General features: G+C 44.8%; 1 protein-coding gene across 2 annotated transcripts; it reads left to right on the top strand.

The window, feature by feature from the left end:
* Nucleotides 1–17,655: 17,655 nt before the first annotated feature.
* On the top strand, nt 17,656–59,005 carry CENPF (centromere protein F). Of its 2 annotated transcripts, none has more exons than XM_073553359.1 (21): nt 17,656–17,773; nt 19,409–19,601; nt 21,606–21,802; nt 21,905–22,017; nt 22,572–22,663; nt 22,787–23,081; nt 23,752–23,954; nt 24,799–24,924; nt 25,036–25,164; nt 25,860–25,982; nt 28,353–28,488; nt 30,412–32,534; nt 33,886–36,075; nt 36,572–37,240; nt 37,713–37,865; nt 38,601–38,777; nt 52,412–52,570; nt 53,819–53,978; nt 54,920–55,369; nt 56,757–56,944; nt 57,464–59,005. In XM_073553359.1, the coding sequence occupies exons 2-21, from the start codon at nt 19,440–19,442 to the stop codon at nt 57,632–57,634; spliced, it is 8,016 nt and encodes a 2,671-aa protein (XP_073409460.1). In that variant the 5' UTR covers nt 17,656–17,773; nt 19,409–19,439; the 3' UTR covers nt 57,635–59,005. The 2 variants fall into 2 exon arrangements, with proteins under 2 accessions (XP_073409460.1, XP_073409459.1); XM_073553358.1 differs by having other exon boundaries at nt 52,409–52,570.
* Nucleotides 59,006–72,089: the final 13,084 nt, after the last annotated feature.

Below are 72,089 nucleotides of genomic sequence, written 5' to 3'. Positions count from 1 at the left end.
ATTTTAAAAAAGACATCAACAAACTGGAGCAAGTTCAGAAAAGAGCGACCAGAATGGTGACCGGTCTGCAAACCCTGTCTTCTGAGGAAAGGTTGCAGGATTTGGGAATGTTTAGTTTTCAAAAGAGAAGACTGAGAGGAGACTTAATTGCTGTCTACAAATATCTAAAGGGCTGTCACATTGTAGAAGGATCAACTTTATTCTCATTTGCACAAGGAAAGACTAGAAGCAATGGGATGAAACTGAATGGGAGGAGACACAGATTAGATATTAGAAAAAACTTTTTGACAGTTAGAGTGATCAATGAGTGGAACAGGCTGCCACGAGAAGTGGTGAGTTCTCCTTCAATGGAAGTCTTCAAACAGAGGCTGGACAGACATCTGACTGGGATGATTTAGCGAATCCTGCTTTGAGCAGGGGGTTGGACCAGATGGCCCAGGAGGTCCCTTCCAACTCTACGATTCTATGATTCCTCCAAAACCAACTTCTCTACCATTATAGAAGATCAACTTTCCTCTCTACTCTCAAGATAACATCTCACCACTCGTGCACTTGACCCAATCCCATCCCACACCTCACCAGTCCTATCTCAACCCTTACCCGTCTCTTCAACCGATCTCTACCAACTGATGTTTTCCCCGCATGCTTCAAACATGCCACGATTACACCCATTCTCAAAAAGCCCTCTCTTGACACATCATCTGTATCTAGCTATCGCCCGATATTACTTCTCCTTTATGCCTCAAAACTACTGAAACAACATGTCCATCTTGAACTGTCCTCCCATCTGTATTCTGCTCCTTCTTTGCCCGCTAACAATCTGGCTTCTGACCGCATAATTAAACCAAAACTACCCTCACTAAAGTCACCAATGACCTACTAAACACCAATTCCAAGCGACACTGCTCTGTCCTCGTCCTCCTGGACCTTTCATCTGGTTTTGACACAGTAGAACATTCCCTCTTACTACAGATTCTCTCTTCTCTTGGCATCACAGATTTGGCCCTATTCTGAATCTCTTCATACTTAACAGACTGGACATTCAGAGTCTTCTCACACCTCCTCATCTCGACCCTATCTGTCAGTGTCACCCAAGGTTCAGTTCTAGAACCCCTGCTCTTCTCCATCTACACCTTCGGCCGGGGACAGCTCGTAGAATACTATGGCTTTCAGTATCACTTCTATGCTCATGACACACAGATCTACCTCTCTGGACCTGATATCACCTCATTACTAACGAGAATCCCACAATGTCTGTCCACTATTTATTAATTCTCCTCTGCTCGATTTCTAAAACTTAACATGGACAGGACAGAATTCATCATCATTCCCCTATCTCACTCAACCTACCCAATAGACCTATCCAGTAAAGTAAATGGCTGCTCACTCTCCCCAGTCCCTCAAGCTCGCTGCCTCGGGGTAACCCTGGACTTTAAGGCTATGTGCCCACGCTAGCGTTTTTAAACGCTCAGGAAAAGGATCCCTTTCCCAGAAATCGCGCGTCTTTTTCCGCGCGTTTTTTGCGCGATTTATGACGCGTTTTTGACGCGTCTTTTGACACACAATTTCTGGGATCATTGGGGATGGCTAAAAACGCTCAGCAATGCGGGAATTAATGAGCATGCTGCGTTTTTAGCCGCTAAGCGATTCCTGAGCAGTTAAAAACGCATGCATTGGCACAAGAAGCCAAAAACGCATGCTAATTTATTTGATGCATCTTTTAAGCATTTCTGCAGCGTCTGAGCCTGCTCAAACGCTGCGGAAACGCTTAACAAAACGCATCGTGGGCACACAGCCTAAATTTTTCCTTCAAACAAGATATCCAAGCCCTTTCTATTTCCTGCCGACCCCAACTTAAAAATATTTCCTGGATCCATAGATTTCTTAATCAAGAATCTGCAAAAACACTAGTGTATGCTCTCATCATCTCCTGCCTCGACTACTGCAACCTCTTGCTCTGCGGCATCTCTTCTAACACTCTCGCACCCCACCAATCTATCCAAAAACTCTGCTGCTCAACTAATCTACTTGTCCCCCAGCTATTCCTCATCCTCTCCGCTCTGCTGTCAATCCCTTCACTGGCTCCCCATTGCCCAGAGACTCCAGTTTAAAACTCTAACCTTGGCATACAAAGCTATCTACAACCTGTCTCCTCCATACATCTGTGACCTAGTCTCCTGGTACTTACCTGCACACCACCTCCAATCCCCAAAAGATCTCCTTCTCTACTCCCCTCTTACCTTCTCTTCCCACAACTGCATACAAAATTTCTCCCATGCATCCCCCCTACTCTGGAACTCTCTACCCCAACATATGAGGCTCTTGCCTTCCGTGGAAACCTTCAAAAGCAGACTGAAGACCTACCTCTTCCGACAGACCTACAACCTGCAGTAACACTCTTTCCACCATACCGCTGTATGATCAGCTCTTCCCTCACCTACTGTATCCATACCCATCCCTTGTAGACTGTGAGTCATTGCAGGTAGGGTCCTCTCTCTTCCTCTACCAGTCAGTGAGTTGTAATGTTTAAGATTATTGTAATTGTTTTTTATTATGTATACCCCTTTGCACATGTAAAGAGCCATGGAATAAATCATGCTACAATAATAAATAATAATAATTGGAGGGGATTTACTTTCATTCAGTGCTGAAAGGGTCAAGGTTCCTTACCCTTCTAGCTGTTAGCTTGTAGCTTGGGTAGTCAGCTGCAACACCTTGTGATCACTCTCTTCCACTGTATAAACCCACTGCTAGCATCATTCCTTGCCAGTTATAGATCTTCTATACTGACCTCTTTGAAGGATCCTGTCTTTGGATAAGCTGAGGTGTTCATTCTGTTGCAGCAGCGGAGTTTCCGTTTGCGGAAGATGAGGAGTGTTATTTGTTGTGTCTTTTTCCACCTGTTTGTCTTACCTTCCATGTGTTGTCTTATTGTAATAGTGGGACTAGTGTCTTCTCGCTGGCCTATGAACTAGACAGGGTAAGTTCAGGGCCATCAAGGTCTTAGGAACTTGATCGCGCACGGGGGAAGAACCCGTCTAGAAGATAGGGCGTGCAGGGAGCTACGGTCGGGATATCCATCGTCTGGAGGAACATAGGCTTTGAATGCACAGTATATATGTCACTCTGCAAGTCAATGCAAACTCCACTAGATGGTAGCAGAGTGGAGTGAGGACTGCAATACAGCACAGAGCAGACCAGCAGCACTGCAGCGAGGCTACCACCATGTGGCAGCAGAATAGTCAAACAAGCTGGGTCAATATCAGAGAGTATCAGAGAGAAGTAACAAACACAGAGTCAGCCCCGCCAGAGTGTCAATGCCCGTCAGAAGCCAGAGACAGAATCAGGTCAGAGCCACTGCCGAGTCAAATACCGGAAAGTCCAAACAAAAAGGGAAACACTGAGTCGGGGCCGAGGAGAGGAAGGAACCGACACGGGCAAAGACAGCTAAAGACAGCAGGACAAATCAGGGTATCACCAGAGTCAGCTGCTCACGCCGTAGGCAGAAAACATAGCTGACACCACTGCCTGCAGGATGCAGTAGAGAGAAATAGCAGACCTAACACCAGAACGAGGCAGAATACAGTTAACCCCTGACACGACCAGACCGGGAAAGAGGAAAACAGGACTCAAAACCTGGCCTGGATCATGACAATACCGGCTGGAGATACCAAAAGCTGTGAGCCAACTAAAAGTTGAGAGACAGTGGGTATTGCCTGGTACGGGGCAAGGAAAACTACCGATCTCAGATTGGGAACTTGTGGACTGAGGACATTGTATATTGGCCATCTACCTGGATTTGTTGTACAATCATGGATGTATGGAATAAAAATAGTTGCATCATTAACCTGCCTAGGTGATTTTTATAACCCATAACCTCAGATCTTCACATGGATCCCGATTTGGCCTTTTCAAAACAGATCCAGAGTCTGTCCCATGTACTGACAGACCTAAGATCTAGGGTTTTGCAACAGCAGACCATGAGTCTGGCAGCCAACCATGCTGAGTCTAAACCCAAAGTGACCCTCCTGAATGTTTTCGGGGGAGCGAGATAAGTTTGTTGTTTTTCGTGAATCTTGCAAGCTCTATTTTAAGCTTCAAGCACTATCGTCTGGTAGTGAGGAACAATGGGTGGGGATTGGTATCTCCCTCTTACAGGAAGACCCTCAATCCTGGACCTTTTCACTACTATCCGAATCAGTTGATGTTTTTTTTTTGTGGCTTTAGGCCTTGTTTCTCTTGCTGATGTTAAGCTATGTAAGCCCCAGCAGGGAGATGGAATCATAGAATGTTAGAGTTGGAAGGGACCTCAAGTGTCATTGTGTCCAATCCCCTGCTCAATGATCTGTCGGCTGAGGAGATTTCAATTGTGTGGAGAATTACAAACTGGACGTATATATCTCCTTGCATGTACATCTCAGTTTATCTTACCTGCAGAGGTGGATTTAGTACGAAAACTGAGATCATATCTATCCTCTTGGATTGTGCGGCAGGAGCCAATATGGTGGGTGCTCGGTTCGCCCAGACCCATGGTTCCTCCTGTAGTGTGCTGGTGAGGTCCATTCCCGTATTTGCGAATGACTCTGCACCTCAATCACTTTTCCACGCGATGCTTCAAATTGCTTGGAAAGCGCAAGCATTCTGCTAGCTAAAAACGCTTGCAAACCACTTTCCTTTTGCAGGAAAACGCATGCAAATTACGCATGCGTTTTACCAGTGGCAGGGAGATGTAGAAATGCTGCGGACATTTCAGCAGCATTTCTGTAACGTGGGCACTTAGCCTTAGTGCAGGACTGGAAACAGGATTAATGGAGGTGCTGAACCTATCAAGCTGCAGAGACCAGCTAGTTCAGAGAAGCTACTGTCAGAAGAGGAGAAACAGGTCAGGAGCGACTTCTTTTATATAGCAGGAGAAAGTGGGAGAGACAACCAAGTACCAGACTCATCCCCCCACCTCACTGCTTGAAAAAATACAGCGTTCTTCTCTGTATAAAGACACAGTGTGAAGAGAATATGTTCTGTGGAAAGACTTTCATGTAAGTTTTTCTGGAAGCGTTGTGTGAAGAGAAGGAGTATGAGTAAAACCTTACTATCCACCTCTGCCTGTAACAGTGTTATATAGCAGCGTGCTTGTTGGAGATTGTTACATCACCTATGAAAGATGGTTTTTAAGGAAATCATGATTTAAATGCCTCCAAAATTCCAAAGAACTCATGTTTACTTTGCCCTGCCTCCCTATACTGAGCGGCGGACATCCAACAAATCCAGAAGTAGTCTCCCATCATGTTCATGTTCCATCTCCCTGATAGCAGCACCAAGGTTTTCAGGAAAGTAGCCCAAATGGGAATGTAAAAAATGTAACTTCAAATTCATCAGACAACTCAAGGTTTTGAAATGTTTCAGTATGTTCTCCACGATGGACATAAATGTTGGATCTTTGTTGCTACCTAGAAATATCTTCACGACTTCTTTCAAAGAATCCTAAGTCATTTTATCAATAGCTTTATTTTTATTTTGAACACAATGTCCTTCACAAGTTTCCGAATATCCGGACCCACATAAATGCCTTCCTTCATTTTTGCTTCCGATAGTCCCTGAAACTTGGTGCACAGGTACTTAACTCTCTCCTTCTTTTGGTATAGCCTTCACAAACTGCTTCATCAGTCCAAGCCTAATGTAGAGTGGTGGCAGGAGAACTTTAATGGGATCAACTAAACGTTCTACAACTATGTTCTTGAGTTTGGGTTGCAAAGATGTTCTTGTTGGCCAATTTCTTTGGCTCCAGTGATGAGTTATATCCCGGCTGTCCCATTAACACGAAAATCATGGATACTTCATGTATCCTCCTTGCTGTCCAAGGAGCAAAGAGAGAACATTCAGAAACAATTCTGTGGCTTATTGGGACTAGCATGAAAGTCGTTGTCAGGATCCTGCGCTTCATGTTCTGAATCTTCTGAATCAGGTGCATCTTCAAGTTTCTCCGACGGTAAAGGGACAGGTATTCCCGGACCATGAGGTACAGGGCGAATTGCTGATGGGAGGTCCCAGTATATAGTCTCCTTATTTTTAAGGTTGAATTCCTCCACGTTGCAAGTACAAAAGAATCAGTCATCACTATGTTTTCGCAGTTCCCTCCCGATCATAGGCACGCCAAAACGAAAAGTTCTCTTTCTTCCCTTTAGACCATTGTCATAGTTCTCCTACCCAAACAGAACACACTACACGTGTAGCCCACGACTTGTCCTGATCACCCAATTTTACACCAAAGTACGCTTAATACACTTTTCTAACAAAGTCCGTAATGTTCCTCCGTTGTTTCTTCTCTACAAAACAACCGCAAATGTAGGAAAAGTTGTAGTGTGAATTACGACACCCCCTTGAAGCCATTCTGATCACGATTTTAGAAACAGAAGCTTAAACTACCACAACCACAAATAAAAAAAAAATGTTGCATATCTGCTGAGAATTTTACACGTTTTTGCATCCGCCTCTTTTCTGGAAGGTGCAGGGCATGAGCAGGTAGGGACAAGGCCAACTGCAGACCCGAAGAATTACATTAATTTATGCCAGAAATTGGGGTAAACTAGAAAGGAAATCTATGCAAGCTCATTGATGGCATCATTGGTGCCCAAGAGGTGTGCGATTGTTGAAGTCTCTTCAGCTTGTTGTCTGCACCGTGACTATGTTGTAGTGTGTAGGAAGGAGCCACACCGCTCACCCCGCGCTGCGGCTCCTTTATCCTGGCAGTCGGTAGTGATCCTGAAAGTAACTCCCCACAATCAGTGATTGCACAACCTGGTGAGATATCATCATCATCATCTACTTTTAGGAAATTCTGCTTTAAAGAAGCAGCTAGCCTCCGTTGCACAGGGCGGTTCTGTGTAGTTGTCACCTGCACATCTTTTGGCCTCGTTGGTCCATGTGTAGATGAAATTTAGGATCTTTCTATAATCTTCATAGATGGTATTAAAGATTACAAATAATTACAGAAAAATCATCCATCTTAGGCAGCTGTGGATGTTTTGTGCAGGTCTGTAAATATTTTCTTTCCACTTCTGTGCTGTGAGTACTTACCTTCTGCTGCGCTTTCTCCCCTCTCACAGCAAGCACTCTCATGCACACTGAAACGGATACAAACTGCAGTTGCATCCCCCTCCTCCCTGTCTTTTCTGTGCTGATTTATTTTACTGGACAGTTAGCTTTGAGCAGAGCTGTGGAGTGGGTAAGCCAACCCTCCTACTCCGACTCCTCAATTTCCCTAACTCCGACGCCACAGCACTGCCTCACTACTGAGCATGTGCATAAAGTGCAGCACAGATTCATCTCAACTAAAAGCTGAGATCCTTAGATCAGAAACAGAACAGACATTTATAGGACATTTCATAACTTTCCCAAATTATTATGAAAACATTTACAGCGCATCCTGCATTGAACTACTGCACCAAATGTATTATATATTTTAGGAGTTGGAGTCGGTCCATTTTATACTGACTCCACAGCCCTGGTTTTGAGGACTAAGAAGTTTTGTGAATATTTTTTGCAATAAATGAGGAAGGACTTAATTCCTTTTCACAGTGCAAGGTACATAGCGCCCAGCTACTCGCCACAGGGTCCAGCATGCAGAGATGCTCTGTCAAGGCTTCTGTCTGAAAAACAGGATTTGGATGAACCCCCTGACAGAGCCATTCGCTATAAGGAGGCAGGCGGTATGACTGGCCTCTTTTCCAGTGTCCACCTCTTTAAGGCAGGTACAAAGGCACTTTTGTCTGGACTCCGTTTCGTCAAAGTCTCTCTTTTTCAGGAGGCAGAAAATCGCTCCGCTTAGTCTACTTTCCAGCAATGTTCAGCAGATGAAATAAGTATTGAACATGTCACCACTTTTCTAAGTAAATATATTTCTAAAGGTTCTATTGGCATGAAATTCTCACCAGATGTCGGTAACAACCCATCCAATCCACACATGCAAAGGAATCACACCATAAATGTCAATAAATTAAAATGTTTTTCACCCGAACAAAGTTAATTTTAAAGTTGTGTGGTGTAGTGACCACTATGTCCGCTAGGGGGCGCTGTGTGGTTGTCCCAGGATGGGCCTACAGGCATATCCATTGTGGTAATGGGTATAGGATGCGGAATGACAGTTATGTATCCCAAGACCATAGGTGGCCTTGTGATGGAAGATTGAATATGTGTATTGATCAGCAGAGGTACTGCTGACGTTTCCGTTACAATGTGTCAGGGAAGCCTGTGTGTGGCTGTGTGTGTAATAGGCCCTTTAGTGAGGTCATAGCCATGTGATCACCTGTGGGTGTGGTTATGAACCATATAAGGTACCTGAGGTCCGGTCACATGAGAGAGAGCGCATGGATCTGATTGGGCCATGTGGAAGGTCCCGGCAGGCCTAGGTGGAGTAAGGTGGGCTACCTTCCTGAAGGCTATGTATGCTGGCTGTATGTAAGGAGGGATAAGCCTCCTGTGTTTTGCTGAGGCTCCAGGACTGAGCCTGAAGTAATGAACATTTTTATGTTCTTTTTTGCCTAAGCTAGAGGCTGTTTTTTGTGATATGCTGATTTATGGTTTATGACACAAATAAACCGCATGAACTTTAAAGGAACCTGCCTCTTGACTGTCTCCCGCTGCACCTGAGCGAGTCGAATTCCTACAGTTGATATTAATCAATACGTCTTGGAATAATAAGTTCTAGAATTGGATGTGTATAAAAAATGTGCCCCTGCTTTGTACTGTGTAATGACTGTGTCTGACTGTACAAGGACATGGTCTGATCATACCACATCCGGTCAGAGGAGGATGCAAAAGTGACTATACATACATTACAGTGCGGGATCACAAATAATTCTTTGAGTTAAAACTTTTAAAAAAAAAAAACAGGCAAGGAAATGTTTTACTATCACAAAAACAATCCGCTGTGATCCCCTGCTGTACTGTCTGTACACTCTTTTGCTTCCTCCCCTGCCCAGGAGATGTGGTGTAATCAGACCATGTTCCTGTATGGTCAGACACGACCATTACACAGTACACAGTAGGGACACATTTATAACATTATCTCAGCACAGGAACATTTTATTTAAACATCCAATTGTGGAAATTATTATTATTCCAAGATCTACAGATTAAAATGAACTTTTGTTCGTGGGAAAACCACTTTAAGTTATGTGTAATAACGAGAAATGACACTGGAAGAAAGTATTGGTGATGACACCTTCAAGATGCCTCCTGTATATAGAAACTAGTTGCATACATTGCTCAGATGTGATTTTGGCCCATTCTTCCACACAAACACTCTTCATATCATGAAGAATATCTTGGTACATTTGTCCATTCATCCTTCCTTCAATGAAGGTTGCTAGTGCCATAAGCTGAAAAGCAACCTTACACTGTGATGTTCTAAACTTCACAGTTGGTATGGTGTTTTTGGGTTGATATGCCGTGCCTTTTGGCCTCCAAGCATGGTGTCTATTATGGCATCCCGAAAGTACAAATTTAGTCTCATCTGATCAGACTATATTCTCCCAGTATTTCACAGGCTTGTCTAACTGCTATTGAGAAAACTGTAAAACAAGCTTGAAAATACTTTTAGTTCAGAAATGGAGTCTAGCATGCTGACTTTGCATACAGGCCATGGAGGTTGAGAGCATTACTTATTGTTTTCTTTGAAACAATTGGACCTGCTGATTTCAGGTCTTTCTGTAGCTCGCAACAGGTGGTCTATGGCTCTTAGACAACTCTTCTGATAATTCGTATCAATCCTCTGTCTAAAATCTTGCAGTGTGCCCCTGGTCGTGGCTGGTTTATGGTGAAATTATGTTTTTTTCTCTTCCAGATTATGGCCCCAACAGTGCTCACTTGAACCTTCAGTAATTTAAAAATCCTTCCGTAACCAATGTCATCAGTGTGTTTTGGAACAATAATGCTGCAAAGGTCTTGAGACAGCCCACTGGTTTTACCCATCATGAGCTGTTTCTTGTGTGGCACCTTGGTGATGAGACACCTTTTTATAGACCTTCATTTGAACCAGCTGATAGTATTTTTCACTACGTGACAGGATTGCTTTCCAATTACTGATAGATTTCAGCTCGTGTCATGACATTTCATGGCTTTTTGCACCTCTATTTCTTCATGCGTTCCATACTTTTTTTCCCTGTGACATTTCTTCTTGTTACACTCAACTTAATTTATGGACATCTATTGTTTGATTTATTTGCCTGTGTGGATTGGATGGGTGGTTACCGACATCTGGTGAGGTTTTTGCGTCAATAGCACCTTTTGAAATATATTTACTTAGAAAATTGGTGACGTGTTCAATGCATATTTCACTTGCGGTGTCTTTTTTTTAGGCAGGTATAAAAAAAAACAACACTCCATTTGGCCACCGTTCCAAAAGTATACCACACTTCTTTGTCCACCTATAAAACAAACAAACCAGACACTGCAGAAACAAAGGTCCGAGAAGAGTACAAAGAAACCCCAGCTGCCTCATTATAATGAATGGCTCTGTTGGGGGGGTTACGGCCAAATCCCGTTTTTTCAGGACTTTGGGCAGAAGCTCCGATAGGGCCACAATCGTGAGGCAGAACCGTGATGAGAACGTGGCCTGAGATTACACTCATTTACCAAAAACACAAGACAAAGCCTTGTTACAAAACTACACACATAGAAGTGCAGGCGGTGAAAGGGCGGGCGACAGCTCCTCCTAATTGTTATGTATTATCCTGTTTGCAGCGATATGTTATTGGATGGCGTTTGTGGAAACTTTATACCTATGAAGCTCCAAGAACTATGTCTGTATGTGCCTGTGAGTGCACGGAGGTGATGACTCCAGCCGGGACGTGTCCCGTCTTGTGTGCCAGTTGAAATGAACGTTGTGCCTTCTCAAGAAGGAATGCAGGAAAGGGCCCGAGGCCGGCGTGTAACACCGAAGAATGAATCCTCATAGATCCCGACGATAAGTACACCACAGACTGTTACTGCTCCAGTCTTCTCATCACTAGGGGGGGGGGCTGCATCTTTTCAAGTCTCCAAGTTATCCACTTTTACAGTGGCTGTGCAATTTATTTATTACAGAAACAGCGCCTCTCTAGTCCCAGGGCCGTGTCTAGTATTGCAGCTCGTCCCTAGTCAAGAGAATGCATCTGAGCAGCCCAAATCCATTCACTTGACCAGCGCCTCTCTTGTCCATGGTTGTGTCAGGTACTGCAGCTCAGCCCCATTCACTCAAATATCGCCTCTATGCTCCATGGTTGTGTCAGGTATTGCAGCTCAGCCCCATTCACTCAAATAGCGCCTCTATGCTCCATGGTTGTGTCAGGTATTGCAGCTCAGCCCCATTCACTCAAATAGCGCCTCTATGCTCCATGGTTGTGTCAGGTATTGCAGCTCAGCCCCATTCACTCAAATAGCGCCTCTGTGGTCATGGTTGTGTCAGGTATTGCAGCTCAGCCCCATTCACTTAAATAGCGCCTCTGCGCTCCATGGCCATGTCAGGTATTGCAGCTCAGCCCCCGCAACTTGAACAGCAACTCTCTTGCCCAAAGCCACTTTCACACCTTGTGGCCATCGTGCACTTTTAGTTGCTGCAATTTTCAAACGTTTCTGCAAAAAATAAATAAAGCATACAGTACAACAAGGTGTGAACGCAGCAGTTCATATATTTCATACACGTAATACGTCCCCAATGTTTATGTTAGCGAACAGCTCAGGGTGGGTCTGCGGTGTGATTGACAGCTCATAGGAGAATACCAGGGGCCATAATATGCCGCCTAAGGCTGAGATGACAACTTTTATTACTTTGTTAAACATGGCAATCTGTGACTTTTCGACACCAAAAATCTGCTGTAAATCGATATACAAACGCAGGCAGCAGGCACCGCCGTACTGAGGACATCCGCATGCATTCTGCACTTTGGAGGCGAGAGCGCCATCTTATGGACATAAACAGGACTGCAAGACTCTGCCGTGATTCTATATCATGGAGCTGGTAAGAAAAGCAGTGGTAAATTAAGATAAGGCCGGGGTCACACTAGAGAGAAATACGGACAAATGAGAGGCGCAAAAACCTCGCGCTAAACACGGACCAATGATTCTCTATGGGGCAGCTCCCATCAGCCGTATATTTCTCGGCCGTATTTTACTGGCCGAGACAATCGCAGCATGCTGCGGCTGTCAGGGTACTACAGCCGAGATACGCCAATGCAAGTCTATGGGTGCGCAAAAGATACGGATTACACTCGGACCATGCGTGTGACTTGCGAGAAATACGCACCGGTGTCCTTTAGAAAAGCCGGCAATTCAGTGCATGATACAGTAAAATCACACTGACAGGTTTAATAAAGAAACTAAATAGATATATATGTGTATATATACACACACACGTCATTGCGACACATATATATATATATATTTCATAGAGTTCTTCATAGCAGAATAGCCGCTAATTCAATTCCCGGCTTCTGTAAAATCATTCCCCAACCCGACATGAAATGACACATGGTTTACATACAGTAAACCATTTCATGTATTTTTTGTATATGTCCCTGACTAATAATTAAATTAGGGTTTGTGTGTAACCCATTAATTTACCACCTAGACATCCCATTTCATGTCGGGTTGGGGAATGATTTTACAGAAGCCGGCAATTGATTTAGCGGCTATTCTGCTATGTAGAACTCTATGAAATATAAATATATGTGTCTCAATGACATGTGTGTATATATATACTGTATATATGTATTCTATGTGTCTATATCTATTCTTTCGTTTGGGTTCTAACCTGTCATCTGGCTCATTATATGTCCATTTTGCAAGCCGGCGAGAAAATCTCGGCAAACGGATTACATACGGATGCTTACATGAGCAAAATACGCGACCACACCTTGACAACGGATGACATACGGAGCACTATTTAGGGGACATTTCTCCGTATTACGCATGTCAAATACAGACCGTAATTCTCGTCGGTGTGACCCTGGCCTAAAACAAAATGTTACAATGCAGCTGTAGAAAACAACACAATATCGATGGGATCCCGGTACATGGGACCACAAATCTGTGCCAGGACTCCCGACGCACCTGACCGAAAAAAAAAAAAGTATGAAAAGAAGACAAGTAGCGGATGTAGCATTTTTCCTGCCAAAACTCTACATTTTTCATTTGGAAAAAAATACTACTGCATAAAAAAGAAAGTACTGTGTGAACATCCCCTAACACTGCTGTAAGTCCTGGGTGCAGCTGCAAATTTCGCACCCCCCATCACAAGAAAAGCCGAAGCACAGACCTTGGTCGGGGGGTTTTTTGCCTTAGAAAAACAGAATTTAGGGATTTTTTTTTTCTTCAGTTTTTAATGTTTGTGCGCCCCCTGGTGGATCAACCAGTTATTAGAGTGGAACATTACCCAACCTTCCCAATGCTACATCGCACATCCTCTGATAGAAAAACAGACTCATTTTTTTCTCCCTTAAAGGGAATCTGTCACCTATTTTTTGAGTATCAGCTGCCGACACCGCCATCAGGGGCTTATCTACAGCATTCTGATGTAACCTGAAAAATGAGTTAGATTGTACTCACCCAGGGGCAGTCCGGGTCCGATGGGTGTCATGGTCCGGTCCGGTGCCTCCCATCTTCTAACTGTGACATTGTCTTCTTCTTTGCTGCCGGTGGTGGCTCCTGCGCAGACGCACTGCTCTGCCCTGTTGAGGGCAGAGCAGAATACTGCAGTGCGCAGGCGCCGGACCTCTCACGGCGCCTGCGCACTGCAGGACTAATTTTTCTTATCTTTCAGGTGACTTGCAACAGGTACCCCTGACGAAGCCACTGAGGGTGGCGACACGCGTCGGGTCTTTGCTCTGCCTAATCTCACACCACATGGGTCCCTCTACCAGATGAACACCACTCTGTGCTACTATACACGGGTGGTGTCTCTTCTACCATTAACTTCTTGTGCACCCCTATATCGCATCGCTGGTGCCTAGCCACATGGGCCCATATGCTTTGCATTTTTTTAAAGGGAATCTGTCACCCCTTTTTTTGGCCTTGCAGCTGCCAGCATAGACATCGGGGGCTTATCTACAGCATTCTGTAATGCATTCTGTAATGCTGTAGATAAGCCTCCGATGTAACCTGAAAGATAAGAAAAACACGTTAGATTATACTCACCGGGGAGGGCGGTCTGATGGGTGTTGTGGTCCGGTGCGGCGCTTCCCTTCTTCATGCGCTGACGTCCGCTTCTCCCGTCCTCTAATGGCTCCGGCGCATTGAGCAGAATTCTGCAGTGCGCAGGCGCCAGACCTCTCCCGACGCCTGTGCACTGCAGGACTCTGTCCTCAACAGGGCAGGGCAGTGCGCCTGTGCCGGAGCCATTACCGGACGGGAGAAGAGGACGTCAGCGCATGAAGAAGGGAAGCGCCGGACTGGACCACAACACCCATCGGACCGGACCGCCCTCCCCGGTAAGTATAATATAACGTGTTTTTCTTCTCTTTCAGGTTAGGCTACTTTCACACTTGCGTTTTTTTGCTGCGTTTTTTGCGCACACAAACGCATGAAAAGAAAAGCATCATGCGTTTGTGTGCGTTTTTTTGTGGGTTTTGGTGTTTTTTTTAAAAAAAAATGCATGCGTTTTTGCGCATACGTGTGCATTACAATGCGCACGTATGCACACCCATAGACTTTAATGGGTGTTTTGCTGTAAAAAAAAAATGCATTGCATGCGCATGCTTTTTTTGGGACGTCGGACGCACAAAAAATGCAACAGGATGCATTTTGTGCGCACACTACAAAAAACCGCATGCGCATACAAACGCGTACAAACGCATGTGTATGCGCACCCATGTTAAAGTATAGGGAAAAAAACGCAAGTGTGAAACCAGCCTTACATGGGGGGCTTATCTACAGAATGCTGTAGATAAGCCCCCGATGTCTATGCCAGCAGCTGCAAGGCCAAAAAAAGGGTGACAGATTCCCTCTAAGCACTGTTCATTGGTAAGCTGCTTATGCTATTGTGCTCAGACACACCTGCATATACTTTTTGTATAGGTGGCTGCCAGCATTGCGGCACAGGTGGGCACTTATCAGTTATTATTTATGCAGGTTCTATTTTGAAGAGACGTTGTATATATGAATAATTGCCATGTACAAGTATTTTCCAGCTGGTATGCTGGTTATATGGGAGAGCGAAAGAGAGCGAGAATTTTTTTTTCTTCTCTAGCCGCCAGAAATGATTTCAGGGTTAAACGACCTCCTGACTTCATTCCTTCGGGCATGCGCTGTATAAAAATGCAATGTCATGTAAGTCAATGGGGAAAAAAACGGGTCCGCCAAAAAAAAAAAAATGGCGGATCCGTTTTTTTGCAAAAACGGCAGATTTTGACTGATGTTTTTTTCCCCCATTGAGTTGCATTACTGGCAGATCTTGACAGATGGCCATCCGTTGGATCCATTTTTTTGCAGATCCGCCAAAATTTTGGCATCTGTCAACATGCCTGGACGGACAATGCAACGTTTTTTCGGGCGGCCGGATCTGCATTTTACATTGCGCATGCCCGGGGTTTTGCCTTGGCCGCAAATTTAACCCTAAACTCTGTTCTGGAGGCTGAAAATTCTCTCTCCTCCCCGAGCTGCGGTTCCTTTAAGATTCTTCCTTCGCCGGATCCGTTAAAACAACGGTCCGGTGGCAAACGTTTAGTTCAGTACTGGAACGGATCCGCTTTCCGCCATTTTAGCAGATTTTAACCGACACAAAAAACTGATGTGTGAAAGAGGTCTAGGTTGGCTCTATTATGAGCCCAGTAATTGAGTCGTGTCACATGCGGCCAGTTTTAATTTTTTTTTTTGTGCCCAATAAACTTCAATATTTTGGACGCCAGTTTTCCTGTCTCTGGTGATCCCCTTGTATGGCCTGTTCCTTTCTCATATCTTTTAACTACTGATGCCGCATAGGCCACCTCAATAGTAAAAAGTTGGTCACACTTGTCAAACACTATGTATGACGAGTGTGACTAACCTGTCAATCAGTTCTCCAAGCGATGCTACAGATCGTTTGGAAACCGCTAGCATTCTGCAAGCTAATTACGCTTGGAAAACGCTAGTTTCTCCACAGGAAATAGGCGGAAATTAAAGTGTTGTTTTCTTGCATATTTCCCACGGAATTCCAGCAGAAATTCCGCAACGTGTGCACATAGCCTTAGGCTAAGTGCACACGCTGTGGATTGGTCTGCGGAACTGCAGGTAAGCTGACCTGCGGTTTATCACCTCTACAATGGAGGAGATGGTAAACCGCAGCAGAATCCGAAGAAGTGACATGTCATTTCTTTCTACGGTTTAAAACCGCAGCTTTTCTGCACTTGAAAATCCGCAGCATGTGCACAGCAGATTGTAAATCACAGACTTACAGGCTACTGTCTGCAGAACTGCAGTGTGTGCACATAGCCTTACAGGTCAGGAGCAGATACACAGCATCATAGAAGGCCGTATATATCAGCCCTGAAAGGTGACGGCCGTAACTCGTATTGGCCAAACCTGGTGACAGGTTCACTTTAAATAAAAACAGAACCGAGACATGTTTGGTGTATATGAAGTCGTAATGACCTGGAGAATCATATTGGCAGGGGAGTCTTAGCATTTAGTGAACATAGTTATAAAAAAAAATAATTGCAGAAATGCACTTTTTTTTGCAGTATCACTGCACCTGTTTTTCTTGTTCCCCAGTACATTATATGGTAGAATCAATGGTGTCGTTCAAAAGTACAACTCATCCCGCACACAGCCCTAGTGATAAAAAAAGGAGACATCCCAGCGTCATTCCATAGACAAAAGGGATTGTCCGCGGGCGGCACAAGAGCGGAGGACGGCGCCGCGCACTAACACCACATGGGTTTCACGCTCCGGTCAATTCAACTTAAGTTTTCTTTTTTTATACAAGTTATATCTTTGCACAAATCTGCACTTTACTTTCCACCGGGAGGAGTTTTTTTTTTTTTTTTTTTATATAGACCTGAAAGTTTTTGCACAGAGGTTGGGATTTTTTTTTTTTTTCTTTTTACAGAACAAGCAGCTTTTTGTGCAAAAATGTCACAAAAAAAAAAAAAAAAAAGTGTTAAAAGGGCAAAAATAAAGAACATTTTTGGTTTTGCACAAAACTCACGAGCCACCTGCGACATTCTGAAGAGCTCGGGACAAAAAACAACAAAGAAAACATCAGTAAATTACAAGTACAAAAAAAAAGTCCACAATGCCAATAACGGGAGGATAAAAAAAAACAATAATTCCAGCAGGAGCGGTCCGGTCCAGCGGGCGCAGGGTCCAGTAATGTCCGCCACAAAGAGACAACTCCCCGTAAGCCGTAACGTCGATGACGACCCTTCCTCCTTCAAGGGCTCACTGCAGCAACTGCACGTACGCCGTCCACCGCCTCCGTTTAAATTCTCTACGGTCTCCTCTGATTGGTCTCTTTCCCGATTCACGGAACCAATCCGAATTCGTGTTTTTAGCAGCCAATCGCGCTCAGTCTTCTATTTTCCCGGCGGTGAATTTGAATTATGGCCACGCCCCCCAACTGCTTTATGGATCAGGTGGGCGGGGCTATTTTGATGCGCTTCATCCAATGAGAGCAAGTGTCAGATCGCCCTTGGACCAATCATCGTGGGATTATGTCTTAGATGGGCGTTCCCGGCTCTTGGCTGTTGTGTTCTGGCTGGGGACGGCGCGGTTATCAGACTGCGTGTGAGATGTCGGCAAACGGGCGCTGACCACACGGTGACAGGTGAGCGCCCCGGGTGGGGGAGGAGGAGAGCACCAACTGGTCGGCCGATCATATTGTTAGCGATCAGATCGAACATTTTAGTTTCCTGTCGGATGAGACTTCTCCATGGAGCTGATCTCTGCTTCTATGGGGAAGTCTTGCAGGGAGCAACAACCCAGAAAATGAGAATCCCGGAGCTCCTAGTCTGTTTTTTTTTTTTCCAGAAATTTTGAATTTATTTTTATTTAAATATAATTTTTTAAATTGTCGCTTTATATTTCAAATATTAAACTATATGGATATTTGTATATATTTACCTTTCTAAATTAATTTCCACTTTGAATTTCTGATCATTGAGTCGCTCTCCATTCACACTGGCCGCAGATGGCGGCTGTAACGTCGGGGTAGGTGAAGGGGTTAAACGTGGGGATCTGGAGCAGTGGCTCGGCAGTTTTGCGCGCCACCTGGTGGATGACTTTATAAATATTGGCGGTCACTGACTGGTCACCCGGCCGCCATATTTAGGTCTTTGCGGGTCATTCCGTGCTCCCCGCTGTCACGTCACCTTTCCCTCTATTGCTGCGACCTGATCCACGTTCACACACAGCAGTAATTTCTGCATCTAGTACTAGACAGGAACGATGCTCATGTGACTGCTGTACGGAATGTAGCCGTCGTCTGCCCCCCCCCCGATCCTCGGAGCTGTCGTCTGCCCCCCCCCCCGATCCTCGGAGCTGTCGTCTGCCCCCCCCCCCGATCCTCGGAGCTGTCGTCTGCCCCCCCGATCCTCGGATCCATCGTCTGCCCCCCCGATCCTCGGATCCGTCGTCTGCCCCCCGATCCTCGGATCCGTCGTCTGCCCCCCCCCCGATCCTCGGAGCCGTCGTCTGCCCCCCCCCGATCCTCGGAGCCGTCGTCTGCCCCCCCCCCCGATCCTCGGAGCCGTCGCCTGCCCCCCCCGATCCTCGGATCCGTCGTCTGCCCCCTCGGAGCCGTCGTCTGCCCCCCCCCGATCCTCGGAGCCGTCGTCTGCCCCCCCGATCCTCGGATCCGTCGTCTGCCCCCCCGATCCTCGGATCCGTCGTCTGCCCCCCCGATCCTCGGATCCGTCGTCTGCCCCCCCCGATCCTCGGAGCCGTCGTCTGCCCCCCCCGATCCTCGGAGCCGTCGTCTGCCCCCCCCGATCCTCGGAGCCGTCGTCTGCCCCCCCCGATCCTCGGAGCCGTCGTCTGCCCCCCCCGATCCTCGGAGCCGTCGTCTGCCCCCCCCGATCCTCGGAGCCGTCGTCTGCCCCCCCCGATCCTCGGAGCCGTCGTCTGCCCCCCCCGATCCTCGGAGCCGTCGTCTGCCCCCCCCGATCCTCGGAGCCGTCGTCTGCCCCCCCGATCCTCGGAGCCGTCGTCTGCCCCCCCGATCCTCGGAGCCGTCGTCTGCCCCCCCGATCCTCGGAGCCGTCGGCTGCCCCCCCCCGATCCTCGGAGCCGTCAGCTGCCCTTGATCCTTGGAGCCGTCGGCTGCCTCCACTCCTTCCCGCTGATGGTTCCCACCACCACACCCAGTTTGAGATCACATACGTTACGTAGGCCGTCAAGTCGCGTTGGACGCCGTTCGGGTGAGCCGTGCGTCCCCGACACACTTGATGCTTTTATTTGACAGATTTCCAAGTGTCCCCCCATAGATCAGAACGATGAGTTGGGTGGTGGAGGAATGGAAGGAGGGTCTGCCCACGAGGAGCCTGCAGAAGATCCAGGAGCTGGAGAGTCAGGTGGACAAGCTGAAGAAGGAGCGGCAGCAGCGGCAGCTCCAGCTGGAGTCCCTGGAGGCCGCCTTCCAGAAACAGAAGCAGAAGGTAAAGGAGCCATGGGGTAAGGACGGGGCAGCGGGGCGACAGCAGAGATCCGAGAGATAAGGAGGAAAGGACACAAAGGAAATGACTATTAGGGGCAATGTCCATCCTCACAACCGTTGCTAATAGAACCCCCCCTCCCTCCCCGTTTTTGTACAAACCTTGTCCTAACAATGTGTCTCCATGGTAACAGACTACAAACGTGCTGTGTAGTCTGATCCTACGGGCTTTGGCATACATTGGTGGGCAGGTGGAAAAATGGGACCTGGATGTAGATCGGCAGGAAAAAAACAAAATGGGCGCTAATTTTCTAAAACTGTATACCTTTTCTAGAAGAAAAAAGCCTATTTTTGATCCTTCGGACGTCCCCTTTAAGATGGACTAAAATGTGTCTTGTGTAACACTGGACTATGTGTGTATATAATATATGTTTTTATCAGACACTACCTGAAGAGCCCGGCGCTGCCCGGGCATAGTAACTAACTGTGGTTAGTTATAGCAAATTATAATTATCCACCATCCCATAGACCCGTGCCCATATACCCATCATACATCCTCCATCCCATAGTCAACCATTATGACATCATAATGAGTGGTGGAGCTTGCAACCTATGACATCAGCGTCGCCATGGCAACCATTGTGACATCATAATGAGGGGCGGGGCTTGATACACACACTTTTTCCCCAGTATGTAGATGGGGGCAAAATTGTTTGGTTAATTGGAACGCGCGGGGTTAAAATTTCGCCTCACAGCATAGCCTAGGACGCTCTCGGGGTCCAGACGTGTGACTGTGCCAAATTTTGTGGCTGTAGCTGCAACGGTGCGGATGCCAATCCCGGACATACATACAGTTGTGGCCAAAAGTATTTGACACCCCTGTGCGGATGTTGGATAAAGAACCTCCACTAACATCCAAACAAGTTCAAGCTGCCCTGCAGTCCGAGGGTACAACATTGTCAACCCGTACTATCCGTCGGCGTCTGAATGAAAAGGGACTGTATGGTAGGAGACTCAGGAAGACCCCACTTCTTACCCCGAGACATAAAAAAGCCAGGCTGGAGTTTGCCAAAACTTACCTGAAAAAGCCTAAAACGTTTTGGAAGAATGTTCTCTGGTCAGATGAGACAAAAGTAGAGCTTTTTGGGCAAAGGCATCAACATAGAGTTTACAGGAGAAAAAAAGAGGCATTCAAAGAAAAAACGGTCCCTACAGTCAAACATGGCGGAGGTTCCCTGATGTTTTGGGGTTGCTTTGCTGCCTCTGGCACTGGACTGCTTGACCGTGTGCATGGCATTATGAAGTCTGAAGACTACCAACAAATTTTGCAGCATAATGTAGGGCCCAGTGTGAGAAAGCTGGGTCTCCCTCAGAGGTCATGGGTCTTCCAACAGGACAATGACCCAAAACACACTTCAAAAAGCACTAGAAAATGGTTTGAGAGAAAGCACTGGAGACTTCTAAGGTGGCCAGCAATGAGTCCAGACCTGAATCCCATAGAACACCTGTGGAGAGATCTAAAAATGGCAGTTTGGAGAAGGCACCCTTCAAATATCAGGGACCTGGAGCAGTTTGCCAAAGAAGAATGGTCTAAAATTCCAGCAGAGCATTGTAAGAAACTCATTGATGGTTACAAGAAGCGGTTGGTCGCAGTTATTTTGGCTAAAGGTTGTGCAACCAACTATTAGGCTGAGGGTGCCAATACTTTTGTCTGGCCCATTTTTGGAGTTTTGTGTGAAATTATCAATGTTTTGCTTTTTGCTTCATTCTCTTTTGTGTTTTTTCATTTAAGACAAATTAAATGAAGATAATAATACCAAAGAATTTGTGTTTGCAATCATTTTCAGGAAGAAACTGAGTATTATCTGACAGAATTGCAGGGGTGTCAATACTTTTGGCCACAACTGTACATACATACACACACTTGAGCTTTATATATTAGATTTGTAGAATTTTTTTTCTTGCTTCTATGTTTTCTTTTGTTTTGGGTGGGGTGTGACACGAGCAGGTGGAAAGTGAGAAGAGTGAGGTCGCGACGCTGAAGCGGGAGAACCAGAGCTTGATCGAATTGTGCGACAGCCAGGAGAAGACGCGGCAGAAGCTGAGCCACGAGCAGCAGGTGAAGGAATCGCAGGTCAGCCTCCTGGAGGGGCAGCTCACCGCCGGCAAGAAGCAGCTGGAGAAGCTGGAGCAGGAGCTGAAGAGGTCGGCAGAGGAGGCCGAGACCCCCTGTGGGGTATATGAAGTATTAGGGTCTTTATAGTATTTTTTTTAATGATGACCTGACATTTTTTTATGTCTGTACAGATATAAGAATGACTTGGAGAGAGACCAGCAGTCATTTAACGCAGCGGATATGTCCGTATGTGTCACCCCCCAAAAAAGCTTTACCGTCTCATTCACCCCTGTTAAGCTGAACGGTAATTTTTAATACTTTTTTTATTTATTTTTTTTAATACAAGGGTTATTCCCAACTTGACAGGTGGGTAGAGCTCGTAAAAATAAGCACTTTTGCAATTTATTGCTTATTAAAATTTTCACCCGTTTTTGAGATATTGACTTTTACAGATTGTCGCCTTGGAGACCGACCACCACTGCTGAAAAATAAAACGTGTGCAGTGCTTACAATATCTTTTCTATTGAGTTTGTAAGTGCTGTTTTTGAAGCAGGACAGTATCGCCGGGGATCACTGCTACTTTTTAGTCCCGGCCAGCTTCAGTGCAGTGTTCACAAGCTAGGACAGCAGCGGCGGTCGATCTCCAAGGCAACAGGCTGTAAACAAAAAGGAAAGTTAATATCTCAAGAACGGCTGAAAATTTTAACGAGCAGTAAATTACAGAAGTGCTTGTATTTACGAGCCCTATCCGACAATACCCCTTTTATGAAGGTGGGAAGAAGCTGTTTGATGGTTTCAAAAGTCTACATACCCTTTAAATATATCATTAAGGCTATGACACAACCAGTATTTTGACAGATTCTAAATATGAGGAGCTGCAAGGAAAATATCACAAGGAGGTGGAAGAAAGAAAGAAACTGGAATCTGAGTTAAAGCTTCTCCACATTAAAGTAAGTAAAATGGGATGTTTCCTCCCCTATGCTTTACACTTAAGCTTTGCTTGTTTAGATTAGTTGCTGTATTTTTTTTTTTTGCGTTTCATTTTTGTGGGTCTCATTTTTTTTTTTTGGCAGTTGATGAACCAGACGTCTCAGCCCACGGCGCCGAATACAATGAATCACCGTGACATCGCTCGCCACCAGTCGTCCTCCTCTGTGTTTTCGTGGCAACAAGAGCGGACGCCGAGCCGCGCATCCTCCAGCAGTCACGACGCCTCAGGGCTCAAGAGGAATTACACTTCTATTCAGTATCCGTGGGAGCAAGAAGAGACGCCGAGCAAGAGAGGATTCAGGTCCGATGGCGGAAACCGAAGTGTCTGTGAATCCGCCAACAATCCGGCAAACGATCAGCTCCGGAACCAGAACCAAGGTGACCGTCGGGGGAAGTCACTTGTTCTACTCCTATAATTCATTCCCTAAACTGGGGTTCTCCAACTGTTCCAAAACTGTAACTCCCACCATCCCCTGACAGCTATGATAGGAGTGGTAGACAGCTGGAGAACTGACAGTGTCTATATTGGCGGTCACAGTCCTGGGGGAGAGATGGCAGAGGTGTGAATACTTCTGCTGCTCCCCTATCTCTATTTTTGTCATTTTTTTCTGATTTTTCATATATTTCACACACTTTGCCCCATGTAGGGTCATTAAAGACTGTTTTTGGGTATTTTGACATTTAGCTATGGTTTTAATATATCTGGTTTCCTCTGTAACTGGAGCTGGTACATGAGCCCCAGTTACAGGTGAAATGCAGCCAGTAGAGCTGATCTTGGTGTTTTAGGACCCAGCAGCTCCTGCTCCCTCCTTACATTCACTAATCACTTGTTTGCTGGGATCAGAGGGGGAAATGCTGCCATCTTTTCCTATACCGTATACATGGTGCTCGATCAGTGATTGATGAGAAGTCTCTGAATTGTGATGCAATTGCTCTTTAAGTGTTTCTCCAGTGCACATTTCCAATAAGAGTAGAAGAGGGATTTGCCGTTTCTGCAGCTTCCGGTGGCTCGTGCTGATCGCTTTGTCTTTCTTGTTTTTTTCTGTAGAGCTGAGATCTAAAGTTAATGAACTGGAGCTTCGCTTCCAAGTCCAGGAAAAAGAGCTGAAGAATCAACTTCACAAACTGCAGGAGGCTCAGACGCTACTGGACAAGACGCAGGCGGTGCTGAATGACAGAGACAAGACGCTCAACAAGTGTCGGGATGACTTGGCGCGGATGACTGGACAGTTTGAGCAGGCGGTAGACAAGGTAAGAGAGTCTAATAGTGGTGACCTGTGCTGCTGTAATGGACTGAACTTCAATACCAGTCTCCATCATTACCAAATATACGGTGAGACCTCAGGGGGAGGAGGTGAGCTGTGACATCACCTATTGTGAATAATGGATCCTGTGTTATCTACTGTATATAGAGATGTTATCAGTCATAGTACAGGAGGAGGAGGTGAGCTGTGACATCACCTATTGTGAATAATGGATCCTGTGTTATCTACTGTATATAGAGATGTTATCAGTCATAGTACAAGAGGAGGAGGTGAGCTGTGACATCACCTATTGTGAATGGTGGATCATGTGTTATCTACTGTATATAGAGGTGTTATCAGTCATTGTACAGGAGGAGGAGGTGAGCTGTGACACCCTCTATTGGGAATGGTGGATCCTGTGTTATCTACTGTATATAGAGGTGTTATCAGTCATTGTACAGGAGGGGGAGGTGAGCTGTGATATTACCTATTGTGAATGGTGGATCCTGTGTGATCTACTGTATATAGAGGTTATCAGTCATTGTACAGGAGGGGGAGGTGAGCTGTGATATTACCTAATGTGAATGGTGGATCCTGTGTGATCTACTGTATATAGAGGTGTTATCAGTCATTGTACAGGAGGGGGAGGTGAGCTGTGATATTACCTATTGTGAATGGTGGATCCTGTGTGATCTACTGTATATAGAGGTGTTTTGTTTCCTAGGATTTGTTTTTTTTTAATATAGATTGTGTAATTGATAAAAAAAAAAAAAAAAAAAAAAGCAACAAAAATGATTTACAGAATCTAACATAAAAATTGTATTAAACTACGGTAAATTCCGTCTTTTCAGTGCTTGACGACTGAGCAGAAGCTGAAGAAAGTTTCAGAAGAACTCGTCTGTCAGCGGCAGAACGCAGAGAGCGCTCGTGTGACCCTGGAGCAGAAGCTGAAGGAGCAGGAGAAGGAGAGTCAGCAGGTGCCCGTCCCCCTCCAGCATTGTCTCCTGTGCCCGGCTGTGCTGCCAGCGCCGTGCGCTGTACGGTGAGCCGGCGGTCCCCGCTGTCAGTAACTTACCGCTGTGTTGCAGGAGCTGTTACGTCGGCAGAACTCGCTGCACAATGTGGAGCAACAACTGGAGCAGATGAGAAGCAGACTGAGCCAGGAGGCCCAGCAGGCCAAGAACCAGTGCAACGCCCTCCAGGCCCAGCTCGACCGGGTAGGAAGCTTAGCTGCTTTTAGTTTTGCCAAGATGTCACAAGTGGAAAACCCTCAGTTGTTCCTCCTGGAAATGTATAACGGGTGTTAACATTCCCTTTATCAAGAGGGTCTCAGGCAGACCCACAGAGTCCAGGCCGGACTGCTAACAAGCAGATGTCCATATATTTCCAGGAGGAATAACAGAGGAGCAGCATAAGGAATTTAAAAAAAAAATAAAGATCTGGAGAATGCAATGATCACAGACCTGTCAGAAGAGCGAACTGGTCCATGAAAAGTTATAAATGTTTGATTGGGGAGGGTCTGACTGCTGAGACCCTCACTGGTCATAAAGTCCTGTGTGAATGGAGCGGTAGTGCTCCCATATACAGTGACTAGAGCCATGGTCACATGCGCAGTACTGCTCCATTCACACAGGGGGCACTCCACTTCCGTTCTCGTGATTAGTGGGGTTTCTAGTGGTCGGACCCACAACATGCTCAAGCATTTATCAAGTATTTGGAGATAATGTGATAACGCTACCAAAGGAAGATTCACTTTTGCATGTTAGTTGGCAGAAGTTTGACTTCTGCTCTGAAGGTAATTTCAAGATAATGGAATCATGAGATCAGTCTGTACGTGAGCGATTGACAAATTGTGGAAGCCGCGAGTCTGCGTCCTTACTGAGACCCCCGGGGTTCTTCTCCGCTCCTGTAGGCGACACATGGGAAGAAGATGTTGGAACATGAAGTAGAAGATGTCAAGCAGAAATTATCCCGAGCAGAGCAAGCTGCGGCCGCCGTCCAGAATCACGTGACTGATCTGAAGAAGGAGCTGGAGGTAAGTGTAAAGGGGGGCAGCTCATGATACCGAACCCCCAATATTGGGCTGACTCTTCACTGCTAATTTACAGCGGTATTCCCAACATATAAAATGATGGACTCAAAGGAGCCAAAGTGCTACCCTGGTGACATGGCCGCTCTCTGCAGCGCTTCATCCGCCAGCTGTGCAGAAAACTGCAGCGCTGCTCTGTCCGAGTGAAAGGAATTTTTCATTTTTTATAATTGTCTATATTTGGGGGTATAAATAATTTTTGCTTTTGGGTTTCAATTTTGCACCATTTACCTTCTATATCCTCTGTGTTGCACGGTCTTATGCTGGCTGCAGAATGAGTTAACTGAGGGTCCATCAGTGAGCTTAATCTGATGAGGTTTTTTTTTTTGTTTTTGTCTTGCTTTTTTTCTCTCACCGCCTTTTGGCTGATTTATAACCACAGACTGCATCAAAGTTGATTGTGCTGCGAAACAAAAATCGTGTCAAAGCCAAACGGGGCAACATTTCTTATAAAACCTGATTACAAAAATGAGTTTTAGCCCCAAAATAAATGTATTAAAAGTCATTTTTCTTTTTTTTTTGTGATCAAAGTTAGACAACCCCTTTAAGTCTTTGCAATACAGCTGATTGCATTTTATTGGTCTCTGTTATCAGCCAGCCACTTAAAGCTGAGAAATCTGCAATGTTCTTCAATATCTGCCAATCAGCGGCATTCGAGAGGCTTTAATATGGCAGCTGTCACTCGCCGGCCATCAAAGAGTTGTACGTACCCCAAAATGGTTCCAGTTAAAACTACCGCTCAGCACACATGGGGATTGGGATTTTTATTTTTTGCACTATTTTATATGATAAAATGTACGGTGGCGGAAAATTAAGTTATGACTCTTAAAAGGTGGGGGCGCGTCGAATGTCCAAAAAATAGGGATTTTTGTGTACTCACCGTAAAATCCTTTTTTCCGAGACGCTCATTGGGGGACACAGGACCTTAGGTGTTATGCTGCTGTCACTAGGAGGCTGACAGTAAGCTGAGACAAAAAAAGAGCTCCTCCTAGTGGCAGCAGCATAACACCCATGGTCTGTGTCCCCCAATGAGGCGAAGGAGAAAAAAAATCCTAAAAAAAAAGCACAGGCTTTTTTTATTTCTTTTTAAGTAGCCCTTTAATTGAAGCCATGGAGATTATTATGTGACCCCTTCCGCCCTCCCCTGGAATGTTTAGGTTTAGGATTCGGCAGCAATGATAGCTAATCTGGCGGCGCTCGTCACAAGATGTTCCCTGACAGTTGTTGTGGAGGCTTCAGGGGATGCAGAATTGTGATTTTCCTGCTCTTGCACGGTAGGTGGGTGTCACTGCCGTCTTATAAAAGTCACAGGAAGAAAGAAGGTGGTGTAGGAACACAGATCACACTCATTGTTCTCTTACCGGTACGTTTCGCAGCAGCAGCTACATTACAACATCCATTATCCGCAGCCTAGTCCGTCTGTAATGTCAAAATATTTAAAAGGGTTGTGCTAGATTGAGGAAACAAACAAAAAAAAAAAAACCATGTCTGCCATCTTTAACTGCTTGAGGACCATCCAACAACCTGCAACACCATTCTGGTGTGCATATAAGTCTGCAGAATGACATTGCAGAGTCAGCAGCTGCACGATGCAGTTGCAAGAGCAGAAAGGCGGATGTCAGAGACGTCCCGGACTTTTTATAGGGAAGGCAGAGATGTTTTATTACTAGCTTTGCCTTCTTGATCTCTATATACACAGAGCTGAACATGCGCCATGTATACAGAATGTGAAGCGCTGACAGTGCTTCCTTCGCCGTACCCGGCAATCACTGAGTGTAGGGAGAGAGGAGCCTTTTAGAAAGTATTTAACATCTCTTTTGTGCAAAAATATATACTTTTCATACTCCTAATCCGAGCGACCAAGTCCTGTTTTTTTTTTTTTTTTTTTTCCCGCGACCAGAGCGGCCAGCGCAAGCGCACAATGATGTGAAATCAGTGCGCCACCTGCTCGGAGATCTTACAGCAGCCTACAGGATGGAGCATGATTGGGCCTGTGGCCGCATCATGACTCGAAAGTGGAGACCTGGGGCCCCTGGCAAGAAGTCCACGGTATGGGCACTATCCTAGATCTGTTGAGTCGGTGATACTACTTAAAGAAGAAAAAAATCTAAAATTAGCAGCACTGGTGATGAGCCTGCTGGCACAATGCTAGAACTCTGCTGATCCTTCACAACAAGGGAGTTAAGAAGTTCTCTGAGCCCGCACAGAAGTGTTTCTGTTAAGTAACAGATACAAGGTGACACGTTCTCCCCCTATAACTTTTTTTACTTGTTCCCTCGGAGTAATCTGTCGCCTAATTTGGTTTGTTGCTTTCAGGAGTCCAGGTCTCAGCAAAACGCAATTAAAAGTCAACTCGACCATAAAACGAAAGAAAACTCGAAACTAGAAGATGAATTCAGAGCCGCGACACAAACTCTACGGCAAAATCAAGTGTTTATAGAGGAGCTGAAAAGTAAGTGCACCCCTGCATCACTGTCTGGAGTTATTTGGCTGCTTGGGGGAGTAGCAATACTCCAGGCAGAATCTCGGGAACTTCCGTACGTGTCGCTTATTAAATGTCAGTGTTCTGCTAATAACACAATGTAATAAATGCCAAAGCGGCGACTTTGATAAATGGATTCTGCAGTAATGAGATATTTCGGGGAGTGATTACGGCCGGCCCTGGGCTACAGCACCAGCACAGAGATGCAATAAGAGCTCCGCGGTGTGAGGAGGCGCAGAACACATGAAGGCGGCCACTTTAATGCCTGTGATAAAGTAGTAATTACAAGGCTGAGGGATTTTATGCTCTTCCCAAAACAAATCACTAAAAAGTGCAGCTCTTTGTTTTATTTGTAATTTAATGCACTTTTGATTTGGTTCCAGAAAAGTGAACGTTCATCCGACGCAGATAGAGTAACACAAGTACAGGATGTAACCCAGTCACTCCACCAGCAGAATAGTGAGTGCAGCTCTGGGGTATAATACAGGATGTAACTCAGGATCGGTAATGTAATGTATGTACACAGTGACTGCACCAGCAGAATAGTGAGTGCAGCTCTGGGGTATAATACAGGATGTAACTCCGGATCGGTAATGTAATGTGTGTACACAGTGACTGCACCAGCAGAATAGTGAGTGCAGCTCTGGGGTATAATACAGGATGTAACTCAGGATCAGTAATGTATGTACACAGTGACTGCACTAGCAGAATAGTGCGTGCAGCTCTGGAGTATAATACAGGATGTAACTCAGGATCAGTAATGTAATGTATGTACACAGTGACTGCACCAGCAGAATAGTGAATGCAGCTCTGGGGTATAATACAGGATGTAACTCAGGATCAGTAATGTATGTATACAGTGACTGCCCCACCAGAATAGTGAGTGCAGCTCTGGGGCATAATACAGGATGTAACTCAGGATTAGTACAGGATCTGTAATGTATGTACACAGTGACTGCACCAGCAGAATAGTGAGTGCAGCTCTGGAGTATAATGCAGGATGTAACTCGGGATCAATAATGCAATGTATGTACACAGTGACTGCACCAGCAGAATAGTGAGTGCAGGTCTGGGGTATAATACAGGATGTAACTCTGGATCAGTAATGTATGTACACGGTGACTGCACCAGCAGAATAGTGAGTGCAGCTCTGCAGTATGATACAGGATGTAACTCAGGATCAGTAATGTAATGTATGTACACAGTGACTGCACCAGTAGAATAGTGAGTGCAGCTCTGGAGTCTAATACAGGATGTAACTCAGGATCAGTAATGTAATGTGTGTACACAGTGACTGCACCAGCAGAATAGTGAGTGCAGCTCTGCAGTATGATACAGGATGTAACTCAGGATCAGTAATGTAATGTATGTACACAGTGACTGCACCAGTAGAATAGTGAGTGCAGCTCTGGGGTATAATACAGGATGTAACTCAGGATCCGTAATGTAATGTATGTACACAGTGACTGCACCAGTAGAATAGTGAGTGCAGCTCTAGGGTATAATACATTACATTAATGATCCTGAGTTACATCCTGTATTATACTCCAGAGCTGCACTCACTATTCTGCTGGTGCAGTCACTGTGTACATACATTACATTACTGTTCCTGAGTTACATCCTGTATGTACACAGTGACTGCACCAGCAGAATAGTGAGTGCAGCTCTGGGGTATAAAACAGGATGTAACTCAGGATCAATAATGTAATGTATGTATACAGTGACTGCACCAGCAGAATTGTGAGTGCAGCTCTGGAGTATAATACAGGATGTAACTCCGGATCAGAGGTATAGTAATACAATTAAATACTTTATGATTAATTATACTTATGTGTTGTTAGGGGTGAAGAAAAATTTAGAGATACAAGTAATTTTTTTTGTATTATTCTACAGACAAAAATAACAGTTTGGATGCAGAAATAAAATCCGCTGTGCAGAAACGTAACTACCAAGACTCAACCTCAATCGACAATCTTAAAGCAACAATGACTAATCTGGAGAAGGAAAGAGATTCTGCCAAAGAATTGCTGCAGAAGATGGAGAGCGAGATGTCTGGAATAAAGAACGCTCACGCACAAACATCAGAGGAACTGTCAACTTTGAAGAATCTGCTTTACTGTAAGGAGCAAGAATGTAAAGACTGGATCCTGTGTAAAAATGAATATGAAAATAAGATTCGCAAGCTCTTTACAGAGAAGGAGGAAATGTCTAGAAGAATCGAGGACATGGAAACAACTGTTCAAAGACTAAGAGAGCAGATATCTGTACTGGAAAACGATAAGAAAAACTTACACACCCAGATAAAGACCCTTCAAGACATCATTGATGTAAGAACTTCTGACCTGGAGGTCCAGAAGGTAAACTGCGCAAATCTGAACAGTCACATGGAATCGGAAAGTCAGAAATATCAAAAAGAAATAGAAAAACTCCTGCAGAAAATATCAGAACTGGAGGTGGAGCGTAAGACACACGAGCTCGATGTCTGGTCGAAACGGGTGTCCTTTTTGGAAAATGAGTTGGAGACGCAGAAAAAAATAAATGCTGAATTACAATGTCAGCACGACCTGAGAAATCAGCAGGAAATCCAAAAACACATGTCTGACCCCGAAGGAAGGGGCGAGGGTCGCTTGTATAACTCAACAAACGACATGTTACTGGAACCCAGTGTTGATTCTTTTACATCAGTCGTGAAAGAAAAAGAAGAAGAAATCATTAGTTTATCAGAAAAAATAAGTTTTGCCAAAGGAGAGATAGAAACCGTGTGTCAAAATAACAGAGAACTTACTACGAGGTTGCAAGAGCTGACTGTGTTGTCCGAGTCATGGTCCTCCGAGAGGGAGATGCTAGAAGGGTCAATTACTTCTCTTCAAAAGGACATTGAAAAGTTGACGGAGGAAAAGAAAATTATGGCTGAACTCGTCCAGGTGCCGAAGTATGAGGAGATGCAACTAGACAATGCAAAGATTGATACTTCAGAGAGAGGAATTATTGGAGAAGACAACCTGGTCAATGAGTCTACAGACGGAAATGCCAAGCAGGATGAAAGTCTGGAGGCAGAAGTCACGGAATGGAAAGAAAAAGTTTACAGATTTCAGCAAGAGAACAGTCGTCTGCTCCGAGCTAACGAAGAGCTGTCTACGTTGATCGGCAAGCTTCGAGATAACGACTTCTCTCTCAATAAGACTCTGGAAGAATTACGACTTTGTCTGAAGGTCAAAGATACAGCTTTAAGAAATGCGCAATCCAAGTTAGAATTGCTGAGCAGAAATGAGGAGGAAGATCTGCTGGTGGAAAGTGCCCAGGAACGATTGATTGACCTTCAAAATGACTCCGAGCAAAAGAAGTTCCCTCAAGATGATCCTAAAAGTCCAAAACAGAAGGGGATGCTTCACCATAATCTTGATGAAACTACGTTGATTGGCAGCAGCAATGGAATTGTGATGGATTATTCTGTTTTGGATATAACAGAAGATATTTTGTTGTTCCCTCCCTCCATTGGCCCACAGAGCCATGAGGAAAATCTGACATTGTTGATCAACATGGACCAGCTCAGTTTGGCACCAGCCAATAACACTACGTTGGCCCTAGCAGATCTTGAGCAGCTGGAGAGCCAAAACTCTGCCACCTTGTCCACTTTAACGTCACCACCTGTAAAGCAAATGGTTGATGAACATGGAGGTAGGAAGTCTACCACCATCGAGATTGTTGACTTGTTCCTCGATCGGTCACCTCCTCAACAGCAACAGGTCTCCGGAGAACGTAGCGATGCCTCTCCTGAAATCAAAGATTTGCGTATGGTCTACCAAAAGGAATTGAGCAGGTTGCAAAAACAACATCTGTCTGAGATCGCCACATGGCAGCAGAAATTGAAGGACCAAGCTTCGGAAATGGAGGCAAAGTTGTCCTCTGAAAAGGCCGAGGTGGAGCAGTTGACTCAGGAGTTGGAGGCTGCGAGGCTTGAACTGCAAGTTTTCGACCAGAGCGCGAGGTCCTTGCTATTGTTGGATAACGAGGACGTAAGTGCGCACGGGGAATTAGTTATTGTGAGATGTGATCTTTTGGTTTTATTTTTATTTTTCTAACGACTGGAAAGATGACTTGTTCTGGTGCATTTGTTTGGAAACCATTATCATTTTTGCTAATATTTTTTTTATGTCCTATATTTTTATTGATTGTTTATACCTTTTTTTGTTTGGTTCTTTTCAGATATTTGCTTTCAGCTTAGGCTGTGTGCACACGCTGCGGAAAAGGTGCGGATTCATCCGCGCGGATTTTGTAAAATCCGCAGGTCAAAATACCTGCGGTTTTACCTGCGGATTGCTCTGCGGTTTTGTCCTGCGGTTTTTCATCTCCTCAATGGAGGAGATGGCAAACCGCAGGGGAATCCGCAGAAAGAATTGACATGTCAATTCTTTCTGCGGATTGAAAACCGCAGATAATCCGCGCGGAAAATTCCGCACCGTCTGCACTGCGGTTTTTGATTCCCATAGGGAATCATGCTACTGTACACCGCAGCAAAAACTGCTGCGGGTCCGCAGCGGCCAAAACCGCTGCGGAACCGCAGCAAAATCCGCAGCGTGTGCACACAGCCTAAGGCTATCGGACAAAAAGTGTATGATTTGTCTGTAAGTTTCTGCCATGATTTTTAGCTCCGCGTCAGAACAATGTTTAAAATTTGCAACGACCATGCAAGTGTAAAACAAAAAATCGCAGTCGTCGCACACGACTTAAATTGAGACTTGTTTTGGCCATTTTCGCTTATACCGTGTAATTTAAACATCTAGCAAGTTTGGATTTTTTTTTTTTGTTCTTCTACAGTCCTTTTGCTGTGTCATCGTGTTGCGTATCGCCTTGCGACCTCACAATCGCTTCTTGCTTTTGACCCATAAATGACATATCTCTAGGCTCAAGAGAACTAAGGGGCAGGAGAGCTCGGTGATTTTTAGAAATACAATGGCACTCCTCCAGTATCATGGATTCAACCCATTCACAGCCCAAGGACGAGGAAGCTCTGCATAGTAATACTATCAAGAGTTTCACGACAAACTTACTGTGATCATTTGATCACTGTAAGTTTGTCGTGAAACTATGTGAAAGATCTATGTGAAAGATTTGCCTTTATTGCTAAATTTTGGGAAAAATTAAGTTCTTTTGCCATCTTGGAGCTGTAGGAGAAAATTAATTTTTATTTATTTATGGTACTCTAAAATTGGAGAAAATGAAAGAATAGGTTGCAAAAATATATTTAGGCAATTTCTTCTTGCTACTTTTATAGAATATATTTTCTTTTTAATGAGATTTATAGAATTTTTGGATCCTTTTTTGTATATAATTTTTTTTTTTTTCTTTTTTTTTATGTCTTGTTAGGTAACCGTGAACCAGACCATGTGCACCGTTTTGCCCATAGGAAGACTTTCTATCGGAAACAATGAATTGCGAACTCATGGACAGTTAAAACAAAGTCCAAAAGTTGAGAATAAAAGTGAAGATGAGAACGTAATAGAAATGGGTCATTCTGAAAATCCGACTAATAAAGAAGAAAATATTAGAGAGAAGAAAAGACAGAAGGGCCAGAGTGGAGTCCATGTAGACAACCTGGAAACACAAGATATGTCGCGGCGTCTCCAGCTGGAGACTGAAGAAGAACAGACGCTTTGCCCACATCTTACGGAAAGAGAAGAGATTAACCAGAGTTTGCTTGCGGAAATAAAAGATTTGTCGGCCCAAGTTGAGACCCTAAGGACAGAGATTCTGAAAAAGGACCAAGAAATACAAGACCTTGATATTAAATCTAAAGAGTGTGGAGTTGAAAGATCGGAATTGTTAGGAAAGATTGAGTTGCTCTCCCATGAGAAATTGCAGTCGGCCAATAAGATTGTAGAATTTGAAAAAGAGCTTAATAATTCATTGAACGTGATGGAGATACTAAATTCGAAGATAACCGAATTGTCTAGCGCACACGAGACCCTAGAGATCTCCGGCAAGGAATGGAAAGAAAATTACCTTCAAACGGAAATGGAGCTGAGGAGGGTGAAATCCGAAAAAACAAATATCGAGAACCACGCACTGTCTCTGGAAGCGGACCTGGATGCCCTTCAGTCGAAGTGGCAGCGCTTGCAAGAGGAAAGCGAAGGCAAATTAAGGTCCTTTAATGAGGTTCAAGAGAATCTTAATAATGTCGTGGCAGAGAAATGTCAACTCACTCAGGAACTGGAGAGTTTATTCGAAGAAAAGGAAGAGCTTGAGCAAATGTATAAAAAGCTTCAGGTAAAAGAGCAGGAATTGCAATCTATAAAATTAAGCTCGAAGGACCTGATAAAGATACTAGAATCTGAAATACGAGCACTGAAGGAGGAACTTCAGGTAGCAAAATTGACTGCTGAAGAGTTGACCACAGAAAAAGATTGTCTGATGGGCGCGCAAGAAAATGAAAAGATGCAAGTTCAGGAGTTGCAGAATTGGATCAAAAAATTTGAAGAGGAAAAGAAAGTCCTGGTCAGCGAGCAAGAAGATCTCCAGGTACAAGTAAGCACAGTTCAAGCGGAAAATGAGAAGCTTTCGAGAACTCTGGAACGGTGTCAACGTGAGAAACATGAGCTGGGCAGCAGCTTGAATTCTGCTCAAGAGGAGGTTACTCAAATGCGTACAGGAATAGAAAAACTTAAAGTGAAGATTGAAGCCGATGAGAAGAAGAAGCGCCATTGGACGGAAAAGCTAAAAGAGAGCGAGCGTAAATTCGACAAGCTGAACGACCGGATGGAGTCTTTGGAACGAGAATTGCTCATGTCCGAAGAGACTCTGGAGAATGCCATCTTGCAAACTGAGACATCAAAGGAAGAAGTAGAAAGAGTCAAGGATCAAAAAGAAGCTTTAGAAATGGAATTGAAATGTTTAAGGAAAAAGCTTAAAGAGCTGGAAGAAGAACTTCAAATCAACCGGGAGAAGATAGTTGAGTTAGAAGCCACAATTGCCAATGTTACAAAAACTCTGGAGAACAGAGAGATGGAACATATTCAGTCTATGGAGAACTCCAACAAACAACAGGATTTGCTTCACGTGGAACTGGAAGAGTTACTTGCACAAAAAGCCCTTTCTGACCAAAAATATGAAACCGCCGTGGCTGATTATGCCGAGCTTTCATCCAAGGTGAAGCTGCAGAAGGAACAGTTGCTACAAAAATTGGAGAAGGCCCAGACGACCAGCAATGACCTTGAAATGTCTCTTCAAAAACTTACTATGGAACAAGAAGAATGTAAACTTCTCCTAGGTGAGAAGACTCTGCAACTGGTGGCCCTCGAGGGACAAATAAAAGACGCAGAGCAAAGGGAAGAGAAATATTCTTCACAAGTCTCCCAGTTTGAAGTGGAATGTGAAAACCTGAAGAATAGTAACAAGAGTCTGCAGATCGCTTTAGAAGAATCTGAAGGGAAGGTTCGGAATATTTTGGCAGAGAATGAGACTCTTCAGTCCAACATTACTGGTCTGAAAGCCTCCTGTGGTGATCTAGAAACACGGATGGAATCCACAAAATTGGAAAACCTGACTCTACAAAGTAAGGTAAAGTTTACAGTTTACTCACATTAAGATATTTTTTTTTTTACCACCTTGGTCCAACTTCTCGTAATTTTTGACCTGTTGACGATTGTTTGCCAGTATTTGAAAAGGCACGTGACCCCTCACTACTGAAATTTTTTTTTAAGACATCGCTTGAATTTGAAGAGCCAAATCCTTAATTCTGTTTTTCTATCCTTTATACTTTTTGTTTTTGGAAATTAATCATTCTTCAATGGGGTCTCTCACCATGGTAGGGAAACCTAAAAATGCAGAACGAAAATAAAGGACGCGTCCACCTTCCACATGTTGCGACTTGTTTGCTTACTAAATCAATATTACTAGTATTAGGGAGAAAAGAAAAAAATGATCTGACTTTTGAATCTGACTACACTAGGTTTATTTGTTGTCTGTAACCATGGAGACAACATGGAATAGATGCAAAATAGTTGAAGATTCTTAGCCAATACGATTTGCTATGTCTACCTTTTCCTCTCCGCAGGTGGCAGGAAAAGAGCTTAAAGAACTTGAAGAAGAACTTCAAATCAACCGGGAGAAGATGGTTGAGTTAGAAGCCACAATTGCCAACATTACAAAAACTCTGGAGAACAGAGAGATAGAACATATCCAGTTTATGGACAACTCCAACAAACAACATGATTTGCTTCACGTGGAACTGGAAGAGTTACTTACGCAAAAAGCCCTTTCTGACCAAAAATATGAAACCGCCGTGGCCGAGTGTGCCGAGCTTTCATCCAAGGTGAAGCAGCAGAAGGAACAGTTCCTACAAGAATTGGAGAAGGCCCAGATGATCAGCAAAGACCTTGAGATGTCTTTTCAAAAAGTTACTTTGGAACAAGAAGAATGTAAACTTCTTCTTGATGTGAAGACTCAACAACTGGTGGCCCTTGAGGGCCAAATGAAAGACTTGGAACAAAACAAAGAGAAATATTCTTCAAAAGTCTCCCAATTTGAAGTGGAATCTGAAAGACTGAGAAATAGTAACAAGAGCCTGCAGATCGCTTTAGAAGAATCAGAAGAGAAGGTTCGGAATATTTCCGCAGAGAATGAGACTCTTCAGTCCACCATTACTGGTCTGAAAGCCTACTGTGGTGATCTAGAAGCACAGATGGAATCCACAAAATCGGAAAACCTGACTCTACAAAATAAGGTAAAGTTTACACACACTAAGCTTTTTTTTTAACCACCTTGGACTAACTTTTTGTAGTTTTTGACCTGTTAGTTCTTTGCCAGTATTTGAAAAGGCACATGACCCCTCAGTACTGTAATTTTATTTTTTTTTTTAGACATCTCTTGAATTTCAACACCCAAGTCCCTAATTTTGTTTTTCTACCCTTTCTTTACTTTTTGTTTTTGAAAATGAATCGTTCTTCAATGGGGTCTGTGACCACGGAAGGGAAACCTAAGAATGCAGAACGAAAATAAAGGGCGACTTGTTTGCTTTCTAAACCTATGTAACTAGTAGTAGGGAGGACAGAAAAAAGTGATCTGACTGCAGGATCTGACTACACTAGTTTTATTTGTTGTCTGTCACCATGGAGACAATATAGAATAGATAGAAAATAGCTGAAGATTCTTAGGCATGATGATTTGCTACGTCTTTTATCTTTTCCTCTCCGTAGGTGGCAGAGCTGGAGGAAGACTGCCGTGGGTTGCAGAGTAAATTACAAGAGGCCGATCTACATGTCAAAAATATTCAGGAGCAGAACTGCCGAGAACGGGAAGATCTGGATGAGGAGCTGCGGGCAATCAGGGGGCAGCAGGAGGACAGCAGAGTAAGTTACTCTTCTGTATAAAAATATTGGGGGAGATTTACTTTTTGCTAAATTTGCCAATTTGTACCACATTGATTAGGTGACACTTTTTTTGTGGTTTGACTGACAAGGGGTACGGCTTTGCTGAAAAGGATGTGGCCTAACCTGAAGTGGGCATGCTCTGATATGAAATGCTACGCATAAAAAAAAAAAAAAATGCACCAAAATTTTTTGGCGCAGATTTCTTACAAAAGGCACCAATTAGTAAGTGATATAAACTTACACCAGGCAGCCTAAAGAGGCAACAAACCAGGGTCCACAGTAATAAATCTGTCCCAATGTTTTCTATTTTATATATATTTTTTTTCCATATTTGCCATATTTTACTGCCATCACCGCTCAGTCTGCGCCATTGTACCAGTGCTATGACACGTGACCACTGCAGCCAATCATATCCCACCAGCACTGGAGCATCAGAAATAAGAGGGGAATGGCAATTATTTGATGATACTTTTGCAGCTTGGTTAATTATTAATACAACCCCATTTTAAAGGGAAGGTGTTATCAAAAATTACCTCTGCTCTTAGAGATATGACCATGTTGCTTGGTTGCTGCTCGGACCATTCATGTTTAGCCCACGTGGCTGTGCCAGATCCGTGCCCTGTGCCCCTCTGTCGGATGTTGCAGCACAGGAGCTGCTGTTCTATGCCAGTAGTGATGCTCTGCATGTATACAAGTGCCGTCTGTGCTCCGCAGGCTCAGCTCTTGACCGCCACGGCCGAGGCAGCAGAAATGAAGGCGTCTGTCGCTTCCTTGCTCAAGGAGCTGGAATCTCAGGCGCAGAGACACAAGGATGATGTAGCGGAGCATGAAAGTCATCTCCTGCAGGCGGAGTCCCGTCACCGATCCCTGCTGGAGGAGACGAGTAAACAGGTGAGTGATGGCTGCTGACTATACAGAATCAACGTAAAGCTAATTCATTGAACACACTGGAAAAGCAAAAAAAAATAAAAATCCTCCCAGTGTATGGGATGTATGAGCGACAGTTGGAGCCGTCCTTGTTGGTTGCACCAGCCTGTATACGTCAGTCTTGCTGTCATTTCGGTTTAATGGCTGATGCACTTACTAACAGAATCTCAAAGTATTTTATTTACCCCGAAAAATCACTCGAGTGCCGTACACTAGGGGGGCGACCTTCAGTGTATATCACTGTCCTGTTGTCAAGTGCAATCTGTCTCCAGCAGAAGATTTAGCATGGGACTGAAAAGCGAGGAGTTATGGGAAATATGAGTTAGGGTACCGTTACACTTAGCGATGCACCAGCGATCCCGACAACGATATGGATCGCTGGTGCATCGCTAAGTGGTCGCTAGTGAGCTGCCGCACAGGCAGATCTCACCAGCGACATCGCAGCGGTCGGGGGTCGTTACTTACCTGTCAGACGCGGCGATCCTGACGTCCTCCCGCCCGGCTCCACGCGTCGCTCGTCTCCTCAGCAGGAAGCGCCGCAGGAAGCTGACGACGAGAAATGATCCAGGACCTTCACGCGCGATCAGCGATAACCAGTGGGGGAGCCGGTCGGAGGTAAGTATCACATGTAGCGATATCGCTGCTACGTCACAAAATCGGTGACGTTACTGCGATATTGCTAGCGAGATCGCTATGTGTAACAGGGGCTTAAGGGAAAGCGGAAAAGTCAGTGGTTTACTGATGTTAATCAATTGTCAACACGTAACATACATGCACAGCAGGTGCCATCTCGATTGTACACCTGGCACCTGTATTTAACAGCAGCAACCGGAGCTGAGCGCTGCTGTTTACCAATTAAATCCCGCTATCAATCTGACAGCGGTATTTATGTGGATCGATCACGGGGTAATGATGGGTTGCCATGGCAGTTTAGGGGTCTAGTTCTGTCACAGCCATCTTGGTGCTCCTATGAAGGAGACCAGATTTTTTCCTGTATACTTCAGGTTCAAGACTCCTCTAGCAATTAAAAGAAAAAAGTTATAAACGTATAATATAATTTTTGAATCGCCCCTCTTTTTCCAGTTCAAATATTAGAAAAGACAAAGGGGAAAAAAGAGAGAATGTGGACACAAAAATGTAATTTATTATTGTTATCAATATTAATATTGTATTATTATTATTATTATTATTATTATTATTAATAATAATTTTAGCTACAGTTGTGTGAGTGTTTGGAGCTATTCTTGTGAATGTCAGACTTAAATGTTTCAGATTGCCAAACAAATGTAAATATTAGACAAAGATAACACAAGTAACCACAAAATTCAGTTTTTAAATGAAGGTCTTTGTTATTAAGTGAAAAAGAAATCCAAACCTACAGGGCCCTGTGTGACAACCTCAGGACTGCTGTGTTTTTGGTATATGGAAACACCGTTTTTCATAGGATAACTAAGGTGAAACATAGTGAGCTGCCATTTATATCTGACCTATGTCAATTAGCAAATATATTTATTTAGAAAAGAATCAGCGCTCAGACTCGGACTCCAAGGATGTAGGTACTTGGGACTTGCACAAAAATTTGTTAAATTTTATGATAAATATAAAATGTTACATGTTGGTATAATTCCTCATATGGTTAAGTTGTTGTAACGGGTTTACCGTAACAGAGAGGAGCCAGAGGACCGCAGCGTCTGATTTCTCCTACTCCTGTACTGATTAGAAGCACTTCACCTTCATATTAAATGGTGTTTATTTCTTTTGGCATTGTAGGGGTTAATTTTCTCAGTTGAGAGCTCCTGGAAGCTTTCCTGCATTATGGCTCTCCTCTGTGCACTATTAGCCACTCCCATCTCCTATATAATCTGGGACCTGGCTAGCACTCATTGTCAGTGCTAGCTTATGCTGCATGGCTGGAGGTTGTTGTTGGTTGTTATTGAAGAAGGTGTTTGGTGGATTTCTCCATCGCTTCATTGGGGGACACAGAAACCATGGGTGTATGCTGCTGCCACTAGGAGGCTGACACTATGTACAAAAAAAGGTTAGCTCCTCCTCTGCAGTATACACCCCACCGACCGGCACTAATTTCCTCAGTTTAGCTTAGTGTCAGTAGGAGGTGGACACGGGTCTTTCATTAGACCCTTATCAACCTCAGTGTGCGTCGTTTCTTTGCAGGTTCTGGAGGGATACGGAGTGAACAGTCACATCCGTACTCCCACAAAGAGACTATGAGTACGGCGTGTACTGCCACCCCGTATCCTCATAGCTCTACACGTCAGGACCAAGAGCCCGAGCACGGATGCGTGTCAGGCGATCCAGCTAGTCCTCGCCCCCCCGTCTCCCACCCACTCGGCCACCAGAGCCTGTCAGCCTGGAAGAGACGCGGACCTTCTATCAAAGAGACAGGATCATGATAAGGTCCATTGCTGAGGGGTAAGTATGGGACCCCGGAGCGTCAAGCCCTTGCTCTGCCTGCCTCCCACGTCTACCCGCTGCACCTTTCTCATTTGTCCTGCCATGCTGCAGGCCCGGGTACCTGGCGGAGCGGGCGCCCTGAGTGACATGTCCACCAGGTGTCACGGCTCCTTTAAGCAGCCTCTTCCCTGCGTCCCCCTCACCTCTCCCCGGCTGCACTTATCGTGTTTTTGCTCAGCAGCCGGGCGGCAAATATGGTTCCATTGCGGAGCGATCGCGCTGGTGCAGCGTTACCTCCGCGCCTCCCCGCGCTTCCCGCCGATCGCTGCATCTACTCCAGGCCCCGGCTTCTATTGCGGCCTTGTTCAGTGTCGCGGCCACGCCCCCTGCCTTTTTCCTAGGCGGGCTTCTCTCCCGCCCTTTCTAAGCCCGCCCACCGCTCGCTCCCTCCCATTCTAGGCCGCCCTCCTCTCTCTCCCTCCAGTCTGCGCTCCAGGGGCGGCGCTCAATCTCCTAGCCTGCCTATCAGCAGCGGGCGGTGCAATCCTTGGTTGCAGTTAGCCCCGCTCTCCTCCCTGTCTCCACAAGGAAGCGCACCTTTTTTTATACCGGGCTCCCCTCAGGCGGCCGCCATTTTCCCCAGCCTGTCAACCGGACTCCATCGTCTCTTCTGTGGCCCTGCAGATTTGAACGAGCCTTGCAGCAGCGCTCGCTGGAAGCATCCACAGGACACCGGACCGTGAGTAGCTCTGCAACTGCAGACTGATACCCTCCTCTGCCTCCTGTCCCCCAACCTTCCGGCACTGCTTCAGTGACTTTCCCTCATTATGTCTAACTCTAAGCCTGATCATGCTCGCCCTCCGGCTTCCTCCTGCACCTTAGTCAAGTTTTTTGCATGCTCTTCTTGCAAACGCAAACTTCCCTCAGGTCAGCCCACTCCCCTCTGCACCAACTGCAGCAACCCCATCCAGACCGACGCCCAGGAGCCCCCTATTGCTCCGTGTGAGAGCGAATCCCCCATTCCAGACTGGGCTTCTTCTTTATCTCCATCAGTAGCGGATCTCACCAGGGTCTCTCAGACCCTAGTGGCCGTTCTTGATAAGTTGCCCCTGGACACCTCTGCAGGACCCAGCAGGTCACAAGAGGTTCCATCTGAACCAGCCAGCATGAGCCGCAAAAGACCCAGGCAGGATCTCCGGACGGAATCCTCCCCTCGCCCCATCTCACCGCATAGTCCTTCCCAGCAGTCTCCTTCCCGTGCCTCCTCACCTGAGTCAGGCGAAGCGTTCTCTGATGCGCCATCCGAGGAGATTTTAGAGCTGGATTCGGACCATACCGCGGACATGAAGGTTACGGTACAGAACCTCATTGCAGCGATTAACCACACTTTTGAGATCACAGACTACCCTGCGAAACCCTCAGATCAGGAGGTTTCGTTCAGATGGGCAGAAACACCTTCCAGGGTCTTCGCTCCTCATTCTGAGTTTGCCAAGATCCTCACCAGGGAAAGGGAAAATCCGACCAGGCGCTTTCAAAGAGGGAAGCGCCTCGGCGTGCTGTATCCATTCTCTCAAGAGCTCACCGACAACTGGTCGGCTTCTCCCTCTGTAGACGCCCCTGTGTCCAGACTATATCTAACAGCACGGTCCTTCCGATTTCAGGTGTGGCGGCTTTGAAGGATTCTAACGACAGGATCATAGAGTCTTTAGCAAAGTCAGCATTCGAAGCGGCTGCGACGGTGCTAAGCCCAGCTTTTGCCTCCACTTGGGTAGCAAAGGCCATAGCTACTTGGGCGGATGATCTCCGCCAAGGCATTCTTGATGGAGCCCAACCCGAGAGCGACTGGCCGAGTTAGCCAACCAGATCTCCCAGGCAGGGGAGTATTTCGTCTCCGCCTCTCTAGATGCCGCCTCTTGCGCAGCTCAAGCATCCAGCAACTTAGTTGCAATCCGGCATACAATTTGGCTCAAGGTTTGGCAGGCGGATTTGTCTTCGAAAAGGTCCCTTACCAATCTGCCCTTTCAGGGTGCACGTCTCTTCGGATCCCAGCTGGACCAAATTATCAAAGACGCCACTGGGGCACAAGCTCTCTTCTCTCTCAGTCCAAGCCTCGTAGACCCCCTCCAAGGCGTCAGTTTCAGCCCTTTCGGTCTTTCTGCCGAGCCGCGACGGCAGAACCTTTTTCCAACCAACAAAGGCCACAGGCACGCCAGGATAGGAAGAAAGTCTCCTTTAGGAGTGGGCGATCTCACCCCTCCCAGGGCAGATCCTCCAGGTCCAGAACTGGAAGGTCCACCTTGGCATGACTATCTAAAGTGTCCCGAGGCGCCTTTGCAACTGGGCGGCCGACTCCTTTTCTTCAGGGATGTCTGGCTGGCCTCGGTGGAAAACGCTTGGGTCAGGGAAGTTGTATCCTCAGGATACAAGATAGAGTTCGTTTCTCGGCCCCGGGATCGCTTCTTCGAGTCCCGTCCTCCAAAAGACCCCGCCTTAGTTCCGGGCTTCTTTGCATCCATCGACTCTCTTCTCAGTTCCGGGGTGATTGTGCCCGTTCCCGAAGCAGAGCGATTCACAGGGTTCTACACAAACCTGTTTGTAGTGCCAAAAAAAGGCGTCGCGGTTCGGCCCATTTTGGACCTCAAACTGCTGAACAAGAGGGTCCGCCTGCGTCATTTCAGAATGGAGTCCCTTCGTTCAGTAATCGCTTCCATGGAGGCGCAGGAATTCATGTGTTCAATAGACATTCAAGATGCCTATCTGCATGTCCCCATCTTTCACGGGCATCAGAAATTTCTGCGTTTTGCGATTCATCAGGACCACTACCAGTTTGGCGCCCTGCCGTTCGGTCTCGCCACCGCGCCCAGAGTGTTTACATAGATCATGGCGGTGTTGATGGCCCTGTTGAGGATCAGAGGTCTCGTACTCTTCCCGTACCTCGGCGACATTCTGATCAAAGCTCCGTCTTTTCACCAGACTCTCGAAAGCCTTTCCATCGTTCTCGACACCCTGTCCAGTTTCGGGTGGCTCGTAAACAAGAGGAAGTCTTGCCTCGTTCCGACTCAACGTCTTGTGCCTAGGCTTATTGTTCGACACCCGTCGATCGAAGGTCTTTCTCCCGGAAGAGAAGTTGATCTCTCTGCGGTGAGATGTTCGATCACTGCAGAGCCCGAAGCTTCCATCTTTCCGGTCAGCCATGAAAGTCTTGGGAAAGATGGTGGCGATGACCGAAGCCATCCCCTTTGCTAAATTTCACACGAGACCGCTTCAACAGGCCATTCTGTCTCGGTGGAACAGGTCCGTTCTCTCCCTGGATCGTCCAATTCGTCTCTTATTCCGGATCAAACAGTCCCTCAATTGGTGGCTGACGTCACCCCTCATTTCCCTGGGCCTATCATTCCTTCCGATTCACTGGCAGATTGTGACAACGGATGCCAGCCTTCTCGGCTGGGGAGCTGTGTTTCGCAGTCAGACGGTTCAGGGTTGGTGGTTGACTCAAGAGACAACTCTGCCAATCAACGTCCTCGAGATACGGGCGATTTATCTGTCTCTCATTCACTGGGAAAGGCTTCTCAGGGGTCTGCCGGTCCGCATTCAGACAGACAATGCCACAGCGGTGGCATATGTTAACCACCAAGGGGGGACACGGAGCTCCTCGGCTCTAGCGGAAGTGTCCAGGATTCTCCTCTGGGCAGAGGTATCGGTCCCAGCGATATCCGCAGTGCACATTCCCGGCGTGGAAAACTGGGCCGCCGATTTTCTCAGCCGTGAGGGTCTCGCGGCGGGAGAGTGGTCCTTACATCCGGACGTCTTTCATCAGCTTTGCCGTCGTTGGGGGACTCTGGACGTGGACCTGCTGGCGTCTCGCCTGAACAGGAAGGTCCCACAGTTCGTATCCAGGGCCCGAGATCCTCTCGCAGTGGGTGCCGATGCTCTGACCATTCCCTGGTCGCAGTTCAAGCTCCCTTATCTGTTCCCTCCCCTTCCTCTTCTTCCCAAGCTGTTGAAGAAAATCAAGGCGGAAGGGGTACCAGTCATCCTCATCGCTCCGGATTGGCCCAGAAGAGCTTGGTTCGTGGACATGGTCAACCTTCTCGCGGACGCCCCCTGGAAGCTTCCAGACAGAGGAGATCTACTGTCTCAAGGTCCGATCTGCCACCCCAATTCTCTGCCGCTCAATTTAACGGCGTGGCTGTTGAAACCGCGGTTCTGAGGCGGTCAGGTTTTTCAGATCGGGTTATTCACACCATGATCCGGGCTAGAAAACCATCGTCTTCCAGAATTTATTATCGTACGTGGAAGGCCTATTTCACTTGGTGCGAGGCCAATGACGTTCCGCCCATGTCCTTTTCTCTTCCTTCTATTCTGGCGTTCCTCCAGGCAGGCCTAGATGCGGGCCTTGCCCTCAGTTCTTTGAAGGGTCAAGTTTCGGCGCTCTCCATTCTTTTTCAGAGGACGTTGGCCTCCCGTCCGCAGGTCAAAACCTTTCTTCAAGGAGTGGCTCATACGGCACCTCCTTACCGCGCTCCCGTGTATCCATGGGATCTCAATCTGGTTCTGGAGGCTCTTCAACGGTCTCCCTTTGAACCTCTCAGGGAAGTCTCCCTGTCCCTTCTCTCCTGGAAAGTGGCATTTCTGGTGGCCATCACCTCCACCCGGCGCGTGTCGGAAATGGCGGCCCTTTCTTGTCGCCCCCCCTTTCCTGGTGCTCCATCAGGACAAGGTGGTCCTACGGCCCCGGCCTTCCTTCCTAAGGTGGTGTCCACTTTCCACCCAAATGAGGACATTGTTCTCCCATCCTTTTGTCCGGGTCCAATCCATCCTCTGGAGCGCTCCTTGAACAAGTTAGACCTGGTCAGGGCCATGAAGGTCTACTTGGCAAGGACGTCTCCCTTGCGGAAGACAGACTCTCTTTTGATCATTCCAGTGGTGCGCGGAAAGGTCATCCGGCCTCCAAGGCTACCATTGCTCGCTGGATCAGATCAGCAATTTTGGAAGCCTACCGGGTCAAGCATCGAGTGCCCCCTCCTGGAATTAGAACTCACTCTACCCGGGCAGTGGGTGCCTCCTGGGCGGTGCACCACAGAGCTTCTGCGCAGCAGCTCTGCAGAGCGGCAACCTGGTCTTCGATCCACACGTTTGCCAAATTTTACAAGGTCCACACCTACGCTTCGGCGGACGCCATCCCAGGCAAAAGGATCTTGCAGGCGGCGGTGGTGAGTCTGCTGACCTGATGGCAGTTTGTTTCCCACCCCAGGGACTGCTTTGGGACGTCCCATGGTTTCTGTGTCCCCCAATGAAGTGATGGAGAAAATAGGACTTTTGGTTGCTTACCGTAAAATCTGTTTCTCGGAGCCTTCATTGGTGGACACAGCACCCTCCCATATTCTGCAACTCCTGTTCTTATGTTTGTTTGTTGATTACAGTTGAGTTGTCTGTTCTGTTTTCATTCTGTTTTGTTACTTCTCCTACTGCTTTCTCACTAACTGAGGAAATTAGTGCCGGTCGGTGGGGTGTATACTGCAGAGGAGGAGCTAACCTTTTTTTGTACATAGTGTCAGCCTCCTAGTGGCAGCAGCATACACCCATGGTTTCTGTGTCCCCCAATGAAGGCTCCGAGAAACAGATTTTACTGTAAGCAACCAAAAATCTTGTTTTTTCTGTGACTGTTGCTTGAATTTGGCTGTGATTATTTCCCTTTTCCTACTTTGATTTTTAACCCCATCCTCCACACCCCAGTGTTTACCTCCGTTGTTTATGTATGAGTACATTTGCATGTTTGGTATTTTTCGTTACCCCTGTTAGTATTACCTTGTTAGTCTGGATGGTATATTGTGGTACACTATTACTCCCCTCTTCCCAGTGTGGGGGAAGGGTACAGACTGAGGGCAGATTCAGGAGCTAAGGCAAGATACGTGGCCCCGGCGTCTTCACCATCAGAAGTAATCTGGGGAACAGGGCGAGCTAGGGCGCCTCTAGCGTTAGGGATAGGGAAGGAGGCCCTGGGACACTCGACAACAGAGTCGTGACAGTTGCATTATAATAGTGATTGATATTACATGCAGGAAATAATATTACAGTTGCAGAAGTCGTCACTTGCAACAACAGGAAAATGGAGATCAAGAATGAATACAATAGTTAATGTATAGTGAATGTAGCATTGAGATGGAAGCCATATGTCTATAAGACTTCAGCAGCCGATTTCTCACCATCTGTGTAAGCGTGGGATATGTCGCAAGTGAAATTTATATTGCAGTGCATTGAAAAATGATTGAAGGTGTGGGTCGACTATAGTACAAAGGCATAATGCTAGACATACATTACAGGCGTGAGAATGAGACGCCGAGAGTGACTAATAAATGTCAACATGTTACATTCATCATATTAAAAACTTGACAAGTTACCATATATACACATGTATAAGCCGAGATTTTCAGCCCATTTTTTTGGGCTGAAAGTCCCCCTCTCGGCTTATACACGAGTCATATACCTGGGGGTCGGTGGGGGAGGGGGTGTCAGAGATCATACTTCCCCCCCCCCCCCCCCTGGGCGCGGTCTCTGCAGCCCCCTCGCTTCTCCCACGGTCTCCCTACTTCAGCGGTCACGTGGTACTGCTCATTAAACTCATGAATATGCGCATATTTATGAGATTAATGAGCGGTACCACATGACTGCTGAAGGAAGAGCTGCCGGAGACTGTGGGAGTCGGAGAAGCGGGGCTGCAGAGACCGCGCCAGGATATCCAGTATTCACCTGTCCGGGGTCCATCGCTGCTCACCGCTGTCTGGTGCGTCCTGTGTCAGTGATGTTTAGGCAGCAGGGGGCGCGGTGACTTGGTTAGTGCGCGCCACGCCCTCTGCTGGCTGAACAGTCACTGACACAGGAAGCGGCAGACAGCGGTGACCAGCGATGGACCCCGGACAGCAAGAGAGGTGAGTATGGCATTTTTTTTTTTTGCAGCAGCATATGGGGGCATAATTTATGTAGCATCTTATGGGGGCAGAATATGGGGGCATAGTCTATGGAGCAGCATATGGGGGCATATTCTATGGAGCAGCATATGGGGGCATATTCTATGGAGCAGCATATGGGGGCATAGTCTATGGAGCAGCATATGGGGGCATATTCTATGGAGCAGCATATGGGGGCATAGTCTATGGAGCAGCATATGGGGCATAGTCTATGGGGCAGCTTATGGGGGCATAATCTATGGGGCAGCATATGGGGGCATAATCTATGGAGCAGCATATGAGGGCATAATCTATGGAGCATTTTATGGGGGCGTAATCTGTGGAGTATCTTATTGGGGCATAATCTATGGAGCATCTTATTGGGGCATAATCTATGGAGCATCTTATTGGGGCATAATCTATGGAGCATCTTATTGGGGCATAATCTATGGAGCATCTTATAGGGGCATAATCTATGGCGCATCTTATATGGGCATAATCTATGGAGCATCTTATGGGGCCATAACCTTTATGGAGCATTATATGGGGCATATTATTCTATGGAGCATCTTATGGGGAAGCATATTCTATGGAACATCTTATGGGGCCATAACCTTTATGGAGCAGCATATGGGGCATATTATTCTATGGAGCATCTTATGGGGCCATTATTAACCTTTGTGCAGCATTATATGGGGTGTATTTTGTATGGAGCATCTTATGGGGCCATCATGAACTGTATGGAGCATTATATGGGGCTCCTGATTCAATATGGATATTCAAAAACATTTAACCTACTGATGTCTCAATTAATTTTACTTTTATTGGTATCTATTTTTATTTTTGAAATTTACCAGTAGCTGCTGCATTTCCCACCCTAGGCTTATACGCGAGTCAATAAGTTTTCCCAGTTTTTTGTGGCAAAATTAGGGGGGTCGGCTTATACTAGGGTCGGCTTATACACGAGTATAAGTATGGCCCCATAAGATGTTCCATAGATCATGTGTGCAAACTGTAAAGAAAGCGCTGCGGAATATGTTAGCGCTATATAAAAATAAAGATTATTATTATTATGTATATACGGTAAATGAAACCAATGAAACTTAAGAAGATCACTGAATCGAAGTGATCACCTAAGAAGAAACAATGTATCACATGAACAGATCCATTCGCGAAGTAACAATATCATGCATGGTGTTTAGTGTGAACAAGCGTATAAAACGCACAAGGGTTGATTACTGAAAAGAAATATATTTTCTCATCTATGCGTGAAAAATGCCCAGGATAGATGAAGGTTAATGGAATAATATGCAAATAATGCCTCGGGAGTCATTTAGAAAGCAGAGTTAATTAAATCTAAACAGCGAATCTATAATCAAACAATTAATTGTTTGACCCTTTAACAACAACATTGCAGAATGGATTTATACCTCTTCATACAACAATACAAAATCAAATGATAAATGAAGGTGTAGTCAGTCTCAATGAAGAACAAATCGTTTCTGAAGTTCATACCATGAGGATATTTAGTCAATATCCAGAGGAAATGTTGGACAGGGGTGCTAAGGGCCCACCCGTAACCAGCTCCAGGGCCCCACTTTTCAGTTACTTGCAAATGTGACATTATCCTCGATCACAGAATTATATAACAGTGATCTGGGTAGACTGTGAAATAATTAAGATGCTGCTTTTATCTCTACATAGTGATTTAAGTAAGAGGGTGGTGGCCCACCGGAGGATTCTCCTGTTCTCCTGTGTGCCAGTCCAAGCCTGTCCAGAAGTCTTCCTCGACTGCTAATTGTTTTTTTCCAGCTGCCCCCCCAAGTAGCCTGATTTGCTTTTTCAATTCCAAAGAAGACCAGACTAGAAATATCACCTTTGTGTGTTGAGGCTTAGGACTCCGCACCTGGCTAGGTGATAACATGTCTCTGAGCGTTCTACCTTTTATTCCTACTACTCGGCAACCATCATCTGTAATAGTATGTAATCTACCGTCTTGATTTACCACTGGTCGGTATTTCAGACTAATGTTTTGCGATAGAGTTAAATTGGTAGCTATATGTAGTAGAAAAAGTGATGGCAGAGGGATAAAAAGATTTATGCTTCGTTGCTTGAAGCAGCCTGCCCAAATGCACGATCAACATTAGATGAGTTATCACCTCTGTCCAACAATCTGTTTTGGATCATTTCGCTTTCCCCGGTGAATGCCTCGTCTTTGGAGTTGACGTTCTCCTAGCTTTATTAGATTCTCCATTGGGGATGGCGCATAAAGTATGTTTAGGGCTAGATGATAATAACATTGTGTTCCCAGCAGTGTCCTTTCTGAATAAGGATGAGTCCACCTTGTTGGTAACGGCATTGCCCTGTAGTATTGTCACGCCGCGCTCACCTGGGGGCGGGACCTCGGTCCCGACGTCATCTCCTCCGGAGCCGTGGTCACTCCGGGGGTCTCGCCGGGTGCGCACACGCACCTCTCGTACCTAGGTCCCTGTCTCCTCCATGTTATGTCTGCGTTTGCGCGCTTTTCTCAGTTCGGTCTCCAGGTCAGTCCTCTCTATGGTACTGGAGGACTTGACCCGGAAGCTCTCGTGATCATGTGCTATATCAGGCTACCTCTTCCTAGGGGAGGTGCTTGATTACTGTTGTGCTTCCTGGCTTGGTCTGCCGTGTCCCTGCCTGGCTGTGCGCTGTATTCAGGTCCCCTGCCTTGCACTCTGTTGTGCCTCTTGGCACCCGCTCTGTCTTGTACTCAGTTGTGCCTCCTGGCACACGTTCCAATCCTGCACTCTGTCTTATGCTCAGTTGTGCCCTCTGGCACACGCCCTGCTCCTGTACTCTGTTACACCTCCTGGCACACCTGCTGCCTGACTCAGTGCTCTGACGTGCTGCTTGCACGCATCCTGCTTCACTCACACCCGGACGTACGAAGTCTCTGTATACCACGTGTTCCCGTGTCCACGCTTTACACGTTCTTGCAGACACACTCACCCACTCGTGTCTCCTGTGAGCCAGCCGCCTGGTGCCAGCAGTCGTACCTCACCCCCTGGGGCTTGCCCCTGACACTCCCTGTATAGGGGGTGGTCTTCAGTAGGTCCGCTCGCCCTGGGAGGGTTGGTGTCACGAACCAGAGGGTCCACTCCAGGAGTCGTCACAAGTATGATGTCCGAAAAGAGTTTTATCGGATAAAGGATTGTAAGTGAATATAATGTTGCCCGTATTAGAATCCAAATATGACACAAAATCCAACTCTGTGGATGTATTTCCCTTCCACACTGGGAGCACATCATCAACATACCTACCGAACCATGCCAGATGTGATAGCAAAGGATTTTTAATCGTATATTTCCTCCCATCAAGTCATAAAGCAAATCACAAGAGATGGGGAAAATGTTGGGCCCCCAGTGTTTGCAGGGCCCAGTGTGAAAAAGTGATTGCCCCCTAAACCTAATAACTGGTTGGGCCACCCTTAGCAGCAACAACTGCCAGCAAGCGTTTGTGATAACTGTTTGAGTCTTTTACAACACTCTGGAGGAATTTTGGCCACTCATCTTTGCAGAATTGTCGTGATTCAGCGATATTGGAGGGTTTCCTTTCTTTTCCCCTTAATTATAAGACTGTTTGCATACACCAGAAATGCGTCAGTCTTGGTATTTCTAATTTATGTTTTTAGCAAGTTTTTTTGTAATAAAGAAATAATTTCTGCTGTATCCTGGATGGCTGTGCCGATGAACTTACCTTTTCTCTACTGGTGGCCCAACCAGTTATTAGGTTTAGGAGACAATCACTTTATCACACAGGGCCCTGTAGGTTTGGATTTCTTCTTTCCTTAATAACCACCTTCATTTATAAACTGCATTTTGTGTGTGTGTGTGTGTATATAGAATATATATAATATAATTTTTTGCAAAGTGCAGATTTTTTTTTTTTTAATTTTAGCCATGAAAACGTATAAACAACTAAACAATGGCAATTTTCACCTGGATTTTTTTTTCCTCGATTTTATTTTATTTTTTTTCCATTTTCATTAAATGATACAAATCATCCCCCAAAAACCAAGCTCCTCATACGGTGATGTAAACTAAGAAATCATAAAGTTATGGAAGAAGATGACGGAAAGAAAAATTAAAAGCGTAACAATGAAATGTCACCTGGCCGGGAAGGAGCTACGAGGAGTTTTAGAAACTTTTAGAGAAGTTTTACAACAAATCTTTTTTTTTTTTTTTTTTTCCTCCCCAGCAGGACGCTGAGCTAGCACGCTGTCAGGAGAGAGTGACGTCACTGGAAGCCCATCTTAATGCGTGCGAGCAGGAGATTGATCGCTTAAGAGCCGTCAACGGGAAATTGAATGAATCGTTGTGTGAAGCTCAGGGGCGGCTGGAAGAAGTGCGAGCGCTGCAGGTGAGTGTGGACTTGGCAGCTGCGTTAAGCTGTAATGTGTCTTCGATCTGTTTGTCATTCCTCTGTAAAATGTTACATTTTCGGATCCTTTACACCTCTCGTTGGTACAGATGTATTGAGCAGCACGTATAGTTCCACTCCGGTCACAGCCGGCTCCTGGTGCAGGTCCGGCTGCGGGAGCTGTATTTTATATACTCCTTGCAGCAGCCCCCAGTCTTGCAGTGATGGCGTGCCTGTCGGATACCTCTGGAGGGGGGTCTTAACAATCACTAGGATGAAGGGACCTCTGAGCTGCAGCCCCTTCATTCTCCAGTTCGGGGAGTTCCCAAAGATTGGATCTCCAGCAAGTCCTTCCCGGCGCTGAAACTTATTTACCTAGTAGTCTCGGTTTTGTCTCCCGCCACCAAGACTGATTCCAGCCCACCTGCATTCAAGATACCCGCCATAGTCCGAACCACAGGAAGGGTAGGGTCGGCGTTGTCACACTTACAACGGCGCTCCCCATGCCATCTTGAATGGTAGATGATACAGTGTTTAGTGCTAGCGTGGAGGGTCCATGTAAAGGATTACTCCAACTTTGCTCACTTCTACATTGAGATTGAGCAGGACGAGTGAAGGAACGTCTACCGATATCTGCCGGGATGCTTGTGCCATCGTCAGGCGAGGCGGCGCACCTGTCCTGTCCCTGCTGATCGCGCATACATCTAGGCAGATATCGGTAGATGTGAAGTGTCATGTCCTTTCGAAGGTCTGGAAGCAGAAATGAGTAGATCTGGACTAACCCTTGAAGTGACAACATACATCATAGTGATATACCATCACTTACTGAAATGGCAGCGCTCCCATCCAAGGGGCGTTCTCTCCCTAGAATTCCTATGTTACTGGACAGTACAGATGCCATATATTACTAGAACGCCCAGCCGGGAAGCGGCTTATCTGTTTTGTGAAAAACATGACCTTTATTACATGCGACTAGCTTGTACTGATCTGCAATACCAGTTCCGGCCTAGAGTGGCGCTGTTCTAGAAAGAAAACAATAAGTTAAATAATGTACAACTGTGATCACCAAGTTTGGCTCATAGGGGCTAAATTCAGTGTATATTAGAAGTTCCAGGATTGTGCGATTCCTTATTTATGCAGAAAGCCTCGTTAACATAATGAAGCAGGGTAATAATACTGTAAGAACTACCTGTGATATTATTTGTATGTTTTGTTGTTTTTTTTTTTTTTAATTTTTTTTTAATTTAGATAAAGTTTGATGAATTGAAGAAGAAAAATGCCAAAACTTGTACTGATCTCCGTCACTGGATGAATGTATGTAAAGAGCTGGAAGGGGAGAAAGGGCAGCTGCAGAAGAGACTCTTGGAGCAGGAGGAGGCGCCGCAGGAGCCGACACAGAAGCAGGACGGTATGTTCTCTGATGTTATCTATACAGCAGAACTATTCAGTTCAATATTCTGAACGCACCGATTGTTAGTGTTCATTTAAAGGGGTTGTCTGGGTTTTAAGACCCCATCACAAACCTTGGTAAAAAGGACCTGTCGCGTGGCTGGTGTAAACGCCGCTGTTCTCTTGAATCCGGCGATGTTTTTCTTTAGTTCCTGCGCCTCTCCGTTCCTGAGATACGGCCTCCTCTTCCTTGTATATAAATCTAGTGTCTTTGATCAACTGGGTGTGGTCCTTAAGAATGATCAGCTGAAAACCACACCCACTTGATAACAAGACTAGATTTGTATACATGGAAGAGACAGCCGTATCTCAGGAACGGAGAGGCGCAGGAATAAAAGAAAAACCTCACCGGAATCAGGAGAACGGCAGCATTTACACCTGGTAAAAATAAATTACTTATTTAGTAAAAAAAATTTTGGGACCCCCATAGCGGTTCCCTCTGGAAAACCCCAAACCACTTGTACATTAAACAGAGAGCGCATTCATTATAATGGGAACGGTGTAATGTCTCATTTCTCCTGTGGTGGCGCTGGAAAGTTCCCATTTTTTTGCAACAGGTTCGGAAACTGAACCTTTTATTTTGCCGGCAGATGATTGTTGTTTTATTCAGCCATCATCTGCCTCTTAGTAGTAAAAAAAAAATGAAATTGTGTTTTTTTTTTTTTGTTTTTTTTTTGTGCTCAATTGGAACTTGTTTTCCAGCAAATTAAATGTTTAATTAAATGGTGTTGTTCAAAACGACAACTCTTCCCGCAAAAGAAACAAGACCTCATATGTTTATATCAACTGAGCTCCCCCGGAGCTCCCCCTGCTGGTGGCGCCAGGTAGTAAACAATAATTTCTGTAAATGCTGCATATTTTGCCTGTGGATATGTCACAAGTGTCTCTATTTCTGCGCAGGTACAGACATGAACAGCAGCAATAGCGACTCCTTGTCAGAGATCGAAGAGTTAAAACAGTCTTTGGAAGAGAAGACGCTGGAGGCGGACGAGACCGTCGAGAAATACTGCAATCTAATGATCAAGACTCACAAGCTGGAAGATTCCAATGAAACGCTCCAGAGGCAGGTGGATCTGCTGAGGACTCGGCTGAAGGAGCTGGAAGCCGAGAAGAAGGAGCTGGAATCTCCGCGCTCACAGCCAGAAGGGACGGAAATTGAGGGGAAGAATCCAAGGAAGAGCAGAAGATCCACACAAGGGAAGCAAACGGGCAAGAGGCGAAGGGAATCCGAAAACACCGGCCACAACCCATCAACTCCCCAAGTCGTGACCAAAAGGGTAAAGAAAACCGGAGAGCAGAAACTAGAAGAAGATGTTGAGCCTGAAGGGCTCCCTGAGGTGGTGAGAAAAGGTATAACCCTCATCATTGTCATTTACAACTTCACAAGCCTCAGAGCTGAAATCTCTCTGCAGTCCTTGCTGAACACAGATCACTCTGGTGGTTCACATGTTGTGTATCATAAAGTATACTGGCAGGAGCTCAGATAACCTGTTACTAGAGAGTCTGTCAGCATAACAACCAGCAGAAAAGTGAGTGCAGCTCTGGAGTATAATACAGGATGTAACTCCAGATCAGTAATGTAATGTATGTACACAGTGACTGCACCAGCAGAATAGTGAGTGCAGCACTGGGGTATAATACAGGATGTAACTCAGGATCAGTAATGTAATGTATGTACACAGTGACTGCACCAGCAGAATAGTGAGTGCAGCTCTGGGGTATAATACAGGATGTAACTCGGGATCAGTAATGTATGTACACAGTGACTGCACCAGCAGAATAGTAAGTGCAGCTCTGGAGTATAATACAGGAGGTAACTCAGGATCAGTAATGTAATGTATGTACACAGTGACTGCAGCAGCAGAATAGTGAGTGCAGCTCTGGAGTATAATACAGGATGTAACTCAGGATCAGTAATGTATGTACACAGTGACTGCACCAGCAGAATAGTGAGTGCAGCTCTGGAGTATAATACAGGATGTAACTCAGGATCAGTAATGTATGCACACAGTGACTGCACCAGCAGAATAGTGAGTGCAGCTCTGGAGTATAATACAGGATGTAACTCAGGATCAGTAATGTATGTACACAGTGACTGCACCAGCAGAATAGTAAGTGCAGCTCTGGAGTATAATACAGGAGGTAACTCAGGATCAGTAATGTAATGTATGTACACAGTGACTGCACCAGCAGAATAGTGAGTGCAGCTCTGGGGATAATACAGGATGTAACTCAGGATCAGTAATGTATGCACACAGTGACTGCACCAGCAGAATAGTGAGTGCAGATCTGGAGTATAATACAGGATGTAACTCAGGATCAGTAATGTAATGTATGTACACAGTGACTGCACCAGCAGAATAGTGAGTGCAGCTCTGGGGATAATACAGGATGTAACTCAGGATCAGTAATGTAATATATGTACACAGTGACTGCACCAGCAGAATAGTGAGTGCAGCTCTGGAGTATAATACAGGATGTAACTCAGGATCAGTAATGTAATATATGTACGCAGTGACTGCACCAGCAGAATAGTGAGTGCAGCTCTGGAGTGTTATACACTAGGTACCTCTGGATCAGTAATGTAATGTATGTTCACTCTGTTGTTCCACATTTATGTAGATTATATTTTCTGTAATATATACAGTATATTGGAAATACAGAGCACATAATCGTAAATGTACACTTTGTTTAATCTTGTAAGATTGTGAGGTTTATATACTTCTGTGTCCTGTAGGATTTTCTGATATCCCATCCGGGAAGCAAAGTCCGTTTGTCCTCCGGAGAACAGCGGTGCCGATAAGGAGGAGCCCCCGTCTTTCCTCGCAGACGAACTCCCCCTCAGTATTAAACACACGTATCGACAATCTAGAAAACATTCCTGACCTGAAGAGTCTGACACCAGGGGGCAGCAAATCCCACCTGGTAAGTCTCAGATGACAGCACGCTGTTTAGGGCCATGCTGGGAGTAGTAGTTGCACATCTAGAGCTGCAGCTTGCAGACTATTGGAGTCAATATTCCACTGACACACAAGGATATAAAACCTTACACAGGGGAGATCCGGGAGTAACTTGCAATAATTGGTGCAGATGCTGCAGTTTGACACTCATGAGGTCGGGTTAATGAGGAGCAGTTACGTTTTTTAATTATATGGCTTTATTTTTTTTATGTGTTAGTGAAATTAAACTCTAAAATAAAGACGTCCCATAGCGACGAGTCCAGCCTACTACACTGTTATTAACGGGTTGTCTCCTCTCGAAAACCCATTTTTGCAATATAGCAGGCCCAGTGATCATCTGATCTGATCGACAGTGCTGTCACTTTTTGGAAATTTTTTTTTTTTTTTTTTTGCACATCCAATCTCCTCCCACTTGGCTGTGTAGGGACCCGCACCCCCCTTATCTCTTTCAACTCTTACTCACTAATATATATTGATCCCGCAGACAAAAGCCTCAGAGGACGACTCTGCTCCAATGGACACTCTGTCTCTTCTCCTGATGAAGAGTCGCGCGTCCAATAACTTGTGCGGCGGCGAACCGGAGAGCAAGCAAGCCAGCGCCAAAGTGTCACTTGACGAGACGGAGGAAGAAGAGGGGACGTGTCATGTGCAGTGATGCAGCGGAGATTTTATTGTACAGGACTTAACTTTTATAAAACTTTTTCTAATTAATATTCTTTCGCAGAACATAAAGAAATCCCCCCAAAAGTGTCTGCAGCGAATATTTGAACCCAAGATCATGTGGATCGGGAAGAGCGCATAGGACCAGTGGCCGGGCTTGGCCTATGTACAAAGTGTCATTTTAGATGGCGATCTGATCGATGGCAGGGGTCACTTACTTTCTTATGTGTGTGAATTTGGACAATCCCCTCTCACAACTTAGATTTTATAGTCACAAACACTTTCGTCAATGCCTGTCATAAATGAAAAGATTATGTAAAAAGAAGAATTTTAATCTGTGGCAGCAAGCAGAGATCTTGAAACACGAGGTTTTTTTTTTTTAAAGTTGTACTAGAAGTCACTCCCTACTCCCCATTACAATATTACTGTCTGATTTTATGCCAGGAAGTAAATGAACCCCTTAGCGACCTGTACTTATTTTTATGACTGCACTTCAGGATACCTTCAAGGTTCTAGCAAACTTCCGGAATGACTGAACTTCACGTCTTAGTTAATGATGGACTGTTGTTTCTCTTTCCTTACTTGAGAGGTTCTTGCTATTTTCTTTACTCCTTGTTTCCATATGGTTTCCTGTATGGTTTTGCTGCCTTTGGGCTCATTCTAATGTGCGAGAAAACGGACGAGTACAGTCCCATAAAAAATGAGATTGCACTCGGAGCATGGTTAAGCTATGAGTCACAGCTCATCTGCGATTTTTTTTTTTTTTTTTTTTTCTCAGCTGTACCTGGGTTGAGACAAAAATTGCAACATGCTGCGATCGTCCTCGTATCTTGGGCGAGACTCGCCAATGCAAGTCAATGGGTGCGAGAAAACAATCGCACAGCACTCGCATCGTACGAGTGCCATCTGATTTTTACACACCCTTGTCTTTGAAAACCCAACAATTCAACAGCCACATACAGTAAAATCACAGCGTGACACAATAACCATGGCCCCTGCCTAGCCTATTAATATCATCTCAAAGCTGTTTGCCTACCCTTTGCTGAGTATTAATTATAGGAGGACCCGATTTCATTTTTTTTTTTTTTTTGGTGGGGGGGGGGGGGGTGTCCCTCATTCTAATAACCAGGAAAAACTAAGTATACAGCTGTGAGCTGATATTAATCGCCTGGGAATCTCCATGGGTATCTCTCCCTTCCCTGGCTATAAAGGCTATAAACACCTGCCCCCAGCTGTCAGGTTTACCTCAGCTGGTTAGTAAAATGTCGGGGGATCCCACGCCATTTTTTTTTTTTTCCAGAAAGGAATTTATTTACTAAAAAGAAACACGTACAGTAAACTACACAAGCACTGTACTAAATATATCTCACTCATATTTACAAATATATATATATATATATATATATATAGAGAGAGAGATATATATATATATATATATTTTTTTATATATATATATATATATATATATATATATATATATATATATATATATATATATAATGTTGAAGAATATTTCCTTGGAAAACTGAAAATTACACAGAGAATTGCTCTATGTAAAAGCTCCAAAAAAAAATAAATAAAATCGGATTGTACTCATGAAAATCGCATGACCCTTGCATGACTTTTCTGGGCCGAAATCGGACTTTTTTTTTTTTTTTTTTTTTTTAACAGTGATGGATATGAGTCCTTTAACAAACTTCCTGACAGGGTTGCACTTTTTTAAAATAGTATCACTTTTTGGGGTATTTACCATTAAATAGACCCCTCAATGTCACTTTACATGCAAGTTTCCATGAAAAAAAAATTGCTGCTAAACTTTTAACCTTTTTAGCATCCAAGCAAAATAAATGGAAGTCTGAAAAATGACGTAACGTAATCACGTAAATGCTTTGACCACACAGCCACAAAAAGGATAAAATTAAAGGGTATAAACATTTCAATATTGCAAATTTGTCAAAATTTTCATCAAACGTCAAATATTTTTCGTGTGTCTTTCAATGTACCACTATAAAGTACAATGTGTTACAAAAAAAATTGTGCTTCGTTGCTAAAAGGGTAAACTTTAAAGGGGCTGTCCAATTTGAGCTCCATAAACTTGCTTGGTTTAAAAATATCAAAATTGGCTTTACTCCACCTCCCCAAGTCCAGCAGTGACGTCACAGCATGCTGCAGCCCATCACTAGGCTCAGCGGGCACGTGCCACTTTTCGTCATCACTGCTAAACCTAGTTATTGGCTGCAATCCCTTTTTAATGTGCTATCTTATGTTTCCACAGATATGACTGATTATTTTATATCTCTATGTAAAATCATGTCTTGTATTTAAAAAATCCCTTTTTTCCCCCCTGTTTCTAATGTTTCTGAATGTGTCAGTGCTGTATATATTTATGTGTTTGGATTCTCATTGAGTATTTGGTGCTAGCATTTTTTTTTTATTCTGGGACTGAGCTGTGTGATACTAATTGTGACCTATAGATATTGCTTGTATAAATTTTATAAAAATATCTTTCCAAATCAGAATATCCAATTCCTTATCATTTCTGGGATATTAATGGCTCGTGCAGTGAGTATTAGTTTCATATCATTTCCACAAGTAAGACATGGAGTAAAAGCCAGGCACCTTCTGTTGTTGAATCTCCACCCACCTGCCATTAGGTGTGTCACATCCTCCTGGGAGACCTGGGGTTAAGAAATTATTATGTATTGTGAATCGCAGATCTTCCATTTAGCCTGTGTGTTTTGTTTTCCATATTACATGGATTTTGTTTCCTTTGGTGCTGAGGAGGTTAACCACCCTTTCTATGCTGGTTGGAAATGTGCAGCTCCATCTCACAGCTGCTCATTTCCTCTCTCTATAAAATCTGGCCAGACCTTCTCTTCCTCACCAGTGAAAGTTCTTCCTGGTTCCCTGGAGTTGGAGATCTTTGTTGCTGCTGGAGTTGTTTGCACTCTGTTTTTGGGTGTATGCTTTCTTCATTGTCGCATTTCCATTTGGTTAGTACATTCCTACCCTTCCCTATATACCTCTCCATCTTTGATGAGTGTTTTGTATATTATTTGCTTTTTGTTATCCCTGTTTGTCTTGCGTGTTTATACACTAGCATTTTTGTCCTAGGCCTCGAGGGGGAGGCGACAGCTTAGGGTGTCACAGAAGTACTGTAAGGCTTGTGGCCTAAACCTCCTCACCTTCAGAGGTACCTTGAGGGAGCAGGGATGGTTAGGGCCCCAGCCTTGGGGACAGTGCAGGTCCTCTTTTCCTAATCACATACAGTCACGTGACACAGCTCCTCTATGTTCTTCCTCTCTGCTGCTGAATCTTTCACCTAGCATCATTGACAGCTCCTCAATGTCCCTCCTCCCTGCTGCTAAATGGCCCATCACTTAGGCTTCTTAGCTCCTCCGTGTCCCTTCTCCCTGCTGCTGGACCTCGACTCACCAAACATGATTGACATCTGCTGAATGAATGTTTGCTCACTTAACCTTCTTGACAATGCCTCAGTGTCGATCCTCCCTGCTGATGGATCTCTGCTCACCTAGCATTCTTGACTGCTCCTCGGTGTCCTTCCTCCCTGCTGCAGGATCTGCTGCGCTCACCTAGCATGCTTGACTGCTCATCAGTGACCTTCCTGCTGCTGGATCTGCGCTCACCTAGCATGCTTGACTGCTCCTCAGTGTCCCTCCTTCCTGCTGCTGGATCTGCGCTCACCTAGCATTCTTGACTGCTCCTCAGTGTCCTTCCTCCCTGCTGCTGGATCTCCACTCACCTAGCTTTCTTGACTGCTCCTCAGTGTTCTTCCTCCCTGCTGCTGGATCTGCTGCGCTCACCTAGCATGCTTGACTGCTCATCAGTGTACCTCCTTCCTGCTGCTGGATCTGCGCTCACCTAGCATGCTTGACTGCTCCTCAGTGTCCTTCCTCCCTGCTGCTGGACCTCGACTCACCAAACATGATTGACATCTGCTGAATGAATGTTCGCTCACTTAACCTTCTTGACAGTGCCTCAGTGTCCATCCTCCCTGCTGATGGATCTCCGCTCACCTAGCATTCTTGACTGCTCCTCAGTGTCCTTCCTCCCTGCTAATGGATCTACGCTCACCTAGCATTCTTGACTGCTCCTCAGTGTCCTTCCTCCCTGCTGCAGGATCTGCTGCGCTCACCTAGCATGCTTGACTGCTCATCAGTGACCCTCCTTCCTGCTGCTGGATCTGCGCTCACCTAGCATGCTTGACTGCTCCTCAGTGTCCCTCCTTCCTGCTGCTGGATCTGCGCTCACCTAGCATTCTTGACTGCTCCTCAGTGTCCTTCCTCCCTGCTGCTGGATCTCCACTCACCTAGCTTTCTTGACTGCTCCTCAGTGTCCTTCCTCCCTGCTGCTGGATCTGCTGCGCTCACCTAGCATGCTTGACTGCTCCTCAGTGTCCCTCCTTCCTGCTGCTGAATCTTCACCCAATTATCCAGACTGACAGCTTCTCAGTGCGCCTCCTCCCTGCTGCTGGATCTCTTTTTATCTTGCCTGATTGACAGCTCCTCACTGTTCAATACAAACCTGTTTTGATTAGTAGCCCCGGCACAACAAAGGTGCCACACCGGACCTACTAATCAAAAGCAGTGCCTGCAATGGCAGCAGGTGGTTCGTAAGGCTCCGGTCCATTGGTTACAGGTGACCATTGTGGCTCTTAGACCACGGTGTGGTAAATCTTTTTCATCAACTCTAAAACCACGAGTTTATTTTTTAATCAAGATTGTTTAGTTTGCAATAAAAATAATTTCAAAAGTATTCACACCCTTTAGCATAGAAAAAAAAATATGGTGAATTTTAAATATTTTTCAGCACATTCTAAAATGTGAAAGGTTCTCTTTAAGAAAAGATTTTGTGTGCCGCCATTCCATAGTTCATTCAGAGGATAAATAGAGGAGGCCCCCATGTCTGGAACTATTGTCTAAAGTGGAACCGCTCCTTTAAGTGTCAATGTGATTTTAAGAGTCGATTGAGATTTCCTTTCAAGGGAAGATTTCCTGATCCGTATTGTGTCCCGTCATAGCTGATAGAAACGTCTGACTTCACGCTCCTTTCTAGTTCATCTCGGAGTTCCTCCACCAGGATTTTCTTCTTCACCTGCAAGAAATAGAGGTAATGAAACGGGGCGAGGTCTGTATGGCGGAATAACCGCGACCATGAGCCATGGGAAGATTACATTGGCGTCTGACTATAAAGGAGACTCCTCCACTCCCCTGATGTGCATTTGTGTTCCCTATAAAATTAAGCAGCATTTTTTTTGTACAACTCTTACAGGGATTGTCCACCTTCTGGGACTTTTTTTTATTTTTAATTAATTGCATGTAATTTGGGCTAAAAATCATTTTTGGAATTGGATTTCATTAAAATGTTAAACCTATAGCTTGCTGCTGAATGAGTCAACTGAGCATCCATCAGTGAGCTCACTCATCTGCATTTTTCTGAGCTGATTCATGACCACGGACCACATCAAACTGGAATGTGCAAGGAAACAAAGGGCAAACTGCAAATATCCCGCACCCCACGCCACCTCCCCTCCACAGCAAGGAAGGTTTTTATGAACTTGTGTTTTCAGCAGACACATCTCTGGGCTATAGATCTGAGCGCATTAATCAAGCACGGTTATTAGTAGCCTCATTAGACGAAGCCCACACTGAGTTCCAGAAAGGACGGATCCGACGAATCTTTCCAGGAGTTTTTTTTTTTTTTTTAAAACAAACGGGAAAATAGAAAGAAATTTGTAATATACTTTAAGTATTACAACACAAAAACCATAAAGGGGTGACCTAATGGCATAAGGCACTTCCAAAATACCATTAAACCTATAAATTTCAAGAAGTATATGCCAAATAAATTTAAAATTCAATCTTTATTAACATTATTGACAAACAATTGGTAAAAATGAATTCTAATAATATAGTGGGTAGACGCACAAATGGACCTGAAAAACAGGATCAGTAATACCCAATTATTGAGCTAATAAAGTAAATAAAAAAGAAAACACATGAAAAAATAAATACTAATACAAAAAAGTACTGTCTGGTACAATTGGTGTTTATATGGTTCAATGGATATGAAAACCGTTATTTTCCAATCAATGTGTGAATCATGGATTAATCCGAACGTTCAAACTGAACTAGAAAGCATCTATGTCAGGACATTGTATCCATAATATAGGAGCACTAATGCTAAATTGCACTATAGATACTTAAATGAAACCATAAGGATGGTACATTTATTTTCTCATGAAAAAGCTATAATTTGTGTTACACACAGCTCATAACAGCGTAGAAAAAAGAATAACGTATTTATATATACCACTCCAAATAAATGACAGAAAAATAAATTAAAAAAATGCAATAGTGCTCAAAGTGTCTTTAGTGTATTCCTGACACAATCAAAAAAAAAAAATATATATATATATATATGTATCCGCTTAAAAGATAATGCTATGATAAAACCAGAGTATATAATGATAGATGTGCAAGTATGCTGTCATGATCCCAGTGCAGGTTTTTGAGCTGCACATTAGGGGTTAATGTCTGGCGCTCAGTGCAGGGTTTGACCTGCACACCTGGGGTTAATGATTGTGGCCTCTTTTTGGTTCTGGGAGACCTTAAACCCCTGGGAAGCTCCAATCCCTGCCACTTATACTTTGGCGGAGTGTGCTGACCCCTGTGTGCCTGTTTGTTGCTATAGCTTGTTTATATGGTTCTGACCCGGTTCTGTTCCCCGTTGTGAGTTTGCCTGTTGATTCTGTACTGCGCTATCCTCTCTGTGTATGACTCATTGCCTGTGATCTGACTACTCTCTGCTCGCCCCTCTTGTACCTTGCCGCTATCTCTGTGTATGACTCCTTGGCTACGTCCTGACTATTCTCCCTGTCTATGCCCCTTGGTAACTTTGTCTCGCAGTTACTCTGCTAGGAGTTCTCTTGCAGCTCCTAGCTCTGTGGAGTTTAGGCCACGCCCCCAGCAGTCACGTGCTTCAGGTCCTGCGGCTCTGAAGTACGCATCTACTCGGCTGCTGCCCGCTCCACAGGTATCTCTGAGCACTGTTCGCTTTACTCAGGACACGCGCACTGGCTCAGTGAGCAAGTTCAGTGCGGTGTTCCTGACATACGCTACTCAGAAATACTATAAATAGTGAAACAGCATAGTGCAGAAGGGAGGAGGAGGATAAATTATAATCTAATTATAGAGGGTATACATAACCTGGTTGCAGGAGGGCTCCCTGGACGCGCGTTTCGCGTTAGCTTCTTCTTACAGGGGGTACACATATTTCCCTCTCCACTGTTAAATTAAATTGCTTACATATAGCGTTTTGGGATATTTTCATATTGTGCTACATCTAGGATTTATATTTTTGGACTAATATATATTATTGATACCTACTGTATTTATTTTGGTAATTGGGGACACTTTGTGCATATTAGGCTGTTTTATACATGAGACATGCAGCCTTTTTTCTGTGTAGTGTATACCTGTTTATAATTATGACGCTTCTTGTTATTTAGTGGCAGCTCTCTTGTCGAGACATTTCTGCCTTTTATATGTGTTCTATGTTTTTAAAGATTACTAATAAAAATATTTTTATTTTTATATTCTGGATCTGTTCTTTTAGCTGTTGATCAGTATCATCAGATTATTGTACATATCTATTTGTTGGAAGTGCCAGTTCCATGTTTTCTGGTCTTTTTTGCTAATATATGGTTAGGAGATGGTGGTTTGTGGTGGTTGTTTGAGAAGGCGTGTGGTGGATTTATCCAAGACTGTTGCTAGGTTTTGGGTGTGTGCTAATTCCCCTCCTACTCCTACTTTGTTTTACCCCATCCTTCACTCCCCAGTGTTTACCTCTGTTGTTTATGTGTGTATATTTGTATGATTGGTATTTTCCTTTATCCCTGTTTGTATTACCTTGTTAGTCTGGTTGGTGTATTACAGTACAGTACATTACAGTACACAACTACTCTCCTCTTCCCTAGGTGGAGGAAGGTTACAGACTGAGGGCAGATTCAGGAGCTAAGGTAAAGTACGTGTCCCCGGCATCTTCACCATGAGAAGTAATCTGGGAAACAAAGACCGGGAAGGAGCCACTTGTCCTGGGACACCTGACAACAGAGTTGTGACAGCAGCTCAGTTTGTTGACTCTTTTATGCTCTGTATTCATCACTTCAGACACAGTCCTGAACTACCCCCTTTTTATAACCCTCTTGCAGCAAATCTTGCAGGACAGATTTCCAAATCTGGAAGGTCCCCATGGATCCAGGACTATTGAAGTATGGTAAAACAAAGAAGGTCTATAGAACATAGGTGGTTTAGTAAGGCGACGGGTTTGCTAAGCTTGGTACAGTAGAACCACAGGAGGTTCAAGTGATCTATATTTGGTTTATTCGGGTATTGTGCACAGTTTGGCTATATAGCTGCTTATCTACCTGCAATAATACCTTTCTAGTAAGCTCCAAATTGTGAGATTTTCCAGTAAACAATGATTTTACCTTCCCATAGTAAACTTATAACCCCGACACCTGGAGAATGAGGAACGTCTGCCCTTTTCTCCATAACAAGTCAATAATTGCATGAATACCCTCGCCATCGGCAATTTGTAGCCACTGCTTGCAGATATGGTCACATTATCCGCGCAGGAGAATTGGACCCTCAGGGTACGGCAGGCGAGCCCAGATGATGCCCAGTCTGAGAGCGGCTAATAATGTTCTAAAGCAGCTGACTCCAACCATGGGGTCTCCAGGTTTTGGTGAAATACAACTCCGATCATCCGGTAACAGTCTGCTGCCCCAGAGACATCAAAATTCTGTATCTGCTGTTGAATCTAATGGTGGAGCAACGAGCCTTTACCATCCGGCTCCACCATTCCACTGTGGTGTCTGAGGCTTGGGATTATTACTATATCATGCCTACTGCACCAAACCGCCACAGCTGGAGTGAAAGGGCACAATGTGTGAGCAATCATACAGTGTGGACAATGGGAGCACCATGCTATGTGGGGAGATCATACTGTGTGGGGGATATGGTGCGGGTATAATACTGTGTTAGGGGGCACTGTGGAGGCCTCATACTGTGTGGGCATCATACTATGTGAGGGGGATATGGTGGGGCATTATACTGTTAGGGGGCACTGTGGGGTCATTATTCTGTGTGGAGTCATCATGCTGTGTGAGGGGGCACTGTGGGGGCATCACATTGTGTAGGGGATATGGTGGGGCATTATACTGTTAGGGGGCACTGTGGGAGCATTACTCTATGTGGGCTCATCATGCTGTATGAGGGGACACTGTGTGGGCAGCATACTATGTGAGAGGGGCCACTATGGGGGCATCATACTGTGGCATCATACTATGTGTGGGGGCACTATGAGGGCATCATACTGTGTAGGGGATATGGTGGGGGCATCATAATGTGTAAAGGGGCACTGTTTTTGTGTATGCATCATACTGTATGGGGGATATGGTGGGAGAATCATGCTGTGTGAGGGGGCACTGTGGGGGCATCACACTGTGTGGGGACACTCTGGGGGCATCATATTGTGTGGGGGGTACTGTGGGGAATCACTATATGGGGGCATCATACTGTTTGAGGCAGCACTGTGTTGGGGACATTGCATTGTTTAAGTGGAGGTACAAATTGTGGGCATCATATTTGGCGGGCGCACTGTGGGAAGATCATAATTAGTGTGTGTGTGAGCATTTGCTGTGTTGGGCAGGCTGTGGTAAGAGAGGCAATTTAAGATGGCATCGTGTGTGGGGTACTGCTGTGGTAATATAATGTGTGGGGGATACACTTTTGGGGCTGTATGGAAGGGGTACTGTGAGGTCATCACTGTGTATGGGGTTATCATACTGTGTGCAGGGACCATAAAATTGGTATTAAAGTGTGAGGGAACACTGAAGGGCTTTACCAGGGGCACACAAAAGGACTGGGTGAGGTTAGGGGTCTCATTTAACTGTAAAACAAAGTTATACTGTATATCTTTCCTGTCTTTCAAAGTTGGGAGTGTAAAATATCAGTATTTCTATAATAAAAAAATATATGGATTAATTCTCTCATACAGAATCTAGCTAACAGGCTTTGCTTACTTTAGAGAAGTGACTGACTTATTCTGAGTGCCTTGGCTCACACAGCTGTCTCTCTTGTCAAATGTATAGGTCAAAATAGTCAAAGCTGTCAAAATGTGACTATTTAGAGATAATGAATGGTTCTAAAGATCTCAGACTTTAGGCTTAAATATCTCAGACTAAGGTAATGCATAAATAACTGTATGCATATTGTTAAAATAACTACGGTTCACTTAATATGGAAGAACTTATGAACATAGTGGCAAGCCACCATATGTGGTTGTAGTTTATAGGTCAGAATAGTATATAAAGCCGGTCTAACTCTTGTTCAGGAGATCTCATATCCCTTGAGACTCTCGAACACCCGGACAGCTGCTCAAGACTATATGTAAGAACAATGCTCGTTTTCTCTTCAAATAATTATTGCATGTCATGAACTTACTTTTCTTCATTTTTGTAATCACTTTTTGAAATGAACAATTAAAAACAAGATTTATTTTATCCTCAATTCAACATTGCCTTTACTTTTGATTCTCAACCGTGCAAGAAGATATATATATATATATATATTTTTCTACATTTTGGCGAGCCTTAGCCAGATTGATCTTTTGTGCTAATTTTGGCTGGCATTCCTTCCTCGATTGTGCAAGGGGGGAGCACGAACTCTGCTAAAAAACCACCTGTTGTACAAGCTTCCTCAGGAATTCCACTATTTCACGGCACAAAGGATCACACTGAACCTGAAGACGACGGGTGAGGATCGTAAAGAGCTGCATGCGTCTCATCCAGACGGAGATCTGAGGATTGCATAAGGACACAGAGGACCATCCATTGACGGGAAAGACTCTCAATAGGTGAGAAAAAATATAATGGATTTTATACATGATTATGCTAAGAAAAGTAACATAGATTCAAGTTTGTTCATAATCATACGGATGCCCAATTATGGTCTAGTTTGTATAATCAATGTGAGGCAGAAAATGTTAAAATTGACAAAAGGTTTTTCTCAGTAAGAAAATTACAAAGGAAACTTCAGAATGTTATGCAGCTAGTTCATGTGTATAATAGCTTAGTCTTTGAGAAAACTGAACCTAACACCTATAAAACATGCATTGTCACACAAGACATTAATCACACTGACACACCAGGTGACACACAAGAGTCTGACGGGGATTACTTTGATTGTCCAAATTGTTTGATTTTGTCAGAGCATATAGAACAATTGGAAGATCAAATAGATACCAGGACAGAGTTATTGTCTAAATTACGACAAGATATAAAAAGGGTTTCTGCTAACACAAGATCAACAGGTAAACAGGAGGACACTGCTGCGTCATCATTTGTACCAAATATGCAAGATCCAGATGCTTCAGTAGAGGAATTAGAGGCAGTAGAATTACAACGGAAAAAATTACATGACAGAGCAGCACGCATTAATCTGAAAATACACGATCAGCTAATGAAAATTGTAAAAGACATTCCAAATTACAATGATAAGATGGATGCCTTTTATAATGCGGACACTTTTGAATCAAACACAGACAAATACAATCTGAATGATGAGCAAAAGAATAAAATATTCAAAGTTTGGTTACCTTCACATATGGGAAAAAGATTACAGACCACACCCAGATTAAATGATGAGAATGAAATGGCACATAGTACAAAAGAAGACAGACTTAGACAATTAGTATTGTTTACAACTGGAGAAGACATGCCTACAGTTGATATTTTAGGGAGTTTACAAACAAATATTTCTGAAGACCCATTCTCTTTTTTGGTAAAGTTGAACAGGCCTATAGGATGGTAATGGATCTCGGGCCTCACGAAGAGCCGGCATCCATGATCAAATTTTTTGTAAAGAAGTTCAAGTACTTAGATCCTGCCTCAGTGCAATTGGCTAACACTCAGCCATCATTGCAAGAAGCAACAGTTTTTATTGACAGAATAAGGACATCCATGAAACAAAATCAGGTCAAGGCTAAAATAGCGGTAGTTCATGAGAAGGAAGACAGTCAGCTGAAACCTAGAGCCACAGTATTCTCCAAGAGCAGGGATTACATTGAGCATAGAGGTAAAAATACTACACAAAGGAACAATGTCCATTGTTATTTTTGTGGAATACCTGGACACTTGAAGTGGCAGTGCAGGAAATTTTTGAGAGCAGAATCAGAGATGGGTACACAAGGAACAGGTAAGCTTGGAAGGGAAAACGGACTCATGCCAAAATCATACACCACACCTTCCGCACCTGCATTACAATTATCTGCACCTGCTCATACTGCCAACAGACAAACACAGTCACCATATGCACCATTAATCAGACAGATCAGAGAAATGACAGTGAAGGAAACAGAGTCAAGGGATAGAATTCCAAGGTCTTTTAAAAAGGACACTGGTCTTCTCCCATCTCCTTCATCTTTCTGACAATCACAGACTATTCCTGAACCACATCCATTGGAATTTGTGACTCGACTTACATTGGATGACTGTGGAAGACCATTTATCAAAGTAAGTTTAGCAGGCCAGAATGTTGTATTTCTCATTGACACAGGAGCTCAGTTAAGTGTTACAAACCTTGATTTGAAGCTAAACCCAGATTCACCAGTTTGTACAATTGTCGGTTTCAGTGGAAAAGGTGGAACTAAAGCGACCTTAGTTCCCAATGTGACTTTGGAAATACCTAGTTCTTTCAAAACAGAAATTGACATCTGGTATTGTCGTGATTCTGAAAATATACTTGGCACAGATTTTATGCAGAAATTCGGATGGGTAGTTGACCTAGGAAATCAAGTGATCTGGAAAGATTCCAATGGTTGTAAACCGGTAGTCATTGATCCTAATGATTATAGCCATGTTGGAAGTATTTGCTTGAATGATGTGGTGTCATCAGACCATTTGTGGCCTGACACTAATGATGACAAGGTATTGACAGAAATTGTACAGCTTTTTCCTTCTCTTTGGGCTCAGTTCAGGAATGAGGTTGGAACAATGAAGGAAGTTATCGTGAATGTGGAGGGGCGTGATCCCCCGCCACAGCGTCAGTATAAATTGCCTCCAGAATCAATTGACTCTATGTCAAAGATCATACAGGAATTGTTAGATCAAGGTGTTATCCGAAAGGCTAATTCTGTAAGTAACAATCCTTTGTGGTGTGTTTTGAAATCTGATGGTTCTTATCGAATGATATTGGATTTACGGATGTTCAATAAGCATACACCCAATGTCGCGCCAATTGTGGCAGATACTCATGACATGATGGCAAGGTTAAATGCAAAGGCCAAATACTTTTCTGTACTGGACATTAGCAATGTTTTTTTCAGTATACCTCTTGAAAAGAGTTGTCAGTATAAGTTTGCATTTACTTTCTTGGACGAGCAATATCTGTTTTGCAGGTTACCTCAAGGAGCACATTTGTCACCTAGTGTTTTTCATCAGGCATTGGCAAAGGTATTATCCAGATTTTCGAGGCCTGATTGCATTCTGCAATATGTGGATGATATTTTATTGTCTACAGAGGATAAAGAGACACATGTTTCTCTTCTGACAGAATTGTTTGAGTTGCTGCATGATGCAGGGTTGAAATTGAACACCAAAAAGGTCAAATTAATGCAGACTGAGGTCAGATTTTTAGGGGTGCTGTTGAGTCCAGGAAAAAGGCAGCCACTGCAGGAAAGAATTGAGGCAATTGCTTCCCTACCAATTCCGACATCACACAAGGCATTGAGACATTTTTTAGGTCTTATGAATTATTCAAGGGATTTCATTGAGAATTTTGCAGATAAGGCCAGACCTTTATATGATCTTTTGAAAGGTGAAAACAGTGATTACTTTGGTCCTTGGTGTGATGAACAGCAAACCTCATTTGAACAATTGAAAATGAATTTACAAAATGCACCTGCTTTGTCCACAGTAGATCCTTCGGCTCCATTTGCTTTGCAAGTGCATACATCAGGAACATCTGTTTCTGCTGTATTACTGCAGTTACAGGGAGAAGAGTGGAGAATTTTGGGCTATTTTTCAAAACTTCTCTCACCTGTTGAAAAAGGTTTTGAGACCTGTGCAAGACACTTGGTAGGTGTGTACTTTGCAGTCAAAGCAACCGAACATATTGTCGGGTTCAACAAAATCATTTTGCAAACTCCTCATTCTACACTAAAACTTCTCTTTGAGAATAATATCCCAGGTGTGTCACATCAGAGATTTGCTCATTGGTTATTGTCATTGTCTCCCAAACAAATTGAGGTAGATTACAAGGCCAAATATGTTCTTCCTCAGCTGATGCAATATGAAGGACAAACTCATGATTGTTTACAGTCTTTTCAGGATCCAAGTCCATCACTTTTCAGACGGAAAGCAGAGG

Source organism: Dendrobates tinctorius, unplaced genomic scaffold, assembly GCF_039654945.1.
Source record: "Dendrobates tinctorius isolate UK_male_01 unplaced genomic scaffold, ASM3965494v1 ptg000201l, whole genome shotgun sequence".
NCBI classification, from domain to species: domain Eukaryota; kingdom Metazoa; phylum Chordata; class Amphibia; order Anura; family Dendrobatidae; genus Dendrobates; species Dendrobates tinctorius.
The sequence above is the reverse complement of the archived record's forward strand: the minus strand, read 5'-3'. Positions and strand labels throughout refer to the sequence as shown.

What these genes read in the sequence shown, in the direction of transcription:
- CENPF (XM_073553358.1), top strand. Translation starts at nt 19,440, where the DNA reads ATGAGTTGGGTGGTGGAGGAATGGAAGGAGGGTCTGCCCACGAGGAGC. An exon ending in TCCAGGCCCAGCTCGACCGG is followed by an intron (nt 25,165 to 25,859) that starts GTAGGAAGCTTA and finishes CCGCTCCTGTAG; the next exon opens with GCGACACATGGGAAGAAGAT. An exon ending in ACCTGACTCTACAAAGTAAG is followed by an intron (nt 36,076 to 36,571) that starts GTAAAGTTTACA and finishes TCCTCTCCGCAG; the next exon opens with GTGGCAGGAAAAGAGCTTAA.